The 72,089-nt window shown below is 42.8% G+C and overlaps 2 protein-coding genes across 2 annotated transcripts in view; both read left to right on the forward strand.

Moving 5' to 3' along the window:
• The first annotated feature begins 16,173 nt into the window (after positions 1-16,173).
• On the forward strand, positions 16,174-27,317 carry kcnk18 (potassium two pore domain channel subfamily K member 18). The gene is made up of 3 exons (XM_033033955.1): positions 16,174-16,473; positions 16,706-16,866; positions 26,127-27,317. The coding sequence occupies exons 1-3, from the start codon at positions 16,232-16,234 to the stop codon at positions 26,960-26,962; spliced, it is 1,239 nt and encodes a 412-aa protein (XP_032889846.1). The 5' UTR covers positions 16,174-16,231; the 3' UTR covers positions 26,963-27,317.
• A 28,182-nt stretch (positions 27,318-55,499) lies between these two features.
• Positions 55,500-72,089, forward strand: part of slc18a2 (solute carrier family 18 member A2) — a 63,936-nt gene continuing 47,346 nt past the window's right edge. The window contains exons 1-2 of the mRNA XM_033033956.1: positions 55,500-55,660; positions 55,833-55,991. Of these exons, the coding sequence (XP_032889847.1) occupies positions 55,859-55,991 (133 nt within the window). The 5' untranslated portion in view covers positions 55,500-55,660; positions 55,833-55,858. The remainder of the gene's footprint in view (positions 55,661-55,832; positions 55,992-72,089) is intronic.

Consider the following 72,089-nt stretch of genomic DNA (forward strand, 5'->3'; position numbering starts at 1 on the left):
TTTTCCTGGGTGACCAAAACTGAACACCATTCTCCAAAGGTGGCCTCACCAATGTGTTGTACAACTGTAACATAACATCCCGACTTCTATACTCAATAATCTAACTGATGTGCCAATATGCCATAAGCCTTCTTGACCAGCCTATCTACCTGTGACGCCATTTTCAAAGAACTATGTACCTGCACTCCTAGATCCCTCTGCTCTACAACACTCCTCCGAGCCCTGCCATTCACTGGGAATGTAATATCTGATCGGTTTGGATAGCATGCAAAACAAAGCTTTTCACTGTACCCCAGTACATGTGACAATAATAAACCTAAACTTAAACCTAAAACTCGACCAATTGTTTTGAGTGCTGAGATTGCCAGGATAGGTGATGGAAAACAAAGTTTATTCCCATTTATTTTACAACAATTTTATCTCACCGTGTTTCCGAGCGTGATTTAAATGTACTCTTTTGTGCCAAATCCATTGCATAGTGAAGCTTCAAAATACCCCAAGATGATACTTTGATCTGATGTGATGTGTAATGAACTGATAAATGACATGACCTTTTCAAGTTTCAATAAGTGGCCGGATGTGAAAGCGGTAATGAATAATAATTTTAAGACAATGTTATTATGTTGTTTTTTTAAGGTCCTTTGAAACATTTACAACACCACTGTAGTATTTAAATTACCACACAAGGCACTGATCATAAATAGGAATGCACTTTTACTAATGGAATATATTTTTCAGTCTGTGTTAAGCTTTCAAACTATTAATTTCCCATTTATCAGTGACCAGACTTCTATTGGTACTTACCATTAACTCTCTTTTAAGGAATAAACAGTTTCAGAATAACTATTATCATGATTTTCTGAGCTAGTCTGTTTGTGGATGATTGGCCCACCTAAATTGAGTCAGCTGTGGCAGATAATTCCAAACGGTTCCATTGACATTCAGTCCCTCCCTGGTAACAATACATGTTACCTACAAACTTATAATGGTCAGAATGTCACATAGCATATGCCCATTAGCACCAGAGGCCTGGGTTTGACACTGACCTGACGGTACATTCTTCCTGTGACCGTATAGGTTTCCTCCTCGTACTCCAGTTTCTTCCCACATCCCAAAGACATAACCATATAACCATATAACCATATGACAATTACAGCACGGAAACAGGCCATCTCGGCCCTACAAGTCCGTGCCGAACAACTTTTTTCCCTTAGTCCCACCTGCCTGCACTCATACCATAACCCTCCATTCCCTTCTCATCCATATGCCTATCCAATTTATTTTTAAATGATACCAACGAACCTGCCGCCACCACTTCCACTGGAAGCTCATTCCACACCGCTACCACTCTCTGAGTAAAGAAGTTCCCCCTCATGTTACCCCTAAACTTCTGTCCCTTAATTCTGAAGTCATGTCCTCTTGTTTGAATCTTCCCTATTCTCAAAGGGAAAAGCTTGATCACATCAACTCTGTCTATCCCTCTCATCATTTTAAAGACCTCTATCAAGTCCCCCCTTAACCTTCTGCGCTCCAGAGAATAAAGACCTAACTTATTCAACCTATCTCTGTAACTTAGTTGTTGAAACCCAGGCAACATTCTAGTAAATCTCCTCTGTACTCTCTCTATTTTGTTGACATCCTTCCTATAATTGGGCAACCAAAATTGTACACCATACTCCAGATTTGGTCTCACCAATGCCTTGTACAATTTTAACATTACATCCCAGCTTCTATACTCAAACATGTGGGTTTGTAGATTAATTGGCCTCCGTAAATTACCCGGAGTGTGTAGGGAGTGGCTGTGAGAGGGGATAAAATAGAATGTGTGTGAATGAATGATCAATGGTCAGCGTGGACTCGGTGAGCCAAAGACCCTGTTTCCATACTGTATCTTTCAATCAATCAATCAATCATCTGAAACCCTGCCATCTATTAGTAGATTGAGTGCTGGAGCAGACTGGAAGAAATTGTGCGTTACCAAAGCTCGGCATGCCAGTTGTTGTAAGGTCCAGCCCACCTTATAAAAACATTCTCCTTAACTATTCCATGGATCAATTATTAATTGCTGACCACTTCTTATCAATTCAACTGCAATACAACCAGCATCTCTTATTTACTTCATCAGAAGTCCTCCTATTTTTGGACAACTCTATAAAATTATTCCTTATCCTTCTCAGTTCTAACGTAAAGAATCTTACTTCTGCCTTTCCAATATTACTTAAGTCCCTCACCTCAGGTATTGTTCTAGTAAACCAGACTAGTGTCCAAAGCATTAACATCCTTCCTAATGTGCAATGTTTGGAATTGGATACAACATTCCAAATGTGGTTATATCAGGGATTTCTAAAATGGACACAAAGTGATGGAGTAACTCAGCTGGTCAGGCAGCATATCTGCAGAACATGAATAGGTGGAGTTTTGGGTCCTATAAAAGCACAATTTATCCATGTTTTCCAGAGATGATGTCTGGCCCGTTAAGTTACTCCAGCACTTTATGTCCTTTTGTGTAAACCAGCATCTGCAGTCCTTTTTTCTAGGAATTTGTAAAGGTTTAATATAGCACTTCTGATTTAGTAATTTATGTTTTTTGTTGAATAGGTTTGTCAACTTGCACTGCCATTTTAAAAGAACTGTGAAAAAGTAAACAAGATGAAACGAAGACTTTACAAATTTGGTTATCTGGCAATGATGCCAAAGATAAGGAGGTAAAAGTGTGTCAAATCAAAAGCCGTCTATGTAAAACACAATTCAAGCAAACAATAGGATAAGCTTGGACTTGATGCAAGAGGTCCTGTTAGAAGTAGCATTCATCAGAGAGGGCTTGGGGTTAATACCAAGGCAGACATCTTCACGAATAGCTCTGAGAGAGCAGAGTAGAAGTGAAATAAAGTCAGAGCAAGAAAAAAGATGTGAATGATAGGGATGATGATGTGTTGCTGCACAGAGAAACGCCTGCAGAATCCTAAGTAAAATGGAATGCTGAAAGCTACCAACAATTAGTTGATGTAAATGTTATCTGAAATATTAAAAATGGCAGTCACATTTTAATTGGGCATCGACTGAGATGGTTTTTGCACCGCGATGATTGCAAATGTTGATGACTCACTGGAGTTTCCATTAAAGCAACATGAGAACACTAATGCGGTTAAAATGAATGCATTAGCCACAATAATGTTTAATGGTCCAGATTTGATAAGGATATTGAAGCCTGTGTAATTGCTGCTAAAAGTATTTATCAGACAGAACTACAGGTGAGTTTCTTTAGAAATTGGATCAAATTAGAGTAGTTTTATTGAAATTAGCTAAATTTAAAATCAATCAAAAAATACTTAAATATTCAAAGGCATACACCACCCTTCATGAATATATTTTTTTTATAAAAACATTTTACCCAGTCTTTGAGCAGGATCCAAGTAATGTTGAGGCAACTGAACAAGACTGACCTCTTCCATTTGATTCCGTTTAGATTCTAGCAGTGGAGGCAACTGACAGATAGACATAAAGTGCTGGAAAAACTCAGTGGATCAGGCAGCGTCTCTGATGAACATGGATAGGTGATGATTCACGTCAGGACCCGTCTTCAGACAGGTCACGTGCCCAGGCAATGGACAGATCTGGCAGAATAATCACCTATAAGTCACATATAACCATCTGTCACAGTGTATGCATGAAAGCCAGAAAGGCTGAACAGTGGTTCCTATTAGAACTACCAGCAAAACTCAGCACCATTAAAAAAAATAACTGCTGGAGGAACTCAGCATTTCGAGCAGCATCTGGAGAGGCAAATTTAAGAGTGTGGAGGGATGATAGCCAGTATAAAGAAGTGAGGTAAAGGGATGAGACAGGGGCTGGTAGGCGATAGATAGAACCAGATGATGACATTTGGGGGGTAGTAAGATGGAGCCAGGTGGTGGGTAAGGGAGTGAGGAACGTTGGGACAGAGGCTGGAAGGTAATAAGTGGAATTAGATAACAGAGGGACAATGGGAGGATGGCATGGGGTGGGGGAGGGGATAAAAAGGTGAACCTAGGGAGAAAAAAACCCAAGTGAATAGGTATGTGGGTGATAAGCTAATGACATTAAGTGAGGGAGGGTAACGTCTTGCTAACGAGGGAGGGGAGGAATGGAAAGAGAAAAAATCCTGGGTGATTTGGTGGGAGTGGGAAAGGAACATAGTGGGTGAATTTGGAAAATTCAATGTTAATGCCATTGGATTGTAGACTGACCAATATGAGATGTTGTTCTTCTTGCTTGCCTCAGGCTGTACCATGGCAGTGGAAAAGTTCAAGGTCAGCTTGGGAATGGGAAGGAGATTTGAAATGACATGCAACTGGTAGCTCAAGGTGGTTGTTGCGGACACAGCACAGGTGCTCTGCAAAATGTCGCCTAATGTATGCTCGGTTTCAGCGATACTCCCAAGCTCATCTTGCCACTCACCCAAACATTTGACCCTAAGCTGTCCATTGCCTTACACCAGTAGTTGTAGTTGTGCACCACTTTTTAAGTACAAGGCTTCCTGTATCACATCGTGCCAGCTCGTTCACTGTGCTGCAGGCAACTCATGAAATTCAACCGTGCAATTATAAAATAACATTGCATCCCTTATCTATGCAAACGATGCATAGAGTTCGCATAGGAAAGTTTTTCCTCATTTTTACTGAAAACATGTGCAGTTCCTGTGTGAAGCACCACTTTGACATATTATCAAGTAAGAACATATTCCTAGAATTATAATCCTGATTCTTGTGAGACCAAAGATGGTGATGTTTTTGAAAGAGGGAGAAAGCATGAGGCTAATGATTACAGGCCAGTTGGTTTACCATCATTAATGGGCAGAGTTTTGGAACACATTGCCACAGGCAGCTGCGGAGGCCAAGTGAATGGATATTTTTAAGGTGGAGATTGACAGATTCTTGATTCTTTAGGGGGACAGGGGTTATGGGAAGAAGGCAGGAGAATGGGGTTACGAGAGAAATATATGATTGAATGGCAGTGTAGATTTGACAGACTGAATGGCTTCATTCTAGTCCTATAAATATGGACATGAATTTCTGAGGGAATCCATATATATTCATTTAAAAAGCAGAAATTAATCATGGGCAGTTAGCAAAATTTGTTTAGGCTAAGTTTTTACCTAACTTTAGGATCATTATTGCTTGTTCACTTAATGTCCTGTAGATAAATCTTTTAGACAATATAGACAATAGACAATAGGTGCAGGAATAGGCCATTCGGCCCTTCGAGCCAGCACCGCCATTCAATGTGATCATGGCTGATCATCCACAATCAGTACCACGTTCCTGCCTTCTCCCCAAATCCCCTGACTCTACAATCTTTAAGAGCCCTATCTAGCTCTCTATTGAAAGATGTGGCCAGTGGTGGGATCCCGTTGGAGATGACGAAAATGCCGGAGGATTATCTGTTGTATGTGACGGCTGGTGGGGTGGAATGTGAGGACAAGGGGGGGGGGACTGTCCTTGTTATGAGTGGGGAGATGGGCAGTGAGAGCGGAGCTACGGGATATAGAGGAGACCCTGGTGAGAGCCACATCTATAGTCGAAGAGGGGAACCCCTGTACCTTAAAAAATGAGGACATCTCCGATGCCCTGGTTTGGAACACCTCATCCTGGACGCAGATGTGGTGTAGACGGAGGAATTGGGAGTAGGGGATAGAGTCCTTTCAGGAAGCAGAGTGGTCGGGGAGGTCAGTACCGTGATGGATGGGGCAGTGTTCACCATCAGTGATGAACTCCATAATCAGGCCACCAAAGATTTGGCGCCGACATTAAAATGTGTAAAATGTGTCAAGTCAGCAATCCCAATGAGCATCTGTTATTTCCTGATGCCATATTATTCTTTGTTCAGTTCTGTCCACCACCCCAATTGCCTCCCTGCTCTCTCTCGCTCTCTCTCTCTCTCTCTCTCTCTCTCTCTCTCTCTCTCTCTCTCTCTCTCTCTCTTTTTTTTATTTTTTTTTATTTTTTTTATTTTTATAATTCCAAGACTTTATTCAACACATCAAAAAATACAACAGATCACGTCATCCACAAAACGAAATTACATTATTCCAAGTGTCATTATAGTACAACATTACAATCATTATTCACAATACTCTCAACCCCACGCGGTGACCAGCGCCCACGGATTACCTCCAAAGTCCCCGTGAACACCGCATGTTCCCTCTCCAGGGACACACGTGCACGGACGTAGGCCCGAAAGAGGGGCAAGCAGCCGACCCTTGCCTGACCATCCATCGCCTGCTGCCTGGACTCGCGTATGGCCATCTTGGCCAGGCCCAGGAGTAGACCGACAGGTAGGTCCCACCCTCCCACTTGGCTCTCCCCACACCCTGCCTTGTTTCCAAACACAAGAATCGTAGGACTAAAATGTAACTAGAACTTTAGGAACAACCCCTTCAGATATTGATACAGGGGCAGTAGCCTCTCACACTCCATATAAATGTGGAACACGGTCTCTTCCTCGCCACAGAAAATACAGGCAGCGGACGAGTTTGTGAACCGACTCAAAAGTTTGTTACATGCCACCGCTCCGTGCAGCACTCTCCACCTCAGGTCCCCAATGTAAAGGGGGACAACTCCCGTGTAGAGGGACCCCCACTGGGGACCTTCCCCGCCTTCAGGTGGTAACACCGTCCGCCATGGAGTGTCGGGACGGGAGACGAAGGCAAGGAGGTGCAGAATGTGCAGGAACATTCTATACAGTGAGCGTCTCTTAGCGTCACAAAACGGCACGCTAATCATCTCCGAAAGGCGGCTCAGGTTGTGTGGAGCCGGTGCTCGAGATATATCCCGGAACCGAGGCCCGATGAGCAGATCTGACGGAGCGGGTAAGAGCTCATTCAAAACCACTCTAGGCTCGCGCCTCTCCTCGACACCCGATTTGGTGAGGACCGGCCACTCCCACAGCCGCAACATCCCCCTCCCCTCGTGGAGCAACACGCTGGCTGAAAACAACCAGATTCCTCACTCTTAACACATCCCGGTAGAAAACAGGCAAGCCCCTTAGGGCGGGTCGACTGATGCCCGCCTCCGGGAGCCGCGAGACCCCCCTTAGACAACGACCCCGTCGGAAAAAATACGTGGCCAAAACGTGCCATCTGGGGGGGTTCTCTATATACATATACCTCCTCAGAGTCCTGAGGCGGAGAGCCGCCACCTGGGTACGCACGCATACCAAGGACTGGCCACCCTCCTCTAACGGGAGACTCAGGACCGCTGCGGAAACCCAGTGCTTCCTATTTCCCCAAAAGAAGTCCACCAGCTTCTTCTGTAAAGCATTTACAAAAATGGAAGGCGGGACAAGAGTAGCCAGCCGGTACCATAGCATGGTGGCCACCAGCTGGTTTATGACCAACACCCTCCCCTGAAAAGAAAGAACTCCAAGCAGGCCTGACCAGCGCCCCAGCCTGGCAACCACTTTCGTCTCCAACTCCTGCCAGTTTGCCGGCCAAGCATCCTCAGTGGGACTCAGGTACACCCCCAGATAGAGGAGGTGCGTGGTGCTCCACGCAAACATTACCATCTCCTCTGGCAGGGAGTCCACCTGCCACTGACCCACTAAAAGTCCAGAGCACTTGCTCCAATTAATCCTGGCAGAAGATGCAGCCGAGAATATCTTCTGGCAATCACGCATCCTCCGCAGGTCACCAGGATCGGTGAACATAAGGAGTACATCATCGGCATATGCCAAAAGAACCAACTCCACCCCCGGGCCCGGTAGGGCCAGGCCTGTCAACCTCCTCCGAAGAAGACACAGGAACGGCTCCACACAGACCGCGTACAACTGACCTGACATGGGGCACCCCTGACGGACTCCCCTCCCAAAATGAAAGGGAGCCAACAACGCACCATTAACCTTCACAAGGCACTCCACTGCAGCATACAAGAGGCGGACCCGGGCCACAAAATGCGGTCCAAATCCGAACGCTTGCAACGTCCCGAAAAGGTATTCATGCTCTACCCTATCAAAAGCCTTCTCCTGATCAAGAGACAGAAAAGCAGCTGACTGACCAGTTCCCTGTGCTAGATGAATCAGGTCCCTAACCAGGTGGATGTTATCCTGAATGGACCGACCAGGGACTGTGTAGGACTGGTCATAGTGAATCAACTGAGACAGCACGGAGCCCAGGCGATTTGCCATCGCCCGTGCAAAAACTTTATACTCTGTGCATAGGAGAGAGACCGGGCGCCAGTTTTTCAACAGGCGGAGTTCCCCCTTCTTGGGCAGCAGGACAACAACTACTCTACGCCACGAGAGGGGCATCTCCCCGGTCGCCAGGCTCTCCCCCAGAACCAACATGTAATCACCCCCCAGGATACCCCAGAAAGCTCTTACAAACTCTACCGTCAGCCCATCCAGCCCGGGGGACTTACCCCTCCTGAGCTGATGCAATGCACGAGTCAACTCCTCCAAAGATAAAGGGCCATCAAGAAGATCGGCCACCTCCCTATCTATAATCGGTAGACTCTCCCACAGGTCCTGCTGAGCTTCCCCGCTGACTCCACCTGCGGAGAACAGGGATCCATAAAAGGACCTGATCAAGGCACTAATCCTCTCTGGATCCATGACAGAGATGCCATCATCTGCTAGCAGCTCCACGAGCTGTTTGCGGGCTCCCCGCCCTTTCTCCAGAGAGAAAAAGAAAGGCGAAGCTCGATCCAGATCGTGCAGCATCTGGACCCGCGCCCTCACATACGCGCCTCGGGACCGCTCAAGTTGCAGGTTCCTCAAGGCTTCCTTCTTCTCATGAAACACCCCCCATTCGCAAGATTCACCTCCAACCTGACCCAGGCGAGACTCTGCGTCCATCAGCTCCCTCTCAAGCTTCTCAACCGCTGAGTCCCGCCGCCCGGTCGACCCCCACGTGTATTCCTTACAAAAAATACGGATGTGAGCTTTCCCCACATCCCACCACTGCCTAAGGGAAGAGAAGCACCTCTGCCTCTCTCTCCACCTCACCCAAAACCGACTGAATGACTCCCGGAAACACCGATCCTCCAGCAGCCAGTTATTAAAGTGCCAGTACGCAGACCCGGCCCGAGCGCACGCTGGATTAAAATCCGCACGCACCAGACAATGGTCCGAGCATGGCACCAGCTGCATTGAGGCCGCTGAGACACGGGAAACAAACGCTCGGGAGATATATATTCGATCAATGCGGGAACCACCGCCCTCAGACCTCCGCGAAAAAGCAGTGGAGTCTGGGTTGAGGTCCCACCACGCATCAACCAACTCAAAAGAATCAATCAACCCTCTCAGCTTCTTCGCTACAGCAGGGGCACACTGAGTACCAGAACGATCTCGCACCTCAAGTGTGCAGTTAAAGTCCCCCCCAAGGAAGACACACTCTCCCCGATCAATAGTGCTCAACAGAGCACTCACCTCCTGAAGTAGGCCGGCCTGCATCGTGCCGGAGCTGGGGGCATACACGTTAATGAAATGCAACGGCATGCCATCCAGGCTCACGGCCAGATGGAGCAAACGTCCTGGCACAACTTCTTGCACTTTTATAATATTGGGCAGGAAATTCTGAGCCAACAGAATGGCCACCCCACTTGAATTTGAGCTAAGATGACTCATATAGACCTCACCTTCCCACTCCAATCTCCACGTGGGTTCATCACTGACAACAGTATGCGTCTCCTGCAGAAAACACACTGCAAATTTCCCCTCCCTAAGGACGATTAAAAGCTGGATTCTGCGAAAACTCGCTCTACTCCCGTTTAAATTAAGGGTAACTAACGTGAATGCACTGGTACATTAGTTTGAAATCCTCCCACTTCTCCTCCTGGGCTCTGTCTCCCTCTCTCTTAGGAACTCCAAAAAGCCCCTAAGCTGGCACTGCTCAGAGCCAGGAAGATCACTATCCTCGGTGGCAAGGATAGCCTCGAGAGTTTCAACTAAGGCCGACAGATCAGCCCACCGTCTCTTAGCAGAATCAAACTTTGTCCTGCTGTGACGGCTTGTTTTTAAGAACTCCAGCACCTCACAGATAACACTTGCATGAGACTCGTCCTTGGTTCCTGGGCTATCGGCCAAGTTACTCGCACCTGACACAACACGCTCAGCATCACCAAGGTCATTTTCAGAAGTCGAAAGACCAGAGCTCTCTGGAATTTCGCCAACCCCTTCACACAAACTGGCCCCATCCCTCTCCCCCTCCTCCGACATGTCACCACCCCCAGGATCAATGCCGGGGAAGGGTCCCGAAGCCCCTATCCGCATCACGCAGCCCACTGACTGGCTGGGCTCCTGCGCTCTGTCCTCACCCTCCACATCTGGGCCTGGGGAAGAGAAAACAAGAGGCACCCCCAGGGTCTGTGGTAAACTGGCACCCCCAGAATCCGAAAGAAGGTCGCTGCCCGAAACAACTCCGACCTCCACAGCACCGAAAGCACCCCCTCCACTGGCAACACCCAGAGGCTCTCCACCAGTCTTTTTTCTCTCCACTGCCAACTCAGCCGGCAGTACAATACACACCTCGGTACCTCCACTGGCTCCAATATTGAGCACTGATTGGTACACCATTCCCCCCGGCCCCCCTCCCTCGGGCTGACTCTGCTCATCCCCCGTCTCAGGGTCCACACTACCAGGGGAGTTTGCCCCACCCTCCTGCGTGCTAACACCCTTAGTAGGCTTCTGAAACGAGGGGACCTCCTGCGACCCAGAGGACACACCCCCAGGGGAGCCAAGATCAACACACGATGAGATACCTCCCTAGGAGGGCCCCTGAGACGAAAGGACCTCCCCCCGCCCAGAGGACACAGCTCCAGAGGGGTCTACCCCGTCACCTGACCCTGTGGTACCCTCGAGAGATCCCTGAAGCGGAGGCTCAACCTCCAACCCAGAAGACGTCATTTCCTGACCTCCACCCACATCGGTGGTGGAAGGACTGGAAAAACTGCACCCCCCTTACTTTGGACTCACGTTCTTGCTCTTCCTCGCCAGGCCCAATCCTCCTTTTTGTCCCACTAGCATGCGGCGGTGTGGTGACCTCCATAAAGGAAGGGTCTTCCGCCTCCACACTACCCCCAGCCACTTTACCACCCGCACGTGTTACCTTCCCTACTCCCGTCAGAGCCACCTCAGCTCCTTACTGGGCCACGGCAGTTTCACTCTGGGCCTCCCTGGAGCTGACAGGCACCCCTTGGGTGATCTCCGCACTCGGCAGTTGCACACCCACCTGCTTTTGACTCGCTTGGGTAATCTTTTTCTTTTTTGTAATATATTTTTTTATTAAAGGTAATCAATTACAATGCTTCAAACAACTTTATATCAAATTAATTCAATTTGCATTAAGTAAAACACTAGTAATACTTATCTACTATTTTTTTTAGAAATAATGATAGAGAAAGAATAGAACAGTTATAAATCATTAAGAGAGTGATTAAATAATAATTTGATTATATATAAGAAAGAAAAGAGAAACGAAAAAAATAAATAAATTGAGAAACCACAATATGTATTATTAATAACACTACTACAAGTGATAGTATCAATAAAGACATATATGTTAATTCCAATATAAAAATGAATTATTCTCACCAAATCCCGCAGGGTGCACGCCGAGCTGTGTTGCCAAGAACAGCTACTTCTCTAAATACTGTATATATGGAGACCATATCTGTTCAAAAGAATTATACTTGTCCAATAGGACAAATCTAATTCTTTCCAGATGTAACGTCTCCATCATCTCTGTTGCCCACATTTTGGTTGTGGGGGATAATGTTCCCTTCCAAAATTTCAATATGATTTTTTTCCCAATTATCAAACAGTAATCAAAGAAATTTCTTTGATTTACTGTAAGTGATAGATGTAAATCCGGAATTCCAAATATTATTAGCTTTGGGTTAGGGTCCAATTTAACTTTGATGACTTCAGAAATAACTTTAAAAATTTCTGTCCAGTAATAATTCAATTTAGGACATGTAACGAAACTATGTATTAAATTTGCCTCTGCTTTCTTGCACTTATCACAAATAGCGGAGAGATTCGGAAAAATACTATTTAATTTAGTTTTCGAATAATGTAACCTATATAATACTTTAAATTGTATCAGTATATGTCTGGCGTTTAATGAACACCGGTGTATTCGTTGTAGACTTTCTTCCCAGTTTTCTTTTGTTATAGCCAATCCCATTTCATTTTCCCATGCTTGACGATATACTTCCGTTATTGGATTCTCCTTATCCAAAATGATGTTATATATATAGGCTATTAATTTTTCTGTATTTGGATATAAATTAAACAGTTCGTCTAACAATCCTGCTTCTTTATTTTTATAATCTTGTGTATTGGATTTAATATAATCTCTAATTTGTAAATACCTAAACAAATGTTGTGGAGACAATCCATAAATATCTTGTAACTCCTGGAATAAAAGAAATTTTCCTTTTCTATACAGGTGTTCTATCCTTGTAATTCCTAAATCATCCCATTGTTTAAACCCCCATCTAATATAGCAGGTTTAAACGATGGATTATTCATAATTGGTAATCTAAATGAGAGATTATCCAAGTGTAGAGTCTTAACTATTTGTTTCCAAATACGTCTATTATTATATATTATTAGGTTGTCTTTATAATATTTTTTTTGTACTTCCGTTGGTGCAAAAATTATCGAACCTACATTGAAAGGTAGACAGTCCTCCTTTTCTATATTTAACCATGTCGGTTCATGATCCATATTTACCCACCAGAAATTCATATTCTTAATCTGAACAGCCCAAAAATAATATAAAAAGTTTGGAAGTGCTAATCCTCCATTTATCTTAGCTTTGCATAGATGTTTTTTATTTATTCTGTGATTTTTATAATCCCAAATAAAACTATTGACAATATTATCAATTTTTTTTTAAAAAGTTTTCGGAAGAAAAAAAGGAATAGCCTGAAACAAATATAACAACTGCGGTAGAAATACCATCTTTATGGCACTTATTCTACCAATCATGGATATAGGAAGTGTTTTCCAATATAAAATATTTTTTCTAAGTTTATCTAATAGTTGAGGATAGTTGGATTTTATTAATGAGTTATGAGTTTTAGTTACGTTAATCCCTAAATATTTAAGTTTGTCTGTAACTACTTTTAATGGGTATTGTTGTAATGTATTTAGATTTATTCCTGTTATTGGCATAATCTCGCTTTTATCCCAATTAATCCTATACCCAGAAAATGCACCAAACTTAGTTATAATGTTTAGCAGGTTGGGAATACTAATTTCCGGTTTTGTAATATAAATCAAAACATCATCTGCATATAAAGAAATTTTATTAATTGTTGTATCAGTATTATAGCCATATATTTCAGGTTACTCCTCTTCTTCTTCTGCTGCTCCCATTTCTCTCCACCCTCCCTCAGTGCCTCACCTTCAGCCACCCCCACATGTTCAGAATGTAGGGGGTGGGGGCCCTCACTGCCCCGGGTCCCCAAGGCGGAAACTGCAGACCCAGAAGGGCTCTCCCCGCTGCCCCGGATCACCGAGGCAGAGCCAGCAGCCCCAGCCAGGTCAGCGATTCCACCCCGCCCCTCCGAGGCATGACGAGCCACCGCTGATGGGCCAGCAGTGCATTCCTGGGCCGCTGCGCTAGAGGTTCTGGCAGCGACCCCGTGATTAGGACATTCCCTACGGAGATGTCCATAACAACCGCACGCATGACACCGTGCCTTACCCCAACTCCAACGCACGGTTCTAGGGAGACCCCTACACTCCACCTCAAAACTCCCCTCATCGCCTTCCCCCTCCCCCACCTTCACGAACAACCTCCTTTTGAAACTGAGAATCCCTTTTTCCTCCGGGTCCCCCCCAGGGTGCATGAGCCTAAAGCACTTAGACCGCACCTCCCCAATCTGAGACAAGTGTGGAATGAGTGTCGCATCCGGAATACATGTAGGGCAACTCCGCAGGAGAACCGGTCTCACCCTGGACACCCATGGGTCCACCTGTATATGGACCCCCCCCACTGAAATCCCCCTCTCCACCACTGTGGCCACATCCTCCCGTTTCTTCAATATCATCTCAACCTTTCCCCTCTCGAGCTCGGAAGAGACAATAGCCCCCCTACCAAGAAGGGTATTCATAGCCTTCGTAATTGCTCCCCTGAACATCTGGGGCCCAGTTTGAACCGAGATACCAAAACTGCCCCAGTCCAAGTCAACATGAGGCTCATGCTCAGATGGCCTCGCTTCCGCTGCTGATGTCACTACTGCGTAGCTCCTCGCCTTCTGCCGCGCCCCCGCCATCGGCATCCAGGCAGAGGCACAAACCAGCTCCCGTCCCTCTAGCAGCTCAGCAAATTAATTCCCAGGGACAGTCACAGTCCAAAGCACTCCTCAAAAAGCAAAGTCCTCCAGCTGAAGAAGGAAAGTTCCAAACTCGTCCACGCCAGAAAGCCAGCTCGCCCTGTCTTGCCGAACGCAAAAGCACCGTCTTCACATTAAGCCAGGCAGCCGCACTGTGCAAAATGACTTTAGGGCAGAGAATCAGTGCCAAAACACAGTAAAGGCACCGAAAAACTTCAAACCCTCGATATCCAGGCACTCTTGGCAGTCGCCAATGACAGCCGCACCCTGCTCCCTCGACAATGCAGAAAATTATCAAGGGATTTTCACGCTAAATGGAGGAGTCTTTAAAGCATTGGAAAGTTTCAACAGTCCAACAATAAGTTAGACTATGAAGCCCCTCTGCCTCTGTTCCTTTCCCAGCGACAGGATCCTTCAAAGGCTGCTTAAAACTTCTCAGCCGCTGGAGCTGAGAAAAACTCTCTCTCTCTCTCTCTCTCTCTCTCTCTCTCTCTCTCTCTCTCCCCTTCCAATGTAAAAATGCAAGTGTGGATGCAGGGAAGTGCAGATGCTGATTTACAAAAAAACACACAAAGTGCTGGAGTAACAGCGGTTCAGGCAGCATCTCCAGAGATGGACCCGCTGTCCAGCACTTTATGTCTTTTTGTTTAATGCAAATTCAGTCTCATTAAACCACAAGCATGTTGAAGTTCGCAGCTCATGTTTAAGGAGACTCATGTGGCAGTGGAAGTACTCACTGGATTGGAGGCAACTTGTCTACAGTCGGAAATTTCTCAAGATTGAACGTTCCTCTCGTCTGCAGCCAAACCCAAGCGCTCATCGACAGATTACATCTCAAAACAATTAAGTTAATGTACATATAATGCTGGAGTAACTCAGCTGGTCAGGCCGCATCTCTGGAGAAAAGGAATAAGTGATGTTTTGGGTCAAGGCCTTTCTTCGGACTGAGAGTCGGGGAAGAGGCAATCTAGATGTATGAAAAGGTACAGATCAGAGCCAGTACCGATGACCAGAACCCACAATGGTCCATTGGTGGCTGCGGAGGAGGTAATAACAGGGATACGAACAATAAAACTAACAAGACGACTAAGAAGTTAGGCGAGAGAGAGGGAATGCCGGGGCTACTTGAAGTTAGAGAAATGAAAATTCATACCACTGGGTTGTAAGCAGCCCAAGCGAATATTAAGTACTGTTCCTCCAATTTGCGTTTGGCCTCATTCTGACAGTGGAGGAGGCACAGAACAGAAAGGTCAGTATGGGAATGGACTGCGATTTAAAGCGAGATCACGTAGGCCAAGGCGGATTGGTTGTAGGTTCTCAGCTAAACGATCGCCCAGTCTGCACTTGATCTCGCCAATATATAGGAGTCCACAACGAGAACACCGGATACAGTAGATGAGTTCCTTCCCACACAAGCAACTGCACTCTATCTGTTGTGCTGCCGGTGCAAGTAACAATTTCATTGTTCCATTTTCGTACATATGAGAATAAAACACCATTAACTCTTGACTCTTGCGCGAAGCCATCACATCAGCAGGTGCTGCAAAATGTTGATAACAGATTTATGTCAGTTAGGCAACGAATACGCCAACTTCATACAGTTACTTAAAATTGCATCTCATAAGCAAACAAGTGCGCGACCGTCACCTGACCGCACTTCCCTGAAAACAGCCGTCTCGCAAATGTATCTCCTCATTAAAGCTGGAAGAATCAATATTAATTTCCAAGTTAATGCTGCTCTTAAGGCTGTTTGCTTCTCGCATGGGAATTTAAAAGTCAGCTAATTCGCCAGCCGCACAGTCCATATTTTAAGTGGTTATTTTAAGTGGGGCACGCTATCCTGGGGCGATGAGTTTAAAAGACAGGGAAGCGTTGCTGGTGCTCGCATCGCCCGTCGTCACATCGGCCTCATGTGTGTGAGTGTGAGTGAGATGTCTGCTCTGGAGGAAACCCCTGCGAAGAAATGCAGCCTTCGGGGACTGAGAACGCTGCACATCGTTTCCCCACACTTGTTCCTGGTATTCCTCCTGGTAATGTACGCGGTTTTAGGAGCCATTCTGTTTGAGCAGTTGGAAAGCACCAACGAGTCGGCAGAGAACTACGAGACTTTTTTGAATGAGCTGTGGGAAATTGCGAACGAAACAAACAAGAATTCCAGCATCTGCAGTTCCCGTTTGAACAATACTGAAGGTATTATTTTTAGATTGCTTTGTTTTACTCATTCGCACTAAAGCGTTAATGAATTCATCAAACACGAGAAATATTAAAGTTGCAAGAATTCATTGTACGCAATGTCAATTCCTGTTTAAAAATCAATTTGGATAATTAATATAAAATGCTTAGTGTTTGCGAGTTATTTCGGGAGATTTATATGAACATTTATTTGTAGAGATTGAAATTGAAGACAAGAAACGGTGCTTTAAAGATGAAGTGAGGGAAAAATTGAAGGATTTTCAAAGTTATTGGTCCGATATTAAAGAAGATCACAACCAGTGGAACTTTCTTGGTTCTCTGTTTTTCTGCTGCACCGTTTTCACAACCGTGGGTGAGTAACTTACCTCAACAATAATGATGCAAGTTAAACTGTGATTTTTTGTAAATGGAATGTTTCATTTCATAATTGATTCAATTGTAATATTTGTAATAGTCGCGCCATTTTCTAGACGATTTCATATTGATTTCCAGTTTTGGTGTTGGTGTAGGGTCAGGACCCTTCGACCCAAAACGTCACCTATCCATGTTCTACACTACATTGCCGAGACCAAGCGCAGGCTCAGCGATCGTTTCGCTGAACACCTCCGCTCAGTCCGTCTTATCCAAGTTGATCTCCCGGTGGCTCAGCACTTTAACTCCCATTCCCAATCTGACCTTTCTGTCCTGGGCCTCCTCCATTGTCAGAGTGAGGACCAGCGCAAATTGGACGAACAGCACCTCATATTTCGCTTGGGTAGTTTACAGGTTTACACCCCAGCGGTATGAACGTTGACTTCTCTAACTTCAGGAAGCCCTTGCTCTCTCTCCCTTTCCTCGCCCCTTCCAAGTCCTTGCACTCGTCCCACTCTCTCCGCCCACTTTATTTCTTTGTCCTACCCCCCCCCCCCCCCACACCAGTCTGAAGATGGGTCTCCACCCTAAACGTCGCCAATTCCTTCTCTCCATAGATGCTGCCTCACCCGCTGAGTTTCTCCAGCATTTTGTGCCTACCTTCGATTTTACTAGCATCTGCAGTTCTTTCTTAAACCTATCCATGTTCTCCAGATATGCTACCATTTGTGATTCAGGCCAACACAATGCTGTCACCTGCAACCATGTAGATTGAATTAGAGCTGAATTTGGTCACACAGTCGTGAGAATAAAGTGAGTACAGAAAGGGACTGAGAACACAATCTTGCAGAGAGTTGAGAGTTATTGTGGAGGAAGTATTGCCACCTATCCTCACTGATTGAAATATGTGTGTCAAAAAGTAACTAAAAACATAGCCAAAAGGTGCAGGAGGCGGCCATTCGGCCCTTCGAGCCAGCACCGCCATTCATTGTGATCATGACTGATCGTCCCCAATCAATAACCCGTGCCTGCCTTCTCCCCATATCCCTTGATTCCACTAGCCCCTAGAGCTCTACCTAACTCTCTCTTAAATCCATCCAGTGATTTGGCCTCCACTGCCCTCTGTGATCCGTTGGCAGAGGGTGGAGCTGATTCCATGGAGTTTGGAGGTGAGTTTAGATGGGATTATGGATTTGAAGGCAAAGCTACAGTCTATGAATAGGAGTCTAACTTAAGAGTTCTTGGTGTTTAGATGTTTGGAGTCTTTTTACATTCTTGATCTAAATTCTCTCCATTCCCCTTCAAGTCGAGTATAATTGTGAGAAATTGCACATTGGGGGTGCCTATGAGTACACAAAGAATGAATAGTGCTGGCTTGAGAAATGTAAAATTCCAATATATCCTCAGTAAGCAATAGTATAAACAATCGCATTGATTTGGAAGACAATCATTAAATAAAATTGGACATCTAAGATAAAACATAACACATTTGCAGAAAATCATTGTAGGAGGGAAGTTGTAATTACATTCTACAACTTATATTTCCACGAGGCACAAGGAATGTGAGAAAATGGCAACTTCACATGAACTCACATTTGAAGCATGGAGTTAATATTATTTAGTGTATACAATGACTGTGCTATAATGGTGACGCTATCTGAGATTGATTTACTTTTGGACACATATTTGTGCTGCTGTGTTCTGTAATACCACATCCTGCATGGAATATCTTATTTTCACACATGTCTGTGCTGTCACACACATCAATGATTAATATGGTTAGCTGCCCAAACAGGAGACTCCTTCCATAATGAACCCTTGGACATACTGCAATGTTTTTTTTTTTCTAATCACCCTAAATCTACCTAAATAATATCTGTACAAAAAAATTATTACATTTTGTAGTTTTAAGGTTTGCACATGAGCATCATGAATTCCTTTATTAGGCGAACTAAGCTCAAACTCAGTTTGATGTTTGCCACATCTAACAGAGATAAACCTTTATCATAAATGACCACTCAGGGACAATTGTCTCCGATGGAGAAGGAAACAGATGTTGGAATTGTTTATAATGGGAAGCAGGAGGGAGATTTTGCAATTGTTGAGCTTTCTGATCATAGAAACATAGAAACATAGAAATTAGGTGCAGGAGTAGGCCATTCGGCCCTTCGAGCCTGCACCGCCATTCAATATGATCATGGCTGATCATCCAACTCAGTATCCCGTACCTGCCTTCTCTCCATACCCTCTGATCCCCTTAGCCACCCACATCTAACTCCCTCTTAAATATAGCCAATGAACTGGCCTCGACTACCCTCTGTGGCAGGGAGTTCCAGAGATTCATCACTCTCTGTGTGAAAAAAGTTCTTCTCATCTCGGTTTTAAAGGATTTCCCCCTTATCCTTAAGCTGTGACCCCTTGTCCTGGACTTCCCCAACATCGGGAGCATCGGATCTGCACTTTGTGATATATTAATTGACTAGAAAGACCCACATTATTCTTAGGAGCATTTGCTCTTCAACCAGTCAGCTCCTCTGGCTTGCAAATGAAACCCAGAGAGGATAAATTACAGGTAATCTTATTTTTGCTTTGCATCGTGCAATGATTCGTACAAGTAGGATGGTTCTGAACTGGAATGCTAAATTCTCCAACTAAAAATGTATCTGCAATGCTAAATAACTGTTAGATTGCTGAAAGGACAAGCAAATCAATGTCAGTGTTCAATCCCAGGCCAATATTCAAGGCACTGAGGCCCTAGTTATAATCAGTCAGGTATGTTGTTTAGGCCAAGCCATTCACAATAGTAGATTCTTATCTCAGACACACCAATAGACTATCTGGCACATAGTGGGAAAGAGCCAAGGATGAGCTCAAAGCTTGCTTGAAAAAACGCAACCCCACCACTAATTCCTCGCCATTAAAGAGGAAGATGACTGAACTTTATTGCCTTCCCTCATAGTGGGAACATTGATTCTGCTGTGTGGGGATGTTTATGTTAAACTCTATTGTGTATTGTCTTCTTTTTATTGTATGGCTGTATGGTAACTCAAATTTCACTATACCAATTGGTGCATGTGACAATAAATGTAACTTGAACTTAATTCCTGGGACTCCTGACCAATGACTGCTCAAAGTGGAAAGGAATATCCAGGATGCTATTGAGAATCAAGGCCATTCATCAGAACACAGAGGCCCAATGTTAGCGATGGAAACAATGGTCCATCTCATCCATCTGCTATGTCCAGTTCCATCTGAGAAAAAGTCTACAGTTCCTCATGGGTCACTTCAAACCCACAAAATCCGAATGAAAGTAGGTCATCCTCAATCCCAGGGTAAGGAGATGATTTGGATTACTAGTTGCCTCCTGCACTCGCAATCCAGCAGTCAATTCCATTGAAATAGAATTGAATGTAAAAGATTAAAACTGGTAGCTGATGTACCAGCAACCACTTTGCGCTAGGTATCATTAAATCATGTATTAAAATGATCCAAAACATTTTATTAAACAAGTTTAAATTAGGTTTAGGTTTAGATTTATTATTGTCACTGTTCCAAGGTATCGTGAAAAGTTTTGTTTTGCATGCTATCCAAACAGATGCAATACATTCAAATTCAAGTGCAATGGATAGAGTAAAGGGGAAGATGCAGAGTACAGATATCATTCTCAGCAGTGTAGCACATTGTAGTAGATCAGTTCCATGGACAAAGTCCAATGTCCAATGTCCACAACGGGATAGAGGTGAATTGGATAGCACCCTAGCTTATGTAAGGACCGTTCAGAAGCCTGATAACAGAGCAGAGGAAGCTGTTCCTGAGCCTGGTGGTGCGTACTTTCAAACATCTGTACCTTCTGTCAAACTGGAGAAGCAAGAAGAAGGAATGACTGGGGTGGGTCAAGTCTTTGATTATATTACCAGACAGGATGCTTCTATGGTTCATCTGTAGAAGTTGCAGTCACTGGAAACATGCTGAATTTCCTCAGTCACCACAGGAAGTCGAGGCGTTGGTGTGTCTTCTGGGTTGTCACATCAATGTGGTTGGTCCATGACAGACCACTGGTAATATTAAAGTTCTCGACCACTTCAACCTCCGCAACATTAACTATTAAGAAATTATATTGACATTCTGAGGGATTAAGCATATTTTAGTTAGTTGGAGACACAAGAAACTGCACTTGTTGGAATCTTGAGCAAAATACAAATTTGAGTAGTTTAAATGTTTGAGAATATTTGAAACGGTGACCATGAAAATGCATTTATAAATAACTGGCATGAAAATAATATTCTAAATTTCTTTCAACCATATTTTCAAAGAGGCTAATGCATTTAAGATTTAGCAAATGGATACATTGTCAGATGAATAACGTAAGTATTTGCATCTGAAAATATTTAAAATGTAGTTTGCCTATAACACAGATATATTTTTTTGAATGTATGTGGCTATATCCTCGATCAAGGAACTTAATACAAAAGCAAGTTTGTTCTCCTGCAATGAGCCTTTCCAAGCTCAAGCAATGGTTCTTTTTAACTGGACTAATAAATATTAAAGTAGCATTATGAACACTTACAGTAATTCACAGGCAATGTGTAATGGTATTGTGCAGATACTAATTCATCACTACTCCCATGACATTATAGGAAAGGCATAAAATAACATAGACTTCTTATACAGATCAATTGGCCTCAGTGCATCAAGACTGTAAGGAAAAAGCGCGGCACTTTGGTGCAGCAGCAGAGACCTAGATTCGATCCTGACTATGGGTGCTGTCTGTATGGAGTTTGCACGTTCTTGTGATGCTTGGGTTTTCTCCAGGTGCTCCAATTTCTTTCCACATTCCAAAGATGTGCAGGTTCGTAGGTTAATGGATGTCTGTAAATTGTCCCTCGTGTGTAGGTGAGAACTAATGTACGGGGGGAGTCATTGGCCGGTGCAGACTCGGTGGGCTGAAGGACCTGTTTCTGCGCTCTCTAAACTAAACTAAACTAAACTAAAAAGAGAAAGGCTTCAGATTTGTATTGCCAATCCCATCTGCTGTCCTCTTCAGACAGTTTAGTCTGAACCCTGTTGCCGTTTATTCCTCATTGCCTACTGTATGTTTTATAAATTAATTAAGGAGCAATCCGGAATTTGGAAGCCTTTTTGATTAGTTGGACACGGAATCTGTGAACCGCATAGCAATAAATTCCCCAAATCCCAGCATTTTATTGCAGCCACTGCTCAGACTTGTAACAGCAACATGGGAGTATTTAGCTGGCCATTCAGTTTGTTCCTCCTACTGAGAAAACTCAATAAAAATGATTAGTTTAGTTTAGTTCATGTTCACGAGTAACGAGGTACCTTTTTGTTGTGTGCTATCCAGTCAATGGAAAGACTAATGGAAGACTCACAATCGATTCATCCACAGTATACACTTACATGAAAAAGGGAATAACGTTTAGTGCAGAATAAAGTCTGATTAAAGATAGTCTGAAGGTCTCCAATGAGGTAGGTAGTAGCTCATGACTGCTCTCTCGTTGTTGATAGGATGGTTCAATGTGTTAGAGGAATTCAGTGGACAGGCAGCATCAGTGAAGCGAGAGTCTGAAGAAGGGTCCTGACCTGAAATATTGTCTATCCAGCTTGACCAGCCGAGTTCCTCCAGCACTTCGTGTTTTGCTCATTAAGAATGCCCCTTGCTTCCTATCTCTTTTTGTTTGATGGGATTTATAGTCACCCCTCAATCTGGAAACTGTAAATGTAGTTTCTTTAGTGAAGCACATTCAGACTTTTATGCAGAAACGAGTAATAGAAAAAAAATCACAGCACAGGAATGTTAACCACAAAAATGACTTTCCTTCAATCATCATTTTAGAATAGGGCTGAATATAATAGACTTTGTGCAGACCTCATTGTCCTTCTATTTTTGATCTATTTTTGAGATATCTTATGTCTTATATATTTCCTCTCTTAATCTATCATTCATCCGGTTGCAAGATTGAATATGGCAATTATAGTTTTCCATCGCAGCTGCATCTTTCATCCTGGTTGCATGGTATCTCTCTATTTCTCAATTATTTCTTATTTTTATGCCCTCTATCAATTCTGTGTTCCTGGATTTATTCTTATCTAATCATCTCATCATCCTGTATGCCCATCTTCAATGTTTCTGTTTCTCAGCTATTTTTAGAGTTTCACAACATGTCTCTGTTCTCTCATCCACAAATGAAAACTGATATTAAGTTTTAAATGTGGGACAGATAGATTTTTACTAACCAAAGATATAATGGGTTGGAAGATAACATACACATTGTATGGGATAGCTTTATAGTAAGAGAGATAGGTTTTTTACATAGAGTGGTGAGTGCCTGGAACATGCTTCCTGTGGTGGCGATGAAGGCTGATACATTTTTGTTGAGCATTTAAATAAAATGAGGGCTTATGTTATATTCAGTACTATTGAAGATAAAGGAGTTGATTGTCAGATGTGGAGAATAATGTACACTAGAGACACTGCTGCCTGTTTTGTACTGTCCTGCCCAAAATGCATACATTTCCTTGTATTCTATTGGAGACTATATTCTAACCACATTTGTAAAACATTGATGAAGGTCAGTAGTCAAATCTCTGCAGCCACCCAAAATTGACTTATTTGACTAATTTCAGAATAGAATTTAAAAAAAGGCATAGTTTAATAATAAATCATGTAGTTAAAATCCACATTTTCATTTCATAGCAGCATTAGCCGAGGGGAAGCAGCAGCAATCCCATACAATTTAAGAATAGTTTCTTCAAATATTACATGGAAATATCATGTGAAATTCCTTTGTCAACTGTTTCAATAGAAGAGCTAATGTTAACTTTGGTCAGCTTATTAGCTCTTTTAAAATAGTAGTCAGGGGAAAAGGATACTCACCTTTGCAACCATAATCAAAAAATCGAATTTCTTCAGATTTATAGGCATGGTGGCCATTATGATAACTGGTCCTAATGAACTAACAATTTGTGCTTCACACATAGTGCCTACATTTATTCATTATGAAAGAAATCAACAAAAATAAGTCAATTTTCTAATTAATATTTAATGATGATTGAAGATCAGTGACATGTTCCATTACTCAGTGAATTGATCAACTATTTATCAGGCTCTTTAGAAGTTTTTTAAGTTATCAAAAATGGAATGGCCTCTGCTATTGTGGCCAATAAAATCAAACCTTTCTCATTATCTATTCATCATTATCAATACAAGTACTCAAGAGCCATTTTGTTTTAAGCACGTATTTGGCTGCAGAAGGAATCATCCATTTGGTGTGCCAGCCAATTCTGTGGATACAACTGCCGTAAGTCAGTTCTTCTAAAGTAAATGTGCCATTACTGCTATTAGCAGTTTGCTAAAGTACTGAACTAGGGGTGCATTTTATTTTTTGTTTGTTAACCTCTCAGGATGTGCGTGGGATTGGTAAAAGCAGCTTAGATTGCCCATATGTAACAGCCTTTGAGAATGTCATAATGAGCTCCAACTTGAGTTATTAGAGTTGTTGAAGGGACAAGGACAGTTCTGTAAAGTAAAGAGTTGCAGGATTTAGGTCTTTAGGTCCAGTGAAGAGGAACGTAAGGGAATATATCTCACATTCAGGACAGAGGGGAACCTGTGGATTCTGCTATTTCCATGCAAATGCTGCTTAACATTTTTGGTGATGATGAAGTTCTGTTGTAAGCAAGTGCAGTGCATTTGTATATGTCTTTGGAGTGTGGGAGGAAACCAGAGCACCCGGAGCAAGCCCACGTGGTCACAGGGAGAATGTACAAATTTTGTACGGACAGCACCTTTAGTCAGGATCAAACTAGGGTCTCTGGCACTGTAAGGCAGCAACTCTACTGCTGAGCCACTCACTGTGCCGCCCCATTTTTATAAACGAACCACATGTTATTAATCACATTCCTATCAACTATTAGTCTCTAGACTAATTTCTTCTAGTTGTTTTGACTGTGACTATTTGGTTTAGGAATCAGAGACCACACACACAATGTATCAGCTTTATTTTGGACAAATCATCTGTACTTAACAAAGGCCGGCGGACCTTCAGTCAGTGACAGACATCTCTGTCCACTGCATGGCTCGCAGTTTTCCTCTGGCACCGATCACAACCCAGTGTGAAGATGAAGTTCCAACTACTGAGTGCCTACGAAGGCTGAGTTATACCCTTGCGTAGTGCAAAACCAGCACCTCAGATGTTACTCTTTAATTTATCAACTTCGCTCCTGGCTGAAACATTTATCAGCAATTAGTGATTTGGTGCAGGACACATCTGCACTATGTCCACACAAAGTCACTAAAGGTCACTACAGAATGTTTACATTTCTGTTCATTAGTCATTCTCTAGTCACTCCCTATTTCCTATACCATCCCTTTAACCCTTTCTTTCCAAGGAATCGTTACTCAATGTATTATAATCTAATCCTCTCCTTACACCGTCCTTGATGTCAAGGCAGCATTTGACTGACTGCGGCATTAAGGACCCAGATAAAACTGAAGTGAGTAGGAAGGAACTGCAGATGCTGGTTTACACTGAAGATAGACACAAAATGCTGGGGTAACTCTGTAGGACAGACAGAATCTCTGGAGAGAAAGAATGGGCTACAGTGCAATTTCTTCCCATGCGGGTTTGAAATACCAAAGGGAATTTTCATACTCTGGAATTGATGCTGGTCACAACAATTTATGTCCCTGAATATGTCTCAGTACCGTCTATGCCTGGAACAGCAGAGACCAGCAGATAGCAGAACTTAGAATTAAACCTGGCCTGGATAGAGTTGACGTGCAGAAGATGTTTTCCTTAGTGTGAGAGTCTAGGACCAGAAGCCATAGGCTCAGAATAAAAGGGCATACCTTTAGAAAGCAGATGAGGAGGAATTTCTCTAGTCAGAGGATGGTGAATCTGTGGAATTCATTGCAACCGAAGTTGTGGAGACCAAGTCAATGGATATTTTTAAGGTGGGGATTGATAGATTCTTGATTAGTACAACTGTCAGGGGTTATGGGGAGAATGCAAGAGAATGCGGTTGTAAGATAGATCAGCCATGATTGAATGCTGGAGTAGACTTGATGGGCCGAATGGCCTAATTCTGCACATAGATCATAAACTTATAAACAAAACCTCAGAGACATGGTGGTTTGAATAACTTTTCACAGGTCGGAAAAAAAAAAGAAAAAAAAACCTTTTCGCAGGTCATGCTAATTACTCTCTTGTTGGTCCTTAATAACATATTTCTTCTTAATTTTAGGTTATGGCCATCTCGCTCCTTTAACGATAGGAGGAAAAATTGCCTGCATGTTTTATGCAACATTTGGCATCCCCATTATGCTCTTGGTCATCACAGATGTTGGAGACATGTTGGCAGCTTTGCTCTCCAAAATTTACAACAAGATAAGAAAGCGGGCACCAAAGAACATTTCACCACTACCCTCAGCCACACCATCAAGGTGGTCTTCATTCAAACAAAGCTTCAGCAAATCAGAAGAAAGACCTGCAACAAGATTGATAATTTTTAAAAATGGCTCACATGCCACCATAACACCAATGAGCATAAATGTCTTATTGAAAACTCAGTCCTCTGTTAAAAAAAAATCTGAAATGCTGAGAAATGCTGAAATATTTGAAAAATTGATTGTTCAAGAACATTTTAATCATAAATCTTTCCTGCTGAAAGGAAGAGACAGAAGTAAATCATGCCCCCAACTAGATGTAAAGCCAGTTGAAGATGACGATTTCTTTCCATGCTTGGGTAAGGAACTTGAAAAATTTGATGTACCAATCATTATCATCATAGGCGTTGTTATAGCATACCTACTTTTTGGTGCAGGCATGCTTTCCATTTGGGAAAAATGGAAATATCTTGATTCTTTTTATTTCTACTTTATTACAATTACTACTATTGGCTTCGGAGACTTTGTCCCTGAGCACCCTAATTTTTTCATGGTAATGTCTATTTTAATTATTACTGGTATGGCGATCATGTCTATGGCTTTTAAATTAACTCAGAACAGGATAGCATTTTGTTACAGACAGGTCAGCACGTGGATCAGTGGTGACAAGCAGAAGAAATTTAGAGTGACCTGAAGCCAAGGCCAACTATTCGGTTTTTGTGGTTGGGGTAATAAACCGAGTTTATTCATAATTTTAAAATGCTTAAGCATTTAAATAATAATTATTTTAATTGGTGGACTTTAGCATTAAAATCATAATAATATATGAAAATATGATGTGTTGATATGTACATGATGTTAGCATAAGTATTTAAGATTGTAATAAAACAAAATATCTGAGCATTAATTTACAACTCTAAACAAAATGAAATCTTCCTTATGAATAAATGGATATTTCGGACAATTTTTAATTTTATTTTACTAATCTGGGCAAAGTATTTTCTTGCCCATAGACAATTAGTTACTGTTTGCAATATTATAATAAAGAATATGCACAGAGGTTCTCTGAAGGTCTGTTACAATAACAAAGACATACATTTCCAGTAAAAGGTTATATTGCTGAATCTATCCTGTGATTTCCCCAGAGATTTTCTCTCATAAAAACAGGAAACCATATTTTGGATTTTAAGTAAGTTTATAATTTAAAGACAAATGATTTACACGATTAAGCAATACATACATATTTCCAAGAAATAATATGTGAGTCACTTTCATACATACAAATTATGTATGAAGCCCTTTGACTTTTAGCATCTGTATTGGTTCAGCTGTGCTGACTGCTGGCCTCAAAGAAACATCTCCGCAACTATAAATTTGCCCCTCCTCATTAGATTCAGACGTTACTTAATGGGATTATCTGGGATCCAAAACATACAACATTGTCCAAGGAAGTCAAGTGGGTAAACTTTCCTTAGTTCACAGTCAGCAAATTGAAACGTAAAAGTCCTAATCTTTGATTAACTCTCCAGCATTTTGTTTAATTGCTGAAAAGTTCAATTCGGAAGTTGGGATAATTCCTCCAACAGTGAGTCCTGATTGCTTTACTTCTTTTTTTGTCCCTTGAGATTAACAATGACGTTTGCAGTTCAGTGGGATCTCAGATGGCCAAACAGTCCCATGTGTGATCAGCCATGTGTGGGCTAGGTGGTCCTTTATGGAGTTGGTGGGTGGGTTGTTGGGGTTGCTCATGAAGCCTCTGAAACTCTATTGTTGGGAGTGAAAGATGTCCTTGTCCCATCTCTGCTAATGTAGGTGGGCTGTCGCACATCATCAACTCTGCAGTCGTGACAAAATGAATTCTTGGTCCAATGGTAAGGAAGTTCAAGATGTTTGGAGATTAGGCTCTGGTGTATTTAGTGAGCATGCACACATGTTATTTGTGGATTCACTGCGTCTATCGCTGTGGATTCATACCAGCGTGCACATCTGCACGGGCTAAATGGACTGACTACATCAACGAAAAGCCATGGTTTGAACTGTTCAACTGTCCAAATATGATAGCACTTCATTAGATATAAACATTTATTTGGAAGCAAAGTCATTTTCCACTTCTCATTTGATTTCCCAATCTTTTCATGTAAGAAATCAACATTTACATTAGCTTTTTTTTAGTTTAGTTCAGCGATACAGCGTTGAAACAGGCCCTTCGGCCCACCAAGTCCATGCTGACCAGCGATCCCCGCACACTAACACTATCCTACGCACACGAGGGACAATTTACAATTTTACCGTTGATTAACCTACAAACCTTTACAACTTTGGAGTGTGGTTGGAAACCAGAGATCCCACGCAGGTCACGGAGAGAATGTACAAACTCTGAACAGACACGCATTTGTAGTCAGGATGGAACCCAGATCTCTGGCGCTGTAAGGCAGCAACTCTACCAATGCGCCACCGTGCCGCCCTTGTTCTTTTCTCCTGATGCAGGGTCTTGACCTGAAACATTGACCATTTCTTTGCCCTCACAGATGCTCCTTGACCTGTCGAGTGCCTTCAGCGATTTATTTTTTGCTAGTCTATAGGTTTGCTGGACTACTTTTTGAGCAGCCTCCCGAGATCCATCTGGTTTGCTCATTTTAAGCAGCATCTAGGCTGTTTCAAATGGGCAGGGTCAAGGGTTCGCCTGAACATTTCGAAGGGCTGACCTTGAGCGCCTGTGGCCAAGGCATCATGCAACTGTGAATGGTTGGTCACCCATGTCTAAGCCAGTATAGGGGATGCCAGAAGATAACCATGGGGTTCTTGCTAGGAGACGCTGGGATATTGAACAACCCAGATGCAGATGAAGGAAGAAACAATGGGCCTGGTCCTGTTTCACTGTGGGCAGCAGCTCCCTGTGAAGTCCCTACTGGGCCATCAACCCTCTGCTGTTTAACTCTTCTCTGACTTCCCAATAATAAAGAATGCACATGAGATCAGCTCCTGGACAGTGCTGAGCTGCGGGGTTGGATCACATGTGCCATGGTGCATGGTATTCTACCAAGTAGTGGTCACCAACCAGGATGGAATCGATAAGTGAAGGTAAGGTGGTCATGTTAACTTCATTTTAACTAATATTAATATTCTTAATTATTTTAAACCAGGTAAATGAGTTTGAAATACATTTATGTTCTTTGCTATCTTTAAATTTTTTAAGTTGGAGATATTTGGAAACATTTGAAAAAGGCCTTTGACAGCAGTGAAGACCAGCTAAGGACTCAGAAGCAATTCCTCATTACTGCTGCCTGACATCTTCCACTGCGAGTGGATCTCTCCATTTCATTAGATGGCCACAACAGCAAAGCCTCAATTTTATTTAGAACTTTTGCCTATTTCATATTTTCTCACAGAGTAAAAGGAAGCCACTTGTCTCGAATGAAAGAGAACATTCTGCTTAGCCCCATTTTTCCGCTTAACTGTCTATTCTCTTTCACATTTAGTTTTTTAGTTTAGTTTAGTTTAGAGATACAACGTAAAAACAGGCTCTTTGGCCCATCGAATCCGCTCTAACCAGCGATCCCCGCACACTAACATTGGGATCCCTGAACATTAACTCACACATTAGGGACAATTTACAATTTTACCAAACCAATTAACCTACAAACGTGTACGCCTTGGGAGTGTGGGAGGAAACTATAGCACCCGGAGAAAACCCACACAGGTCACGGGGAGAACATACAAACTCTGTACAGACAACGCACGTAGTCTGGATCGAACCTGGGTCTCTGGTGCTGTAAGGCAGCAACTCTACTGTTGCGCCATCGTGCCGCCCACATGCCCTGCAATGAAGGCAATGGATTAGTGTAAATATGGAGATCAAATTAAGGCCTGGTCCAAGAATGATCATCCAGCCCAATAGATTGGCAGTGGGATGGGGGATGGGGGTGCGGCGGTGAAAGGGTGAGATTTATCTTTGTTCGCCATTGCTGAATGTGCAATATAGGTGCAACTGAGTACTGTATTAAACCTCTGAAATTTAGTACCATTGACAAGTGTAGCAGCATGCAATGCACAGTGATTATGTTGTCAGGGCCTTACCGTGACCAAGCACAAATTGCTAGACAGTTATTTTTTGATTAATCAAAAGTTTCAGGAAAAACATCCATCTGAATGTTCCTACTTCCTGGCCATCAAGCGCATTGGGCTTTTTCTGAACTTCAATTAGCATCCACTAGATGTCAGCCGGAGATGTTTGCAAATAGGTTAAGTTTTACAGAGGAAAGGGAGAAATGCCTTCGAAGCAAGGTTGCAGTTATTCCTTGTGGCATTACCAGGTGCCTTCTGCAATAGCACCTTGCTGCCTCACAGCATGGCATTTGGAAGTGATATCGGGGAAATCAGTCTGCTGAGTGAATTCTGTTCTCTGTGGACGGTTGTGGAGGCCAAGTCATTGGGTATTTTTAGAACGGAGGTTGACAGGTTCTTCATTAGTAAGGGTGTCAAAGGTTATTGTGAGAAGGAAGGAGAATGGAGCTGAGAGGGAAAGGTAGATCAGCTTTAATTGAAGGGCAGAGTCGATTCGATGGGTCAAATGGTCCATTTCTGCTCTTTATACCATTAAATTTACCTTCAAGTAAAGTTGAGCATCAGATGTACTTTCACAATTTGGTATATTAAATACACTTGGAGTTTAGCTGCATTGAGCCCCAGTCACCCCAGTGATCTCGCAACAGGGCAAAGGACGAACCAAGTACTTCCCTGAGGAAATGCCTCTTGAATCCAAAGGAGGTGACAAAAAATGCAGTGGAAAAAATAGTGACACCATTTATATTATATCTCACTTTCTTTGAACCATGTTAACCTGTGTTAAGTCTGTTAAGTCTAAAAATCGTAACATTTCAAGTCTTAAAGTCTTGAAACATGTTATGTCTGAAAGGTCCTGACCCGAAACGTCACCTATTCATTTTCTCCACAGATGCTACCTGACCCACGGGTAACTCCAGCATTTTGTGTCTTTCTTTGTTAACTTGTGGATTTCTTTGAAAATAAATCAAAACAGAGTTGTTCTTTGGATTCTGTAATTATTTGATGCAGTGATTTTAATATTACTCCTAGCAGGAAGGGCAGGAGATGTGTGTGTGTTGAGATGCAGTGATTTAAAGAAGTAAATATGAGAACACTTTCCAGAGAACTGGAGCAGTTAATGTATTTAACTTGGACTCGCGCCATACAATTGAGAGCCATTCGTTAAATTAATTTTTTATGTTAGACTTTGCAGTGAGGACAGGATGTTTGTATGTTGTAAAAGGGCAGAGATGGCTGATAAGTAAGTGCCTTTTTACAGTAGTCCACGTCAGCAATGAAAAAACAAAAGTTTCCCCCTAGCTCCTCAGGTATACCTTAGGTTTCCAACCACCACAGTTCCATCCTCTCCTTTCCACAACTCCACACCCTGCCCCACAACTCCATCCATCAACCTTCTATTGTTCAAGTGAGGGGGGAAGGGGATATATATTCCCAGCGTCTAGTATTTACCAGCACAGACCACGCTCACATATAAGTCAGACCGACCTTCTAAGTCCACACCATCTGATTTCCTGAAGCTTTTGGGCCCAATGAAGTGCCAACAGCCTGAGATATCAGATCCACGGATCTCCCAAAGCTTCTCAGCATTTCTCTGACCACTTCCCCCACCCACTATGTCTTTGTACGGATGGGAGCTAGTAAGTACATGCTTTGCTTACCATGCGAAAGTATTTGAAACACCAACAATGAACTAGCAATGTTGCAAAATTTTGAGATTTTAAAAATCAAGTCTGCAATTTATCCCATCAGATAAAGCATAAAAGGAAGTGTAATTTGACACCTAATTCACTTTCATATCTTCAGTATTAAAACAGTTATGGCCATTTTCATACTCGGGAATTAGCATTAACCCCCCGCCACCCCCTATCAGTCTGAAGAAGGGTTTCGGCCCGAAGCGTTGCCTATTTCCTTCGCTCCATAGATGCTGCTGCACCAGCTGAGTCTCTCCAGCATTTTTGTGTACCTTCGATTTTCCAGCATCTGCAGTTCCTTCTTGAGCATCTTGTTCCCTACTGCTTTTCCATTGATTTAACTCAAAAGCTGTGATCAAGGACAGTCAAAAGCCCATAACTTTCTTAAAAATTAAGAGAACTGAATGACATTTTCAGTTATTATAGATTGAAGCATTCTGAAACAAATATGAAACAATCTTACTTGGATGACCTGAAATTAAAGCATATAATTAGTTAGTTACCTAATTGTAGCTAATTACAAAATTCAATTACTAGATCTAAACATCTATCCATTTCTTAAGAAAAGGTTAACATTTTTAAATAGCCTAAGTGTCCAAATAACATTTACACAAGAATTCACAATATAACATGATATTTAAATCTCATTGTCATGAATTTATAGGCCGAATAGAAGGAATTTAGTGTTTAATTCCCGTAAATTAATGGCCATTTAAATTATCTTGTGAGTGGGATTTTGTGGAACGCGATTGATTGGAACGTTGCGGTTTGCGGTGAATTTAAACCCCATATCGGTAGGAAAAAAACTGCCGGTTCGTATGGGGCCTAAATCACCTTTTCGCAACGTAAATCTTGGATTAAAGTAATCCTAAGAAGCACGTTTATATGTAAAATAAACGGCTTACCTTTATTTGTCTCGTACGGGAGATCTGTCCCATTGTCGGCGTTGACGGCGTTAGAAATCGATTTTTATTTTACTCCAGCCATTAAATTGTCCAGCGATGTTTTAAAAAAACTTCAGAGAACGGATGTCGGATCGATTTTTCTTCAGCAGCTAAACAGGCTGAGAAAGATCGACTCCAACAGGCAGGAGAAAACGGCATTTTAATCCCGCCCCCCTCTCAAAGGCGCCAAAGTCACGCACACGGCCAGTGGCAGAACTGCAGCGCCGCTGAAGGTAAGTTTTGTAACATATCTAAATAAACTAAATGGTAATGGTAACTAAAAGATTAAGTTATCTGACAAGTAATCTGGAAACAAGGACCAACGGTCTTCAGGCATGAGCTTAATCTCACTTCTTAATTGGGAATTTAAATTCAGTTCAGTAAATAAGTCCAAAATTAAAACAAAATGCTAGAATCAATAATGATGATCACAATGCTCCTTGAGTATAATAAAATCTCACTTGCTTCATCAATACTCTGTCGGGAAGAAAACCTGCTGTGGTTATATGGTCTGACCAATACGTGATTATGGATCAAGAGAGATGTGCTTGATTCACAACTGCCCTCTCAAATGATCCAGTTCATTGAATGATGAAACTCAAAGGCACAGAAATAAACTTTGGATAGAACATGATGACCAATTCGACCTTATTTCTGACATGAGTCTCAGAATGTCTGGTGCAATTTCTTCATCTGATTTCAATCACATGACATGATTTACTGTGCAATACTTCCTTGAGAATATTTCCTGGGAAATCTCCCCAAACACCAGCTCATTCTACACGCTGGCATCGTTAATCTCAGATGACCTTAATCCTCCAGCTCAAAATTGCTAGACATCAAATACCTCGAGGCCCCCAAATACCCCAAGGCCCCCTATGGCTTTTAAAACACTAATCTCCTAGGACAGCACTCTTCTAAATCCTCCGCCATCTGGTCTCCTGAAGCTTCTGGGACAACAACTTCTTGAGATGCTGATAGCCTGAGATACCAGACCCACCAATCTTCCAGACTTTCCATGAAAGCCTAAAGTGGCACCTCCAATCCTTGGTCCCATTCACTCTTATAGCCATAATTCTACCTATAACCCTCCCCCTCCCCAGTCTGAATGCAGCCGACACCTCCACAACTACAAACCTAATCACTGAACCCAACCACTAGCTGTGCTCATGGTCACCAGCCCAGAGCTTGATCAAGCCTCTGGAAATTAACCCTCTCTTTTATAGACTACACTAAACTCCTTCCAACCATCTCTCCCCCAAACTGACCGCAGCATCAAGCACCAAGCTTTCCCTTCAAGAACACATACATAGCATAATGACACAAAAGGCTGTCTGCTTCATCTCTCCGTCAACCCATTTTCAATCCTGACCTTTATCTGTGTGGAGTCTGCAAATTCTCCCTCTGACACAGAAGCTTTCCCCCCAGGTGCTTCCGTTCCTCGTACATCTCAAAGATGTGCCTGTTGCTTGGGTTAATTAGCCACTATAAATTACCCCGAGCACATGTAGCAGGCAGCAGAATAAGAGGGGAAGTAATGAGTATATGAGAGGGTGTAGGTTACAGGGAAATATGAAGGGGGATGGAACAAACAGGGTTGCTTTGTGAGCTGCAAGAGCCTTCTTGTATGTCATAAGGAAATATGAGCACATGTGTTTAGTGACCCTCCGGTAAGAGGGTAATGCCTCCAGCGACTTCAAGGTGGACTGCAGGAGGCACCCTGGGACACAAAGATGTCCGGATGAGGAGAGGAGAGGGACGTCGGTTCACGGGAACTGCTCCAGTACATCGAGGGCACGGGCTGACCAGACTTTGAATAATGGCGCCAAAAATGGCGGCGTCTGCATGTGTAATATATGCAAAAAGAATTTCACTGTGTAGTTGCATATGTGATAAATAAAGCACTATTGAATCATTGAACTCTGATGCTGATCGAATTGGCAATAACAAGACCAAACCTGTCATTGCACGATATATGAATAAAACAAATCCAAACAAAATTGAAGGAATCATTTTGGACCCCCTAGCATCAGCCATGCAACTAACAATAATATGAGAATACCCTCAGGATAAGAAGTACAGAAGTTTGAGTTTGATGGAATTTGCACGTTCCCCCAATGACAGCGTGGGTTTACTCCGGGTGCTCCAGTCTCATCACATATCCCAAGGACATGCAGGTTGATTGGTTGCTGTAAATTACCCCAAGTGCGTAAGGAGTGGATGCAAAAGTGGGATAAGATAGAATTAGTATGATGGCCAGTGTGGATTCAGCCCGTTTCCATACTATATTTCTAAACTAAACTAAAGATGGCACAATATTCACTTTTCAAATATAATTAGAGATGTCCATTAAATGATAACCTTGCCACCGGTACTCTCATCCGTCAAAGGAGAAAAAACTATAATTGGAACAAGACTTTCTCAAAAGGAGTGGGGTGTCTGACTTCTGGACATGGTTAATGAGGTACAGCTACATGCTACGATCTTTGAAAGTAACAACTAGTCTATTAGCAATTTCCATAATAACCAGATGTTTAGCTAAAATGTTAACTGCTGCCAGGTGAACTGCATCAGCTGTGATACATGCTCCACTGTTCTTATTGTGGAAGAGTGAGTATATGTAATAGACCAAACACAATTCTAAAGATGCATTAAACCAATCACTCATTGTCACCACAACCAAAAACAGTTTGTCTTTAATGTTGAACAGCAACAGGTGGATGGCACATGTATTTAAAGCCACAGAAATGAAATCTGTTAACCCTGAACACAAACCAACCATATTTTTAGGTAACTACAAAACTGTATCTCCCCCCCCCCCCCCCACCCACACCTGGACTCGCATCTATTTCTCCCCTCCCCCTCTCCTTCCCCATACATTCCTTCCTCTCACTTCAGAAGTCACAACTCTTCAGCCCATTTGTCTCAAAACCTGTCTTCATCTCCAACCGTCTGCCATCAACCCCCCCCCCCCCCCCCCACACACACACACACCTCCCCTCATCTGTATCAAACTGACAGGCTTTGTCCTGCCCATCTTCTCTTCCAGCCATCTTTATGCCTCCTCCCCCCCCCCCCCCCCCCCCACGAAGCCTGACGAAGGATCCTGACCAGAAACATCACTTATTCGTGTTCTCCAGAGATGCTGCCTGACCCGCAGAGTTACTCAAGCACTTTATGCTGGGGGTTTTTAAGTAGCATCTGCAGTTCCTTGTTTTTAGATATATTTTCAAGATCATTTTCAATTTACTAAAATTTAAAACTACAGACCATCAGCAATAAATTGGAAACAAGGAACTGCAGCTGCTGGTTTATAAAAATAAAAGTGCTGGAGTAACTCAGCAGGTCTGGCAGCATCTCTGGAGAACATGGATGGATGACATTTCAGACTTCTTCTGAAGCCTGAAGAGTCCGGACCTGAAACGTCATCCATCCATGTTCTCCAGAGATCCTGGCCTGACTTGCTGAATTACTCCAGCATTTTGTATCTTTTAACAATAAATTCAACTAGGATTCTACATAAACAACTTTCCCTAAAGAATGGGGATGAGGTGAAACTCACTTCCACACATAGAAGTTGAGGCAAATAAAATAGATGTATCATGAAAGACTACTCAGTGTTCAGGACTGGAGTTGATAAACAGCACTGAGTCATGGAGTGGTAGAATCGCACTTGTATATAAATGTGTCCATTGGTGATCATGTCCACGCCTCCGCATTGTGCCTATTTTCACTCATTCCATTTACCTGCACAAAGTCTGTAGCCAAGAAAACCACTTCCCCTTCAAGAAGTCAAGACCTGTCTTTGATAATGGATGGCTATTTCCAGTCAGGATGGAACACTCCCAACATTGGGGAACACATATTAGCATTAAACACAGCACCAACCATATAACCATATAATAATAACCATATAACAATTACAGCACGGAAACAGGCCATCTCGACCCCTCTAGTCCGTGCCGAACACATAATCTCCCCTAGTCCCATATACCTGCGCTCAGACCATAACCCTCCATTCCTTTCCCATCCATATAACTATCCAATTTATTTTTAAATGATAAAAACGAACCTGCCTCCACCACCTTCACTGGAAGCTCATTCCACACAGCTACCACTCTCTGAGTAAAGAAGTTCCCCCTCATGTTACCCCTAAACTTCAGTCCCTTAATTCTCAAGTCATGTCCCCTTGTTTGAATCTTCCCTACTCTCAGTGGGAAAAGCTTTTCCACGTCAACTCTGTCTATCCCTCTCATCATTTTAAAAACCTCTATCAAGTCCCCCCTTAACCTTCTGCGCTCCAAAGAATAAAGCCCTAACTTGTTCAACCTTTCTCTGTAACTTAGTTGCTGAAACCCAGGCAACATTCTAGTAAATCTCCTCTGTACTCTCTCTATTTTGTTGACATCCTTCCTATAATTAGGCGACCAAAATTGTACACCATACTCCAGAATTGGCCTCACCAATGCCTTGTACAATTTTAACATTACATCCCAACTTCTATACTCAATGCTCTGATTTATAAAGGCCAGCACACCAAAAGCTTTCTTTACCACCCTATCTACATGAGATTCCACTTTCATGGAACTGTGCACAGTTATTCCCAGATCCCTCTGTTCACCTACATTCTTCAATTCCCTACCATTTACCATGTACGTCCTATTTTGATTTGTCCTGCCAAGATGTAGCACCTCACACTTATCAGCATTAAACTCCATCTGCCATCTTTCAGCCCACTCTTCCAACTGGCATAAATCTCTCTGTAGACTTTGAAACTCTTCTTCATTACCCGCAACCCCACCTATCTTAGTATCATCTGCATACTTACTAATCCAATTTACCACACCATCGTCCAGATCATTGATGTACATGACAAACAACAGTGGACCCAACACAGATCCCTGTGGCACCCCACTCGTCACTGGCCTCCAACCTGACAAACAACCATCCACCATTACTCTCTGGCATCTCCCATTCAGCCACTGTTGAATCCATCTTGCTATTCCACCATTAATACCCAACCATTGAACCTTCTTAACCAACCTTCCATGAGGAACCTTGTCAAAGGCCTTACTGAAGTCCATATACACAACATCCACTGCTTTACCCTCATCAATTTCCCGAGTAACATCTTCAAAAAATTCAAGAAGATTAGTTAAACATGACCTTCCAGGCACAAATCCATGTTGACTGTTCCTAATCAGACCCTGTTTATCCAGATGCTTATATATATTATCTCTAAGTATTCTTTCCATTAATTTGCCCACCACTGACGTCAAACTAATAGGTCTATAATTGCTAGGTTTACTCTTAGACCCCTTTTTAAACAATGGAACAACATGCGCAGTACGCCAATCCTCCGGCACTATTCCCGTTTCTAATGACATTTGAAATATTTCTGCCATAGCCCCTGCTATTTCTACACTAACTTCCCTCAATGTCCTAGGGAATATCCTGTCCGGACCTGGAGACTTATCCACTTTTATATTTCTCAAAAGTGTCAGTACTTCCTCTTCTTTGATCCTCATAGTTTCCATAGCTACTCTACTTGTTTCCCTTACCTCACATAATTCAATATCCTTCTCCTTGGTGAATACCGAAGAAAAGAAACTGTTCAATATCTCCCCCATCTCTTTTGGCTCTGCAGATAGTTGGCCACTCTGACTCTCTAATGGACCAATTTTATCCCTCGTTATCCTTTTGCTATTAATATAGCGGTAGAAACCCTTCGGATTTACTTTTACCTTGTGGGTCATGACAATAAAATCTGACCATAATTTCCAATGCAACCTCAATGGGCATGAAGCAGTTTGAAGATGGATCTCAACCCAAAACATCAACTATCCATGTTTGTTAGAGATGCTGCCTGGTGCGTTGAGTTACTTCAGCATTTTGTATGCTTTTGGCCATAAACCACCTCAGGCTATTTGCTCATCACGTCTTGATACTGATTTCCACTGCTATTCAACTTCTTTCCCTGTCGTCTCTTGGAACTTCTGCTTCAAATGGCCTCACCAGAATAGACAACTATTTTTAAACCAACCTGCTAATGATAATAAAATATTTAAAAATAAACATAATGGTGCTTAAAAACAAAATATAGCAAAGAATAATTTATTAAAAAATAATATAATAGATCCTGTAAATTAATTTTGATTATTCATAGAGCAATACTTGAATGAGAAAGCATTATATAAATAACTTATTCATATTCAAGTGTAGGAAATATGTTTCTCTGATCAAAGCTTTTGAACAAAGATACTTGCGGCAGGTATCGCCTTAGAGAAATTTATCGGGCTCCACTATGTATATCAACACAATCTGCATTAAGTTTCAAAATAGGATGATGTGAATGGTCCTGAGTAAGAGTGTGGTTTGCTTACCTTTCAATAATTTGCTATATATTTTAATCCATTTATAGTACTTTCAGGTATTTTAAACATATATATATTTCATGGCTGAGGAAGTTCAGCATATTCCCAATAACTTTCACCAACATTTACAGATGTGCCAAGGAAAGCATTTTTATCGGGATGCATTATAGCATGGTTTGGAAACAGCACCATCCAAAGACCGTAAGAAATTGCAGAGAATTGCAGACACAGCCCAGACCATCATGCAAACCAACCTCGCTTCCATTTACTCCATCTACACTTAACGCTGTCTCAGCAATTCCAGCAGCATAATCAAGGATGAGTCTCACCCTTGATTATACAAGGACAAAGGACAAAGGTCATTTTTTGTCACATACACCAATTGGTGCAGTGAAATTTGAGTTATCATGCAGCACACAAATAACATAAACACAACACTATAGAATTTAACATAAAACATAAAAACATCCCCCCACAGCGGAATCACGTTTCACACTGTGAGGGAAGGCAACAAAGTTCAGTCATTTTCCTCTTGTTCACCCGTGGTCGGGGCCTATTGAGGCTTCCGCAGTCGCAGCAACGGCGGCCCAATGTTTCAGGCCCTCTCGCCGGGATGATGGAGCTCCGGCGTCGGAACGGAGAACATTCTCAGTATCCTGGAGTTCCGTATCGGCCGCTTCCTACCGGAATCACCCGCTCCGCAATGCTCATTCAGTGTTGCGGTGCAGCTGAAGGTCTGACCGGTTACCGGCAGGAAAGATTGCGCCAATCCAGATCGTAGGCCGCTAGGGGAGGGGCAAAGATGCGACTTGGAGAATAGACGCATCCTCAATCAGGTAGTGACTGAGAAGACTGTTTCCCCCTCCCCCCCCCCACATAAAAAAGACTAAAAACCTCGAAAACAAACTTTTAGACAGACTAAAAATAACAAAAAGAATGAAAGGACAGATAGCTGCTGGCGAAGCTGCCACACTCGATGGCACCACCACTCGAACCGCTTCACACTTGAGTGTACCTGAACACAATGACTATTCAATACATGCTACGTTCATTTGGGGAGCAACACATGTTAGCAGAGAAGCAAAAAGTAGAAGCACATAATTTATCTGCCCTGCTGCCCACTTCTTAGTGCTAATGCAAAATGCTCAGACCAAATGTTATATTGCAAGCAAAATGAGCATTTCATTCATAAAGCCTTTGAATAACATGCTGGTCCTTGTTATTCAAATTGAGCGCATAGAACAGTACAGCACAGGAACTCATGGCCGTCCGAATGGGGGGTGCGTTGGGTGCGGCCGCACCCCCCTTTTTTCCCCCAGAGTAAGAAAAAATAAAAAAAACAAAAAAAAATTCGGGGAAAAAAAATCAACAAATAAAATCAACGTTTCCACTTTGGAAACGGCCAGTTCTCCGTTCTCCCATCGCCAGACGGGAGTGGCTGAATCTGAACCCAGCGGCTGTAACCACAATGCCAGACACCACTGCGGCGGGGCCCGCTGACCTCGACTCCCCCCACCACCGGGGCCCGCTCCCCTCGCCTCCCCCCGCCACCGGGGCCTAAGCCATCGACCGCCCACACCACCCCCGCTGACCCCCGCTGGGCCCACGCCACCCCCGCTGGGCCCACGCCACCCCCGCTGGGCCCATGCCACCCCCGTTGACCGCCGCTGGGCCCACGCCACCCCCGCTGGGCCCATGCCACCCCCGCTGGGTCCACGCCAATCCCACTGACCCCCCGCTGGGCCCACACCACCCCTGCTGACCCCCGCTGGGCCCACACCACCCCCACTGACCCACACTGAGCCCAAGCCACCCCCGCTGGACCCACACCACCCCTGCTGTACCCCGCTGGCCCACGCCAACCCCGCTGGGCCCATGCCACCCCCGCTGACCCCCACTGGGCCCACACCACCCCCGCTGACCCCTGCTGGGCCCACGCCACCCCCGCTGGGTCCATGCCACCCCCGTTAGGCCCACGCCACCCCCGCTGGGCCCAAGCCACCCCCGCTGGACCCATGCCACCTCTGTTGACCCCCGCTGGGCCCACGCCACCCCCGCTGGGCCCACGCCACCCCCGCTGGGCCCATGTCACCCCCGCTGGGCCCACGCCACCCCTGCTGACCCCCGCTGGGCCCACGCCACCCCCACTGACCCACACTGGGCCCACACCACCCCCGCTGACCCCTGCTGGGCCCACGCCACCCCCGCTGGGTCCATGCCACCCCCGTTAGGCCCACGCCACCCCCGCTGGGCCCAAGCCACCCCCGCTGGACCCATGCCACCTCTGTTGACCCCCGCTGGGCCCACGCCACCCCCGCTGGTCCCACGCCAACCACGCTGGGACCATGCCACCCCCGCTGACCCCCACTGGGCCCACACCACCCCCGCTGACCCCCGCTGGGCCCACGCCACCCCCACTGACCCCCGCTGGGCCCACGCCACCCCCACTGAGAGGAGATTGATAGATTCTTGATTGATACGGGTGTCGGAGGTAATGGGGAGAAGGCAGGAGAATGGGTTTGAGAGTGAAAGATCTCCCAACTTCTATACTCAATACTCTGACTGATGAAGGCCAAAGTGCCAAAATACTTTTTGATCACCTGATATACCTGCGACATGACCTTCAAGGAACCATGCAACCATCAACCATTCCTCTGCCCACCTGGCTAATTGATCCAGATCCTGCTGCAATCTTTCACAACCATCTTCACTATCTGCAAAACCACTCACTTCTGTATCATCAGCAAACTTGCTAATCTTGCCCTGTTCTATGACGTTTCACAGAGTGCTGGAGCAACACAGCGGGTCAGGCTGAGTATAGAAGTTGGGAGGTCATGTTGCAGTTGCATAAGAAGTTGGTGAGGCCGCATTCAGAGTATTGTATTCAGTTCTGGGCACCATGTTATAGGAAAGATGTCATCAAGCTAGAAAGGGTACAGTGAAGATTTACGAGGATGTTGCCAGGACTAGAGGGCCAGAGCTATAGGGAGAGGTTGAGTAGGCTAGGACTCTATTTCATGGAGCACAGGAGGATGAGGGATGATCTAATAGAGGTGTATAAAATCATGATTTGGATATATATGGTTGAGTCTTTTGCCCAGAGTAAGTGAATCGAGGAGCAGAGGACATAAGTTTAGGGTGAAGGGCAAAAGATTTAATAGGAATCTGAGGGGTATGTTTTTCACACAAAGGGTGGTAGGTATATGGAACAAGCTGCCAGAGGAGGTAGTTGAGGCAGGGACTATTACAACATTTAAGAAACAGTTAGACAGGTACATGGATAGGACAGGTTCGGAGGGATATGGATCAAACGTAGGCAGGTGGGACTAGTGCAGATGGGATATGCTGGGCCAAAGGGCCTGTTTCCACACTGTATCACTCTATGACTCTATCTTTCCCTCTCAAACCCATTCTCCTGCCTTCTCCCCATTACGTCCGACACCCGTATAAATCAAGAATCTATCAATCTCCTCCTGAAAAATGTCCATTGACTTGACCTCCACAGCTGTCTGTGGCAATGAATTCCACAGTTCACCACCCTCTGACTTAAGAAATTCCTGCTCATCTTCCTAAACGAATGTCTTTTAATTCTGAGGCTGTGGCCACTGGTCCTAGGCTCTCCCAGTAGTGGAAACATCCTATCCAAATCCACTCCATCCAGGTTTTTACCAGGCTGGGACAGACGGCAACAGCTTCACACTGTGCCCCAAAGCTTGTGTCCTGTCCTGCATCACCCAAGGCAGCAGAGACGTTATAGGAGAGGGCAAGCACCGTAACAAAGTAGCTCACGATGGTTTGGGTAACATTCATGAATGTCTATGCATGTCACATCATGAATATTACTGAAGAACAGTCTTGACCCGAAATATAATCTATACCTTTTCTCCAGAGATGCTGCCTGACTCACTGAGTTACTCCAGCACTCTGTGAAACGTCGCCTATTCATATTCACCACAGATGCTGCCTGACCCACTGAGTTACTCCAGCACTTTGTGACTATTTTCCCTTCACCCATCTGCCCAAGCCCACTCTCCCCCCTCCTTTCTTATGTTCCTTTCAACCCATAAACCTCTCTCTGACTTCACTCCTCTTTCAAATCTGCTCTACCTATCTACATGCATTTTTCTTCTTCACTTTTTAGTCATAGAATGATGCAGTGTGGAAACAGGCCCTTCAGCCCAACTTGCCCACACCGACCGACATGTCCCATCTAAACTAGTCCCACTCACACTCGTTTGGCCCATATCCATCTAAATCTGTACAATCCATGTACGTGTGCAAATGTCTCTTAAACATTAGGATAGTCCCAGCCTTAACTACCTCTTCTGGCAGCTCGTTACATACACCCAGCACCCTTTGTGTGAAAAAGCTACCTCCCAGATTCCTGTTAATTTCTGAACTATTGATCACAAATTTGGTGCAAAAATCCTCCAGAATAAGGCTCAGAATGCATCAGAAAGCATCTAAAACCCCTGAGCTTCCAGGGCCCTGGACCCTGGCATTGAGAGACTTCAAGCTTCACGCTCGTGATGTGCGCAGCGCGTACATTACTTCACATTAAGTTTTTTGTAATCCTGTCATGCCACCCCCCTTTTTGAAAAGCTTCGTACGGGCCTGGGAACTGGCCCCTCAGGCCACAGTCAGCACCGAATCTGATGCCAAATTAACTAATCTCCTCTGCCCGCATGTGATCTATATCCCTGATACGATTATTATGATTATTATTATTTCCATGAGCCTATCCAAAAAGCTCTTAAATGCCACTTTCTCCACCCCACCAGTGCATTCTAGACACCAATTACACTCAATCTAAAAAAAATTGCCCCCACAAATCTCTTTTGAACTTTGCCCATCTCATTTTAAAACAATGCCCTGTATAGTCTTTGATATTTCTTCCATGGGGAAAATATTCTGACAATCGATCTGATCTATGCCTCTAATATTTTTATAAGCTCCTAACAAGTCCCCCCTCCACCTTCGACGTTCCAAAGAAAACAATCCAAATTCATTCATTCTCTCATAGCGAATACCTTCTAATTCAGGCAGTGAATAAAGGTTATTATTTCAATGCAAATCCTCCTTTCAATTGCTTGTTCCATAATAATGTAAAATTACATGTTACAATACTGTATTAAACAGTGATCTTTCTGTATGGGCCTAATGTTTTCAAAGCTGGCCAGCAATGAGATCTTGTTTAAGAGCACCCTCTCACCACCAAATCTAAATTATGACAATTTACCATTAAAACTATCAATCTTCCTAGATCTCATGGCTTTAACAATTTTCATTATAAACAACTTGTAGGAAGATAATAACATGGGAATTGAGGGAATGTTGGATTTCTGTTGAACTTACGATTAAAACACAAAAAAAAGTGGGTTTCTTAGTAGGGGGTCAATGAAGATTTATTATTATCATTTGAGACACAAAGGGATTATGATCAGTGTGAAGTAAGAGATCCAATTATGCCTAACAATTAATGCTAAATTTATGTGCAAATCTGCAGTTGAAATTAAGGTCAGAGCCTCATCAGCTATTACTACAGTATACAAATAATACCTTTATAAAAGGGTCACTTGAAGTTAATCTTTAACAAAGACATTTACTAATTGGAAAGACTGAATCAACTTTACTTAGTTTTTTCTACTTGTATTTCACATTTGGATATTTTTAATCTTAGCAATTCAGTGAACTTATTTTTCACTGGACATATTTGCACATATACAGATTCTATTTAATTTACTGTTCCAAACATCTTGTAGTTACTTGTATCTAATCTATTAAATTCAGGAATTTTAGAAAACTATAAGGGAGTTTGTATGTTCTCCCCGTTACCTGTGTGGGTTTTCTCCACAAAGCTCCAGTTTCCTCGAACACTCCAAGGACGTTCGGGTTTGTAGGCTAATTGGCTTGCTATAGATGTAAACTGTCCCTAGTGTGTGTAGGATAGTATTAGTATGCAGGGATCGCTGGTCGGTGCGGATTCTGTGGACCGAAGTATCTGTACTGTATCTCTAAACTAAACTAAACTAAAAAAAAAATCCTTTCGTTTCCAGCTGATTCATTTTTGAGGAGTTAGCGTATACTGGATGGGCCAATGGCTTCTGTCTGTGGTGTAATGTCTATCTTCGATTTAAACCAGCATCTGCAGTTCTTTCCTACATATTAAAGTGATTTATGTTTGTTTAATCAACTGGTGCGTTGGTAATGACCTGACCCATGGAGTGCCCATTATCACATCCTATTCCTATCCCTGGATTGCATTGCTGGCAGACCAGCCAATCACTGCTCACCTTTTGAGCAAAAGATTGTAATTTAGGATGCCACCAACTAGCTAATAGTGTTCCCCACTGCACTTGCACCACAATGGGTTGCATTGTGCATACACTTGATAACCGATACAGCCAATGAGTCTGTCATGCAAGTTTGCCCTGCTGGAGAGGTCCATAGCCCAGTCATACAATCCAGTACACATCCCAGTTGTCTCCATCTCTCCTCATCTCCCTCAGTCGCCTCTTCTTGTAATTGAACGATTTATTGGATGGTCGGCATTAGTTTCTCCAAGGGGGACTTGTTAATTACACTTTTAGCCTGCCTCATCATTCTGGGTACCACCACCTTACCTTCCCATGATATTCTTTTAGCTACTAAATCGGCATTACGATTTCCAATATCTACTGGGGTCTGTCCTTTAGTATGGGCACTCCTTTTTTTTTTACAGAGATTTGTCTGGGTAGCATTAGTGCCTTCAATAAATTTGTCACCATTGTTTGTGTGATAATTGAGTTCCTGCAGAAGTTAGAAATCCCCTATTTTTCCATAATTGACCAAAATCATGCACCACCCCAAATGCATATCGAGAATCAGTGTAAATGTTTACTTTTAGATCTTCCCCAATAATACAAGCCCTAAATAAAGCAAATAATTCCGCTTGTTGTGCTGAATAAGGTGATTCAAAAGCAGCTGCTTCTACAATCTCCATCTTTTGATTAATAATTGCATACCTCTCTCCCCGCGGTCCAATGGATGCACTACCGTCCACATATAATGTGATGTCAGGGTCTTCCATGAGTACATCCCTCAAGTCCTCTCTCACTGATGTTTCCTCCTCTACAACAAATAGACAATCATGTCCTGCTTCTGCTCGCTCTTCAGGGGTGAAATAAGAAAAGAGGCTGGGTTATTTAATGTACAGTGTTTAAACTGCAATTTCGGATTGTTCAACAGGTAGATCTCATACTTATTTTGGCAGGCCATTGTCAAATGCTGGGTTTGGAGCTGCCCCAACAATGCCGATACCGAATGTGAATTGTACACTAAAATTTCTTGCTGAAGTGTCAAATTAGCAGCTGATTGTAAACTATTGCAGATTGCAGTTAAGATTTGAATGCAAAGAGGATGTCCCCGAGCTACTGGATCTAATTTGGAGGAGTAATATGCAACTGGTCTATGTCTATCCCCATGCTTTTGCGTTAATACCGAAGTGGCACAATCGGACAGAATTGTACAATACAGCTGGAAAGGACGATTGTATAATGGCCTTCCCAATGCCGGGGCTCGCAGCAATAATCTTTTCAAGTTCTCAAATGCTTCCTGTGCCTCGTTTGTTAGTTTAAATTCACCCCTTACCATCCTGCATATCAGTCTGAGCCTAGACTGGCTGGCATCAATCAAATCCTGTAAAGTTCAGCTGACAAGGGTTAAGCAATTCTGACAAGTGCACACACACACACACACACACACACACACACACACACACACACACACACACACACACACACACACACACACACACACAAAACACAAAACACACACACACACAATGCAAACTGGTCCAATCATCAAGTCAATGGGATCTAAACCACAGCCAACAATTAATAACCTGTGGAGGAAGGAACTGCAGATGCTACTTTTTATGGATGGAGGGAGGGAGGTAGTGACTGAGGGTAGGGAAAAGGAGAGGTGAGGAAAGGATTGGGGGAGGGAAGGAGGAGAGGGGAAATAACCTGGGGAGGTGAAGAGGGAGAGTGGGGGGATTGAGGGAAAGGAAGGGCTGGGAAGGGGGGAAAGTGGGGGAGGTGAGGAGAATGGGGGAGGAGGGGAAATAGAAGGAGAGGAGGGGGGAGTGGGGAATAGAGGGAGAGGAGGGGGGAGTGGGGAATAGAGGGAGAGGAGGGCAGTGGGGGAGGTCAGGTGAGATAGTGGGGGGGATATGGGGAAGTGAGGAGTGGGAAATAGAGATATAGGAGGGGGGTAGGGAGGGGAGAGGAGTTATGGAGGGAGGAAGGGAGTGACTGAGGGTAGGGGAAAGGAGAGGGAGGGAGAGGTGAGGGAGGAATTGGGGAGGGGGAGGAGAGGGGAAAGAAGAGGGAGGGTGAAGAGGAGCAAAGGGAGTGCTGGGGATGAGGGGTAATGATCCGTGCCTGCGCAGTTGGGGGTTATGCGTGAGTGGTGCAATATTGCGTTGGGGGGACGGGTTGCATTGGGGGACCAGGACTTCCGTGTGACAGGGACCCAACAGGTCCCACTTAGTCTAGTGAGCTATAATATGCTCCCTAACTGCACATCCACTTTTCAAATCCTTCTAATCTGATACCTAACAAATTGTAACAGAACTGAGGAACAACCCAATCAAAGTCAAGAAGGATCTCATGCATGAGCTGACCCAGATACCATTGTTCTTCTCAATATACCTGTTACTTTCATTATAATTGACCACTCTAACCTGTCCTCGATACTTTCTCCATGTTTCACTTCTGCCATGCTTCTCACTGGCCTTTGCACTCTTACCTGTTCCAAAGTGTCATAGTTTCGCTTCAAGGACCCACGTCTCCATGGAAAGGTTGGACAGGAATAGTAGCTTTGAATTCCTTTTCTACACACTCCACTCCATCCAATGCAGCAGTGGAATTCCAACATGAAATTGATCAATTATTTATTATTGATTATATATTGGTGATAATATTTGATCATCATTGATTATTTATTTGCTGAGTTTGGAACATACACTTCACAGATAACAGAGATTAATGTTGAAAGAAGATGTTGGGGGAAAAAGTATCCAGAATTTATATTTATTCAAATGGAACCAATTGCCCCCCCCCCCCTCCAAAAGCTATCAAACATCATTAGGTCACACTGAAAACAACTATTTATTTCTAGTGTAAATCAAAAAATAAATGTGTTATTCCTTGGTATTAACATGCTTCCTGATGCTAATCATTTATCTCCTTTGCTTATTTGAGGTCAGTTCTGGTTGTGGATGTGTAGGATATGGGACGACAGGGCACTAAAATAATCCTGACCAACAGTAATCCATCTGACATGTTTGGTCAGGAGATGGCAGTATGCACTCAAGCAAACTTGCCAAATACAAAGATCAGTTAAAAGTGCACGTGAACAGGAACAATCTGGTTAGCAGTTAGTTACTGTGGAGCAAATAACATAGTCTTCAATCTATCATAATTCTACCTCTGACTCTGTGGGGTCTTCCCTGCATTAATTTTGTGGCCATCACCCCTATCAAAGGAAAGGGCTATGAAATTATCCTAGGGAAGGTAAGAAACAAATTCCTGCTCTCAGTAAAGCAATCGGCCTCATAGAAGATGATCATTTTAAACAGCATGACATTTCAACAAAAAAAGCTGGGGGAAAAATTTCAGACGACAGTGATCAGCAATCGAGAATTATGTCATTTAAGAGACAGTGCTATTTGGTGGTGGATATTTGCTATGTAATGCAGCAACCTCAGTTTAAACACCTAATTTCAGCATTACTGACCAACTAGTGAGGCTATTACATTCCTACTTCAGACTGAATTAATAAATGCAATAGGAAACGCAGTCCAAATGATGGTGGTATCTGGCAACAGGATGAAAGGCTCACATGTAGCAGCATTTCAAACATACCGATTTATATATATCTGTGATTTGACGCAAGTAACCAGACAGGAAGAAAAGAAGAGAATGAATAAAATCAACTAATATTTGAAATTCAAGCAAACCCGACTGTGAATGAGAAAAATCAAATTTACATGAAATATAACAGGGACAGCGCTGTCCAAGCAACAAGCCAATCACGTACTTGACAGTCAATGACGACAATTCAATCCCTGACTAAATTGGTATTTATAGATAGCTGATGAGTATCATTGAAAGCAACAGAGATAATAATGGTCATGAAACCAAAATAAAATCGCTTCTTTGCCAGAGAATCCAATAAATGAAGATTATTTGTTTCCGCAACCATGACAATTGATGATTTTGTACTTTATTGTACAGGATGCAAGAGTCATTATTGGTCTGAATGAAAAGAAAGACTGAGAACAATACCAGTTTGATCTTGTGAATGTTGTAACAGCTATGACGTGAAAGTAGGAAAAGTGTACATTGCCAAAGAAGGCTGCTTCCCCCTGCTATGTTCGTAGGCTTTATTTTTTTACTCATTCTTGTTCATTTTTGCCATTCTTCTTCTTACATGCCACTTCTTGACAACATTCTCCATAGGTAAGAGCTCAGGCTCAACATGAATGTGGTTAACACTTTCCCAGTCATCCACCATTGTCTTCACCTTACTGATCTTAAACTCACAAGATACCACAAAACATAAACTTTTCATAGCTTTTCACAATATACCACTAGAAACTTCTCCAACCAGGAACTTTGACCATTTGAACATTAATCTTTTTGTGTAATCTTTTTTACCTTAATCTGGCGTTTGAATCCTAAATGGAGGGGTAAATTATAATTTTTTGCAGAATCAGATGACCATTGCGTTTTGTTCATCTTTTCTTTCCATTCAATTCACGTAAAAGGACAATTCATTGGGTGGAGAGATGTTACATAGTCATGAAGTTACTAGACTTTACTCTGGAGTTATGGGTTTAAATCCATTTAAGCAACTGTGGAATTTCAATTCAGGTAATTAAATAAATCTAATACCTGTATATAAAAAATAGTATCAGTGAAAGTGATCTTGAAAGGGATAGAATGTGCAAAAATTTCACCAGGTTCCGTTTTGTCCTTTAGAGAAGGAACTTTGTCATGCATACCAGTTCTTGACAACATGAGACATTAATTGTTGTCATTTAACTAACCTCTGAAGTGATCCAGTGAGACAACTCGTTTTAGGGGAAGTTAGGAACAAACACTAAATGCTAGTCTTGTTGACAGCATCTACACTTCTTGAATGAATAAACAAAATTACAGTTCATTGCCCATAAGTCAAAGTTACATTTTATCCCCCTTTCTGTTACCACAAAGGTAATCTTTTATTCTGGGGGCATTGACTGCCAATTGTTCCATCTCAGTGCACACTACTCACTCTGCAGTGCTCACTACCACTTTTAGACAATAGACAATAGACAATTTTATTTTGTCTGGTTCCATCTATCATCCATCTACCTCCATCTACCTATCAGCTCCACGCCTTCCCTATCTGGCTCCATCTGCCCTTCACCCCTCACCCCTGCTCGGTCCACCAATCTCTCACTGGCCCCTGTCTCATCATTTCCCCTCTCTTCTTAATACTGCCTATCCTCCCTCTCCCCTCTTGCTTCTGATGCAGGGTTCTGACCCGAAACATTGACACTGCCTTTTCCTCCACAGATGCTGCTCGACCCACTGAGTTCCTTCAGCTGATTGTTTGTCACTCCAGATTTCAGCACCTGCAATCAATTGGAGGTACACAAAAATGCTGGAGAAACTCAGCGGGTGGAGTGAAGGAGATAGGCAACGTTTCGGGCCGAAACCCTTCTTCAATCAATTAGCAGAAACACGGAACTGCAGATGTTAGAATGGCCCCGACCCAAAACATCACCTATGCACATTCTCCAGAGATACTGCCTGACCAGCTGAATTACTCCTGCATTTTGTCTTTCTTGCAGTCTATTATGTCTTCATTACATTAACCACTGGTTTCACATGTTCAGGAATCTATTAAGGTTTACTGATCACGCTAATATTACATATGGTTGTAGACGGTGATACGGTAAAGTAATATTTTAATGCTTGTTCCTCATTAACATTTTAGACTTTACTTTAGAAATAAAGTATACTAATACTATCCAGCATACTAGGGACAATTTTACAACTTACGAAAGCCAATCAACCTACAAACCTGTACAGCTTTCGAGTGGCAGTAAGCCAGAGCACTCGGAGAAAACCCATGCGACCTCACAGGAAGAACTTACAAACTCCGTACATATAGCATCTGTAGTCAGGATCAAACGTGGTTCTCTGTCGCTCTAAGGTAGCAACTCTACCGCTGCGCCACTGTGCCGCCTTTGCGCAACTTTCTTCTGCATGGATAGTTGATCATGAAGTCACATGACTCCCTGACACTGTACACAACATATATATGTAACATCAGATCCTAGTTACAAAAGTGCAAGATACAAATGAAAGGTTTATAACAAAAATAGTAGTTTTGAAAGCAAACTCTGAAAATACTATTGGTGATATTAGTGGGGGTGGAAGATTGTAACCTTCACGTGGTCTGCCCTGTTTCGACTAATGCAATCAACTCGATGTGCACAAACAGAAGATCAAAGAGAACAAGTTGTCCTACAACTTTAGGCTGTGCACGCCACATGAAAGAAGAGGTGATATTAGTGCACAACAGTTTAATGTAATTCAACACTATTAGCCTCATTAGTTTAACGGCAGTGTAATGTGTACAAACAACTGGGTTAAAAATCGTGGCACAGTTTATACCCTTGGTAAGAAATAAGAGTGTTGAATGGCCAAAATCTGGGTCCAGACAAAAGGACACAAGGTAATACTGCGGGTCAGGAAGCATCTCTGGAAAACATGGACAGGTGATGTTTCAGGTCAAGAACCTTTTACAGACACTTTCCCAACTAAAACATTGCTTATCCATGTTCTCCAGAGATGCTGCCTGACCCGCTGAGTCACTCCAGCATTTTGTGTTCTTTTGTGTAAACCAGCATTTGCAGTTCCTTGTTTCTGCATTCTACCTCTTAGGGTTCTGGACATCTCACCCAGCAGAAGCATCAATCCTGCATCTACGATTTCAACCCCTGTGAATACATTAGATGTTTCAATGAGATTAACTCTTATCCTTCCTAACTCCTGATAGGACCTCATCCCAGGAGACTTTAGACCTTAGACTTAAGAGATACATTGCAGAAACAGGCCCTTCTGCCCACCACGTCTGCACCGACCAGCGATCCCCGTACACAAGCACTATCCTAAACACTAGGGACAATTTACAATTTTACCAAAGCCAATAAAACTACAAACCTATACATCTTTGGCTCACCAGCACTAAGTAATTAGAGCTATCAAATCCTGTACCCTTCCTAATTGCTGCTGAAGCTACATGTTCATTTTCAGTGATTCGTCTCTAAGGAATCCTAGGTTTTCCTGAGCAACAACATTTTTCTACCCAAGTTTATGACCTCACATTGCTTTGCGTTATATCCTAGATGCAGTAATGCTCTTTGTTAATATGTCTATTGTTCTCCAATGTTCATTGAAATCAATGGTTTTGTAGATTCTGCTCAAGGTCTAACCTGCACAGGATCCGAGGGATGGTTCCCATTTTAATCAGTAAATCTCAGTAAGAAGGAGTTCAACTTTATATCACCTACAGTCCAGGCCAATATTTTTATTTAATGATGCAATTTTTTAAAATGTGTTTTCCATTATTCATTTTGGTCTACATTATCTCAGTTCAATTTTTCTTTCCCTTTTAAAAAATATCCTTGTCCATTCGCTACTGAGTTCATAACCGATTTTTAAGAGTTAAGGCAATTTACAGTTGCTTTTCCTGCCTTTGATTCCAGCTTCTCTTTAAAGAGTACTGCTCTCTTTGCATATGCAGGTAAAATATTACATGGACTGGAGATTGATGATTGATTGATAGATGCATCATGGAAACAGGCCCTTCACTCTGACCATCGATCACCATTCACACCACAGATGCTGCCTTACCTGCTGAGTTTCTCCAGCAATTTTGTCTACCTTCGATTTTCCAGCATCTGCAGTTCCTTCTTAACCATTCACACAAGTTCTGTTATCCCATTTTTCATATTCACTCCTTTTACACATTGGGGCAATTTACAGTAGCCAATTAACCTACAAACTTGCATGTCTTTCGGGTTGGATATGGGACGAAACCCACTTGGTCTCAGGGAGAATGTAGAAATTCCACACAAACAGCACCCGAGTTCAGGATTGAACCGGGTCTCTGGCGTTATAAGCTAACAGCTCGACTAGCTTTGCCACTGTGCTGCCAATATGGAAGACAATCAGAAATATTGGGAATGCTTAGTTGATCAGACAGCATTCGTGAAGAGACAAACAGTGATCCCAAGACTGATTATTAGCCTGTCTGTACAGATGATTTCTGAACTATTTCTTCATTCTCTTGTTGGTTGACAGGAAGTTACTGTGCAAATGTTTATCATAAGTCACAAAGATGCATCAACAAGAAATTAATGCAATTGAAGATTAGATAAGATTATGTTCATCCCATGGTCAGAAAAACTAGACACAGCAAGTTACCCACCCAAATAAAAATTACATGTGGCCTTTTGCCAACATCGTTGGTGACTGGAATTGTTCTTTAGTCTTCATTATTTATTTTAACAGAACAGTGAGGGACATACAAGAAATTAAGCAAAGCTGCACTTAGCTGGTTTGTGTTCAATATTGGTCACCCAACTATAGAAAATATGGCATTAAGCTACAAAGAGTGCAGAAAATATTTACAAGGAAATTGCCAGAATTTAAGAGATTGTGTTACAGGAAGATATTTTAGTCCTTTTTCCAGGGGTTGGGGAATCAAGAGCGAGAGGGCATATGTTTAGGGTGACAGGGAAAGATTTAACATGCACCTGAGGGACAACTTTTCCACGGAGGGTGGTGGTATACGAAACAAGCTGAAAAGGAAGTGTTTGAGGCAGGTACAATTAACTGCCATCATATCATTTTAAAAGGCATTTGGACAGATATATGGATAGGAAAGGTTTAATGGGATTAAGACTAATGGCATTGGGCAAATGCAGGCAAACTGATGATATAGGCAACTTGGTTGGCATGTAAGAGTTGGACCAAAGAGCCCGTATCCATACCGTATGATTGAGCCAAGCTTGGTCCAATTAAGGTATATCGATATACATATGGAATATAAAATAAAAATAGAATCAAACGTAGACTAGATAATTTTGGATCTCAAGTCAATTTAATCTCCCATGATGAGCGTCATGTGGACAGTTGTTAAATGAGAAGTTTTGCTCCACATGTTATATTTGAAGTCAGCGGGGAAAACTATAACAAAACGATAATTTAACATAAATCAAGTTTATGTGTCGCCAAAAATTATTTCTAGAGGTCACATTGCAAAAAATATTGGATTCCTTAATTTAACATACTCGTTCTATGTGATGCACATAAGTTGTTTCAAAGCCATTTATAGTCATAGAGACATACAGCTCAGAAACAGGCCCCTCAGCCCAACTTGTCCATGCTTACCAACATGCTCCATCCAAACCCATCCCATTTGCCTGTGCCTAGTCCATGTCCCTCAAAACATTAGGTAGAGAAAAGTGTTGGAGAAACTCAGTGGGTCCAGCAGCATCTATGGAGCGAAGGAAATAGACAACGTTTCAGGCAGAAACCCTTCTTCAAACAGGATTCAGACAATCCCTCAAAACATTTATTGTTCCTTTACCTATCTAATGGTATTTTAAATGTACCTACCCCAACTAATTTAGGATACTGATCTTAGATGATCAGCCATGATCATATTGAATGACGGTGCTGGCTCGAAGGGCCGAATGGCCTACTCCTGTACCTATTTTTTCATGTTTCTATGTTTCCTCTGATTGCCCTTACCGTATCGCCCCCACCTTTTCCTAGGTGGGAAAAGTTGCCCCTCAGTTTAGTTTCTTATTAAATCATTCCCCTCTCGCCTTAAACTTCAAGTTATCCTTTGGCTTCTGGTCAGGGTTTGTTCGAGATGCTGGTGCACGAAAATAAAACCGAACGTGTGAACTTTAATTTCCTACATGGGGTAGAGGGGGCGAAAGTCAGAAAGGCAGCGGATTGGCCGGTGGGCTGGGGATAATCACACCCTTGCGCGCTTTATCAAGCCTCTGACTCGCATGCCGACAAGACACAGGCGGCGAGAGTCACCGCAGCGCCGAGGAGAAGCTCTCGACCGACCTAGCTCCTGGTCGCAAGACGCCCCTTCCAAGCCGGAGCCAGCGAGACTGAAGTCACTTTCACACAGTGCACTGCAGAGGGGAGTGGGCAACGCTGGACTGGCCACTCGGCATACACTGTCAAATAAGGTATTCGATTTTTCTTTGAAAGCAGCAATTTTGTAATCAAAGGGGGGTTTTTTTAAGTTGCTTTAACGTATATGAATGTTATATAAAAGTGCAGCTTGACATGTTAGCATTATTCGCAGGCATGGGTGAGTGATGTTAATCAATGGTTGTTTATGCTTTTTTTTGCATCCAGAAGTTACTGTGTGAGCGCCGGGAACAATGGGTGCATTGGAGAGCCTGAGAGAGTTTAGTTTCTTGCGCTGGTTAAGGGAGGGCCGGCAGTCTCGGAAACTGATCCTTCTCATCGTCTTCATCGCGCTGATGTTGGACAACATGCTGTTGACCGTGGTGGGTAAGTCGAGGGCACCGGTGGCCAAACGGCAGGGCGCGGAGTGTCCCTGGGATACAGGAGAGCCCGGAGCTTATCAGGACCATATCGGCCCCTACCCTCATCCCCACTCTGACAGAGGCTGCGGAAGACACGTTCTCCCTCGAATTTTTGGAAGCTGATGTTGAAATTACTCTCTTCTATTTTGTTTGTCACCAACAAAACTGCTCTGTAGAGTAACACACGATATGATTTCGTCTAATCTAGTGATGGATAACTTTTAAACCATGTTTAATGCAAAACAATAATTAAGATGAACGATTACGAACACGGTTGTGTTAGACGGGAAAATAACAAGGACCGCAATTTCCGACCATTTGTCCCCTTTGCGTCTATGTAGCTTCGTAACTGTAGCTGGGGTCGTTGGAAAGTTTTTGCACCGGACTCTGTAATATCACACTCACTGCTAAAAAATAAAGCCAGAGGTTCATTCACTGACTGTTTACCTTCTTCAGGCAGAAATAGGTCTGGGTTTCATTTATCAGATGAATGGCACTTTGGGTTTCTGAATTGAAACGACCTTGCCATCACTGGGTGCGCCCTACATTATTAGCGAATGCCAGTGTTAATGGGAGCCACAATGAAGGACTTCAATGGTACCCGGCAATGAGGCAGCGTAGATCTCGACACTATCACTGAACCTCGAACATTTCTACTGCAAACAAGTTTATAGATTTATTCTATTGTGTTTCGTTTGGGAAAGACTGTGCGGATTTGTGTTTGATTCAGATCCAAACATTGTAATTGGTCTGTGATATGAATCGGACTAAATCAAGTGTAATTTCACTGGGATTGTATACACCAAGGGATTGTAATTATGGACTGTGGGCACTGCAAAGACTAATTATTACCGGATAAAGACTGTATAAACTCATATGTTCCGATTGGCTGTAGTGTGTGGACCGGAATTCGTTTTCGGATGACAGAAAATATGGGAGTTATAATGAATGTAGTCGGAATATTACAATTCCGAATGAAGTTATTCGGTCTTTGAAACTGTTCTGTTTGCCTCTTTGAAATATGTCCAAGTAGTTCTGAAGCCTTTACCCTCCTCCCCCACTCTATTTCTCTGGAAGTCACATTTGTCAGCTATTTCATTACTTTGAATATTGTTGAAGTTCGCATGGAATCGATTTTTTCCCAGCACTCCATCAGAAAATGCGTTCCGGATCACAGTGGGAAACAATCACGTTTTAGTTTGCAGTTTCGCCGATGACTTTTAAACCAAGAGAATGTTGTGATAATCTTCGAGAGAGGAAACGGAAAATTGAATGGGATTGCATCAGAGTGGAGGAGGGATTTAATGTAATTGTAATTGTTCCCCTTGGATCAGAGTAGAACAGAGATAAACGTAGCAGGTGTGTTCAAAATTATATGGGATGTTAAATCAAGCAAGTCAGCATTGATATCTCTTTACCCAACACCATATGTGTTGTTGAAAACTGCTATTGGGTTCTTTCTGATCTACTCAGTTCTAAAGGGGGCAATTCCAATCTCTTCAAGTTCCCTTCTCATTCCTGGAGTAATTTATCTTTCTCTTCAGAGGGTATCAACCTTCTGAATGACTATTTTCACAATGTCAACACTGCAATGGCCATCACCTGTTCTAAATTGTCACCAACCTATGAAGTGCAATTTGTTGCTGTCAACAGACACAGTAGTCAATGATTATAAACCACATTGCTGTGTAAAGTAGACACTGTAAGAAGAGTAAGTTGTTGCGCATATTGCGACTGCAACTCAGTAATTGATACAGCATGAAAAGTGTCTTTCATTACAAAACATTGTAAGAAATAACCTATTTCTGAATGTTGACATGGTACGGAGTATAATATATTGCTGGTCATAGACTCCGCGACATGTCCATTTTAGATGCTGAATGGTAGCACGGACTGAGAAACATAACCAGATACAGATTACGTGTAGGAAGGAACTGCAGATGCTGGTTTACTCTGAGATAGATATAAATTGCTGAAGTAAACTAGCGGGTCAGGCAGCATCTCTGGAGAAAAGGAATCGGTGACATTTCAGGTCGAGGCCCTTCTTCAGACCGTCTCATCCTGAAACGTCACCTATTCCTTTTCTCCAGAGATGCTGCCTGACCTGCTGAGTTACTCCAGCATTTTGTGTCTATCTTCAGATACAGATTATATGCATCAAAAGAGACCTAATATTGCTGTCAGTAACAATAACATCAAATACAAGGACTCGACCTGTTTCTGATTCTAGTAACTGATGGTGCTGGAAATAGTAGATGACTATGGATATTGTTGGGATGGTAGCTCAGTTTAGGCATGTAGAAACTGTAGCTGAAAATCCATGCAATTCTATAATCTGAGTATAGACATTTTAATAATTGTAGCAATGCTAATTATAGAAACTGAACAATTATGTTGATTAATATTTCTTGGGATTGTAACATGGTGCTAATTATTGTCACTTCAATCATTGTAATGCAAAACGTAAGCAATAAATGATTGATTATAGATGCTGCAGCAATTCTAACGTGACATTCTAACTTTTGCCACAGAAGGTGGTGGAGGCCAAGTCAGTGGGTATATTTAAGGCAGAGATAGATAGATTTTTGATTATAACCATATAACAATTACAGCACGGAAACAGGCCATCTCGACCCTTCTAGTCCGTGCCGAACACGTATTCTCCCCTAGTCCCATATACCTGCGCTCAGACCATAACCCTCCATTCCTTTCCCGTCCATATAACTATCCAATTTATTTTTAAATGATAAAAACGAACCTGCCTCCACCACCTTCACTGGAAGCTCATTCCACACAGCCACCACTCTCTGAGTAAAGAAGTTTCCCCACAAGTTACCCCTAAACTTCTGTCCCTTAATTCTCAAGTCATGTCCCCTTGTTTGAATCTTCCCTACTCTCAGTGGGAAAAGCTTATCCACGTCAACTCTGTCTATCCCTCTCATCAATTTAAAGACCTCTATCAAGTCCCCCCTTAACCTTCTGCGCTCCAAAGAATAAAGCCCTAACTTATTCAACCTTTCTCTGTAACTTAGTTGCTGAAACCCAGGCAACATTCTAGTAAATCTCCTCTGTACTCTCTCTATTTTGTTGACATCCTTCCTATAATTAGGCGACATTAGTATGGGTGTCAGAGGTTATAGGGAGAAAGCAGGAGAATAGGGTTAGGAGGGAGAGATAGATCAGCCATGACTGAATGGCGGGGTAGACTTGATGGGCCGAATGGCCTAATTCTACTCCTATCACATGGTCTTATGAATAATTTTAGTTAATACAGGGATTGATATCAAAACAAACTGCAGAATCTTTGCATTGATGATTATTTCAACTATTGCTACTCACTGAAGTTGATCGTAGAGATCTGTTGCCGTGTAGCATGGGGAAACTCACTTGTTGCTGATTTTAGACACTGCAGGAATGACGGTGTGGATTACAAAACTCTTGCAGGAAACAAGTTAATCTAAGACCTGTAACTTGTCAAATAAACTGTCGGAACCATAAATTATTTTTCCACACAGACATTCTCAGAATTGCAACTTATGATTGTAGAAACTGCAGGAAAATTAATAAATTATAACATTTGTAAGAGCGAACTTTAATTGTAGACAATGTAAGGACCATTATTCATTTCTGATTATAGATACCCAAGAAACTGATTGTTATTTATATGCACAGTGCCTTGTCGACATTATAGATACTATAAGTATGTGGCATTGCTGATTATAGATCCTATAGCAACTGTCATTTATACAGGAGTCCATTAGAAACATAGAAACATAGAAAATAGGTGCAGGAGTAGGCCATTCGACCCTTCGAGCCTGCACCGCCATTCAATATGATCATGGCTGATCATACAACTCAGTATCCTGTACCTGCCTTCTCTCCATACCCCCTGATCCCTTTAGCCACAAGGGCCACATCTAACTCCCTCTTAAATATAGCCAATGAACTGGCCTCAACTACCTTCTGTGGCAGAGAATTCCAGAGATTCACCACTCTCTGTGTGAAAAATGTTTTTTTCATCTCGGTCCTAAAATATTTCCCCCTTATCCTTAAACTGTGACCCCTTGTTCTGGACTTCCCCAACATCGGGAACAATCTTCCTGCATCTAGCCTGTCCAACCCCTTAAGAATTTTGTAAGTTTCTATAAGATCCCCCCCTCAATCTTCTAAATTCTAGTGAGTACAAGCCGAGTCTATCCAGTCTTTCTTCATATGAAAGTCCTGACATCCCAGGAATCAGTCTGGTGAAACTTCTCTGTACTCCCTCTATGGCAAGAATGTCTTTCCTCAGATTAGGAGACCAAAACTGTACGCAATACTCCAGGTGTGGTCATACCAAGACCCTGTACAACTGCAGTAGAACCTCCCTGCTCCTATACTCAAATCCTTTTGCTATGAATGCTAACATACCATTCGCTTTCTTCACTGCCTGCAGCACCTGCATGCCTACTTTCAATGACTGGTGTACCATGACACCCAGGTCTCGTTGTATCTCCCCTTTTCCTAATCGGCCACCATTCAGATAATAGTCTACTTTCCTGTTTTTGCCACCAAAGTGGATAGCCTCACATTTATCCACATTATACTGCATCTGCCATGCATTTGCCCACTCACCCAGCCTATCCAAGTCACCTTGCAGCCTCCTAGCATCCTCCTCACAGCTAACACTGCCCCCCAGCTTTGTGTCATCCGCAAACTTGGAGATGTTGCATTCAATTCCCTCGTCCAAATCATTAATATATATTGTAAATAGCTGGGGTCCCAGCACTGAGCCTTGCAGTACCCCACTAGTCACTGCCTGCTATTGTGAAAAGGACCCGTTTACTCCTACACTTGGTTCCTGTCTGCCAGCCAGTTCTCTATCCACATCAATACTGAACCCCCAAATACTGTGTGCTTTAAGTTTGTATACTAATCTCTTATGTGGGACCTTGTTGAAAGCCTTCTGAAAGTCCAGCTATAACACATCCACTGGTTCTCCCTTATCCACTCGAGTATCCCTAGTTACATCCTCAAAAAATTCTATAAGATTCGTCTGACATGATTTACCTTTCATAATTCCATGCTGACTTTGCCCAATGATTTCACCACTTTCCAATGTGCTGCTATCCCATCTTTAATAACTTACTCTAGCAGTTTCCCCACTACCGATGTTATACTAACTGGTCTGTAATTCCCCGTTTTCTCTCTCCCTCCCTTTTTTAAAAAGTGGAGTTACATTAGCTACCCTCCAATCCTCAAGAACTACTCCAGAATCTAAAGAGTTTTGAAAATGATCACTAATGCATCCACTATTTCTGCGGCTACTTCCTTAAGTACTCTGGAATGCAGCCTATCTGGCCCTGGGGATTTATTGGCCTTTAATCCATTCAATTTACCTAACATCACTTCCCAACTAACCTGGATTTCACTCAGTTCCTCCATCTCATTTGACCCCCGGTCCCCTGCTATTTCCGGCAGATTATTTATGTCTTCCTTAGTGAAGACAGAACCAAAGTAGTTATTCAATTGGTCTGCCATGTCTTTGTTCCCCATGATCAATTCACCTGTTTCTGACTGCAAGGGACCTACATTTGTTTTAACTAATCTTTTTCTCTTCACATATCTATAAAAAACTTTTGCAGTCAGTTTTTATGTTCCCTGCCAGTTTTCTTTCATAATCTATTTTCCCTTTCCTAATTAAGCCTTTGTCCTCCTCTGCTGGTCTGAATTTCTCCCAGTCCTCTGGTAGGCTGCTTTTCTGGCTAATTTGTATGCTTCATCTTTTGTTTTGATACTATCCCTGATTTCCCTTGTTATCCCCAGATGCCCTACCTTCCCTGATTTATTCATTTGCCTAACTGGGATGAACAATTGTTGTAGTTCATCCATGCAGTCTTTAAGTGCCTTCCATTGCATATCCACCGTCAACCCTTTAAGAATCAATTGCCAGTCTATCTTGGCCAATTCACGTCTCATACCCTCAAAGTTACCTTTCTTTAAGTTCAGGACCCTTGTTTCTGAATTAACAATGTCACTCTCCATCCTAATGAAGAACGGGGGGCAGTGTTAGCTGTGAGGAGGATGCTAGGAGACTGCAAGGTGACTTGGATAGGCTGGGTGAGTGGGCAAATGTTTGGCAGATGCAGTATAATGTGGATAAATGTGAGGTTATCCATTTTGGTGGAAAAAACAGGAAAGCAGACTATTATCTAAATGGTGGCCGACTAGGAAAAGGGGAGATGCAGCGAGACCTGGGTGTCATGGTACACCAGTCATTGAAAGTGGGCATGCAGGTGCAGCAGGCAGTGATGAAAGCGAATGGTATGTTAGCTTTCATAGCAAAAGGATTTGAGTATAGGAGCAGGGAGGTTCTACTGCAGTTGTACAGGGTCTTGGTGAGACCACACCTGGAGTATTGCGTACAGTTTTGGTCTCCAAATCTGAGGAAGGACATTATTGCCATAGAGGGAGTGCAGAGAAGGTTCACCAGACTGATTCCTGGGATGTCAGGACTGTCTTATGAAGAAAGACTGGATAGACTTGGTTTATACTCTCTAGAATTTAGGAGATTGAGAGGGGATCTTATAGAAACTTACAAAATTCTTAAGGGGTTGGACAGGCTAGATGCAGGAAGATTGCTCCCGATGTTGGGGAAGTCCAGGACAAGGGGTCACAGCTTAAGGATAAGGGGGAAATCCTTTAAAACCGAGATGAGAAGAACTTTTTTCACACAGAGAGTGGTGAATCTCTGGAACTCTCTGCCACAGAGGGTAGTCGAGGCCAGTTCATTGGCTATATTTAAGAGGGAGTTAGATGTGGCCCTTGTGGCTAAGGGGATCAGAGGGTATGGAGAGAAGGCAGGTACGGGATACTGAGTTGGATGATCAGCCATGATCATATTGAATGGCGGTGCAGGCTCGAAGGGCCGAATGGCCTACTCCTGCACCTAATTTCTATGTTTCTATGTTTCAACCATATTATGGCCAATCTTGCCCAAGGGGCCACGCACAACAAGACTGCTAACTAACCCTTCCTCATTACTCAATACCCAGTCTAGAATAGCCTGCTCTCTCGTTGGTTCCTCTACATGTTGGTTTAGAAAACTATCCCGTATACATCCCAAGAAATCCTCTTCCTCAGCACCCTTGCCAATTTGATTCACCCAATCTATATGTAGATTGAAATCACCCATTATAACTGTTTTACCTTTGTTGCACGCATTTCTAATTTCCTGTTTGATGCCATCCCCAACTCCACTACTACTGTTAGGTGGCCTGTACACAACTCCCACTAGCGTTTTCTGCCTACACAGTAAGATCTTCCGATGCATTGTAGCTTAACAGATTCTGTAGAAACTGTAAACTGCAACAGATTAAAGGCACCATAGGAATATTTACTAATCATTGATTTATAGGAATAGTAATTTTTTTTGGCAACTATACACTATAAATTGTGGAATTCTTTGTCACAGAAGCATGTGGAGGCCAAGTCAGTGGATATATTTAAGGCAGAGATGATTAGTACAGGTGTCAGAGGTTATGGGGATAGTCTGTATGGAGTTTGTACATTCTCCCTGTGACCATGTGGGTTTTCTTTGAGATCTTTGGTTTCCTCCCACACTCAAAAATCTTTTGTAGATTAATTGGCTTGGTAACTGTAAATTAAAAAATCCTTCCTAATGTGTGTAGGATAGTGTTAATATGCAGGGATTGCTCGTCGGTACGGACCCGGTGAGCCGAAGGGCCTGTTTCCACACTGTATTTCTAAAGTAAACTAAAAGGCAGGAGAATGAGGTTAGCAGGGAGAGATAGATCAGCCATGATTGAATGGCAGAGTAGACTTGATAGGCTGAATGGCCTAATATCGCTCCTATCATTTATGATCTTATGTTAAGATTTGTACATTGTTGCCAATTTAAGTCATTGATGAGAACATGCTTGGGGTATTGTGTGTTGTTCTAGTTGCCCAGTTACTGGAAGGATGTCATTAAGCTGGAAAGGATGCAGAAGAGATTCACCAGTACATTATCTGGGCTTGCGGTCTTGACTTCTAGGGAAAGGTTGGAGACACTGGGACTTCTCTCTTCGGAGCATAGGAGGTTAAAGTTTTAGATTTTTTAATTTTAGAGATACAACGTGGAAACAGGTCCTTTGATCCACTGAGGCCACAACAACCAGTGATTTCCCCGTACACTAGCACTATCCTGCACACTAGGGACAATTTACAGAAGCCAATAACCTGCAAATTTGCACGTCTTTGGAATGTGGGAGGAAACCAGAGCACCCAGAGAAAACTTACGCACTCACGGGGAGAAGGTACAAACTCTGTACAGACAGCACCCATTGTCAGGATTGAACCTAGGTCTCTGGTGCTGTAAGGAAGTAAATCTACCTCTGCACCACTGTGCTGCCCGGAGCTGCAGCGTGACTTCATTGATCATGAGGGGAATGGATAAAGTGAATGCTTGGAGTCTTTTTCCCTGGGTAAAGGATTCTAAAACTAGGGGGTATGGGTTTAAGGTGAGAGGAGAGTTTAAGAAGGAGCAGAGGGGTAATGTTTTCACTCTGAGGATGGTCCATATCTGGAATGAGCTGCTAGAGGAGGCCATGGAAGCAGCTACTATTATGACTTTTAAAAGACATATGGACAGATATATGGATCGGAAGAGTTTGGAAGATTATGGCCAAATGCAGGCAAATGGAATGGGCCCAAAATGCCAGTATGTTCAGTATGAACAAGATGGGCCGAAGGGGCAGTTTCCATGTTGTACAGCTCTATAACTCTAAGTAAGAAGCATGGCTTGCTGGTATCAATGGTGCTTTTATAGTCACATGTGCAAAGTGCAAAGGTACAGTGAAAGTCATTCCTCACAAACAATCCAGTATTGCCATACACATCCCGATTAGCAAATTGTACAGAAGTAGTCTACTGATTCCACCATGCAAGAGGCGCCATGTTTTGGTGTTATTGTCAAAGTCCAGCTCACGCACTATTCCCCGTCCAATAAGAACTGTAGAATGCTGCTGCGTCAAATAGACAGTAACATCTTGTAGTTTATTCATGCAACAGGAGCAGCAATTTGTTGCTAATTATTGACACCATAGCAACTCTAATTTGAGTCCAATTATGGAAATTATAGCAACTGTAGCATTTTGCCAGGCATAAGCACTACTGGAAATGTAACATTACAGATTATTGACATTTTATGAGCTGGAAATTGTTGCCAATTCTACAAGGCATAGCAACTGCACATCTTTGCTAATAATAGGTATTGTATGAAGTAAAACATTAGCTGATTCAAGACTGTAGAACCTGTGGGTGTTTGCCAGTTAATGACACCATGGGAACTGAACGTATTGCTGCTTGATTGTATAAACCATGCAGAATATAAATTATAAATCTGAAGAAGGGCTTCGGCCCGAAACGTTGCCTTTTTCCTTCGCTCCATAGATGCTGCTGCACCCGCTGAGTTTCTCCAGCTTTTTTGTGTACCTTCGATTTTCCAGCATCTGTAGTTCCTTCTTAAACAGATTATAAACCCTATAGTTTGCTGCTGATCTTTGACACAGCAGCCACTATAGTTTTGACAATAGGTTGTTGATTATATACTTTTCATAAACTGTTATCTGTTACTGATTAACTGTAATATTGTCCATAATAGAAACTGCGTTATTGTGTTATTATAGACAATGTATGATTTGTAATGTTGCAATAATAGACACATTAACTTGATGCTGATTTTAGCATTTTAACAACTGTAAACCATTGGGAATTATAGACATTATAGAGATAACAAATATTTAACAATTTTAGAGACTATAGGAGATTACAACTGCTGATTATAAAATATGAATTTTAATCTGTTGCCAATTTTGGACACATTTGCAAAAGGAAATTACTGGAAATTATAGGCACAGTAGGAACGATTCTGGGTCCCATATGAGCTGTAACTCGTTGCTGATTATCAACCTTTAGAAACTGTATCTTGTTATTGATTACAGATACATTATGAACTGCGGTGTGGTGCCGATTAACAACACTGTAGGAAATGTTACTTTGTACAGAGTACTGTATCAACATTGTTTGAACTTGTTCCCAATTGCAGAAAATGTAGCAATGTAACTTGTTAGTAATTATAGACATTGTAAGAACAATACTGTCGCCAATAATTAGCAGATGTGAATTTGCTACCAATAATACAATATTTAGCAAAACAAACTTTTTAGAATTAGTCTCTGTGATTTATTGTCGAGTATAGACATTGTAAATTGCTGCAGATTAAACACATTGTAGAAAGAATTACTTGTCATTGATTTATAGGAATAGTCATTTGTTGTCACATATACATATGCAAGGATTTGTACATCATTGCAAATTCAAGCCATTGGGGAGTGTATTTAGAGTACAGTACATAGTCCAGGTCGCCAAGCTATAGAAATAATGTCACTGTTGGAAAGTGTGAAGAAGGTATTTACAAGGGTACTTGAGCTTACAAGCTTGAGTTATAGGGAGTTGTTAGATAGGCTGAGACTATATTACCTTGGAGGATAGGAGACTGAGGGATGGCCTTCTAGGAAGTGGCTTTTTGAAAATGATATGGATTGTGAAACCTTTTGCTGATTTTATACATTGTGTGGCTTTAACATGGTACAAATAGACTGCGCTCTTTGTCTCTTGGCTAATTACTGACGCTGTACAAACTGTATATTGTTCTTCTTCTTGAAGAAGAAGAAGATTCAATACAGAGGCAACTTCCTGCTGATGATATGAAGCATAGACTTGCTTGTTTAAGCACCATATGAACTGTTGCCACCAAAGGATACTATAGGGACATCTCTACTGCAGATTAGGGATAAAACAGTAGCTGCAACTTTGATCATTAACACAGTTTCCTATTAGATGAACTATGAAGTTTAACATGCTACTGAATTCTACATAATTAGCAACAGTTTAGAGGGCTATGGGCCAAATGCAGGCCCTTAGCCCATATAACAAGTATAACTAGCCCAGAATGCTAACATGGCTGGCATGGACAAGGTGGGCCAACGGGCCTGTTTCTGGGCTGTATAGCTCAATTACTCCATAACATCTGTAACAAGTGTAAATGATTGGCAATCAAAGACACTGGAGGAGCCATAATACATTACTGAATATATCATTATAGTAGAAACTAATAGTAAGATTAAACGAGAACTTACCAGTTTGAAGTTTGATCTGTATTTTATGAGGAGTTACGATGAGGGATTACGTGAAGAAGCCCGCCAGGACGCATGCGTGTCATTCTTCAAAGCAGCGGTGTGAAATCACAGATAACTGTAATGACTAAACATAGTAAGATTAGAGAAGAGATACCAGTTAAGTATATGATCAAGGGTGGGAGCGGAGGGCACATAATCCCTCATCGTAACTCCTCATAAAATACAGATCAAACTTCAAACTGGTAAGTTCTCGTTTAATCTTACTATTTTACTTCGGAGTCACGTGAGTGACTACGTGAAGATTTTAAAGCTCTGTGATTTCATGCCGTGGAAACAAGTCCATGCATCACGTCTGCCTTGATGACTAGGAGGAATTGTGTTAACATAATTTGGACACGAATTCGACATTGAAATCATAAAATTTGTTAACATAAAATTATAACCCCTTTTTATGGGTTTAAATTAAATTACAGAACTTAAAATTGTTTCTGCAAACGTTCCAGGTTTCATTACTAGTTTGTTGTAAAATAATTGGAATGTTTTTTCCCCAGACCATCCTGCTGCCTTGAGGATTTGGTCCATTGGTACATCCAACTGTATCGCTGCCGATGTAGCTGCAGCCCTGGTGGAATGAGATTTAAAAATATTAGTATCCACCCCAGCCTGTGTTAGCACCTGTTTCAGCCATCTTGAGATGGTCTGGACCGTCACGCTTTTGTGTGGTTGCTTGTGGCTGACCAAAAGTGCCTTCTCATTGCCTCTTAGGATTTTCGTTGTCTCCATGTATAACGACAGATGTCTTACTATACAGAGACGGTCATCTGTTGGGTATGACCTAAATTGTATATTGAGGCCTGCTGATCCCTGTCTGTTCTGCTTTACTAACTCATAGATATGAAACGTAATATTTTCTGTTGAGGAAGTCATGTTGTCCAGTCTTAGTTTATGCAGTGACTGTACCCTCTGTGCCATGACCAATGCCATTAGCATGACTGTTTTTAATGTCAGTCTGTGTAGGGACAGAGCTGTTGCTGGAGACCAATTCATGAGCATCTTCAGGACAATACTTGCATCCCATATTTGGGAGTACCTGGTTCTTGGGGGATTAGTATTAAAAATTCCCCTCATAAGTTTTGTTACCAGTGGGTGAGTCCTAACAGAGTAACGCTCTGTCCCCTACCATAGGTAAATCGATAGGGCACTTCTGACGCAGTTGATGGCACTGTAACTGAGCCCCTCATTATAGTGGAGGCCTGCCAGATATTCCAGAACAGACGGGATGTTCATGTCTCTGTAGGTGATGTTGTTTTTATGGCAGTACATCTCCCACTTCCTGATATAGACCAGATACTGTTTTTTGGTTGACTGTCTTTGGGCCGCCGAGATCATGTTCATTGTTCGGTCCGTCAGTCCCAGTTGTAGTAGAGGTGTTTTTAAACTCTACAAATTAATAAGTTCAAATGTTTATGGCATGGGTGGCTATCCCTTGTTACGGGATGTAGCAATAAATCTGGTCTATGTGGGATGGTGATACATGGTTCTAATACCATGGTTGAGTAGGCCAATCGGGTACTACCAAAATACCAGATGCAGAGTCTTGTTGTATTTTCCTTAATACCCGACTGATGAGGCAGAAAGGAGGGAATGCGTAACATAGAAACATAGAAATTAGGTGCAGGAGTAGGCCATTCGGCCCTTCGAGCCTGCACCGCCATTCAATATGATCATGGCTGATCATCCAACTCAGTATCCCATACCTGCCTTCTCTCCATACCCTCTGATCCCCTTAGCCACAAGGGCCACATCTAACTCCCTCTTAAATATAGCCAATGAACTGGCCTCGACTACCCTCTGTGGCAGGGAGTTCCAGAGATTCACCACTCTCTGTGTGAAAAAAGTTCTTCTCATCTCGGTTTTAAAGGATTTCCCCCTTATCCTTAAGCTGTGACCCCTTGTCCTGGACTTCCCCAACATCGGGAGAAATCTTCCTGCATCTAGCCTGTCCAACCCCTTAAGAATTTTGTAAGTTTCTATAAGATCCCCTCTCAATCTCCTAAATTCTAGAGAGTATAAACCAAGTCTATCCAGTCTTTCTTCATAAGACAGTCCTGACATCCCAGGAATCAGTCTGGTGAACCTTCTCTGCACTCCCTCTATGGCAATAATGTCCTTCCTCAGATTTGGTGACTAGGAGGAATTGTGTTAACATAATTTGGACACGAATAAACAATTTCCCCCCAATGCAGCTGTCGCCGCTGCCCCAGGGTCTGGTTCCCATGAAAAATAATTTGATAACTGGTGGTTAAGTCTGGATGCGAATAGATCGATATCTGGTGTTCCATACTTTGCTGTAATATCAGCAAATACTTTTTTATTCAACATCCATTCGGTGTTTTCATTAAATTTGCGTGACCTGGTGTCTGCCACTAAATTTAGTCTTCCTGGTAGGTAAGTGGCTGATATCCAAATATCTCTCTGGATACACCATTGCCAAATTGTATTAGCCAGATTGTCACATGATGTCGATTTGTTTCCACCCATGTGGTTAATGTATGCTACCACAGTGGTATTGTCTATCTGTAGTCTAACATGATGGTGGTATGACCCAGTACAATATGACTTTAGGCCATGGAATGCACCCAACATTTCCAGGTAGTTTATGCCCAGTGTGAGTAATAATGATGCCTCCTGAGCAGTCCATCTACCTCCACAGCTGGTGATGGTATTGGTGGCTCCCCACCCAAGTGCACTGGCATCAGTTTGTAGTACCATGGAAGGGTTACTGACAATGATTGGATTGGAACAAAGCCAGATCTATCCACCATTTTAGTTCCATTTTAGCTTTGATTGGTAGTTTCATAGGTCTGTCAAAGTGACCTGCATTAATTTTGAGTGCTTGTATTTTTGCTCTCTGTAAGTTTTGGTAATGTAGAGGTCCAAATTGTGTGGCTGGAAAGGCAGCCACCATTTTGCCAATTACTTTTGCTACCAATCTGATGGATGGTTTGCTGATGTCAATGAGGTTATTGCAAGCCTCTATTAAATCTCTAGCCTTTCCCTTAGGCAGAGTCACCGACATGTGAACTGAGTCAATGGTGAACCCCATATAGTCCATAGTAGTGGAAGGCGTTAGTTTAGATTTAACTGGATGGATAATAAATCCCAGTTTTTCAAATAACTGTTTTGTGGCTGTTACAGTTTGTTTGGCCAATTCCAAAGTTTTGCCCACAATGAGTATGTCATCTAAATATGCCATGACCATGTGTTTACGTTTCCGTAGAAACGCTAGGGCTGGTTTCAAAATTTTGTGAACAGCCTGGGGGCTGATGATTATCCATTTGGCAGTGCTTTATACTGCCAGAGTTGTCCCATCCAGTTGAATTTTAAGTAACATCTGTGGTCACCTCGTATAGACACTGAATAGTAAGCATCTTTTAAATCGATGCTGGCCATGAAGTAACCTTTGGAAATTAATTGTTTAGCAGTAACAAAGATTTCCATTTTGAAGTGAATATATTGTACAAATGTATTCAATTTTGTCAGTTTTATGATGATGCGACAACCACCATCTTTTTTGTTTTTGGTAAATATATTGGACACGAATTCTAATGGTTCGTGTTGAGTTTTCTCAATTACACCTTTTACGTAAAGCCGCTCCAGTTCAGCTTGCGCTTTTGATTTTTCTTTATCAGAAAGCACGAACATTCGGTTCGGTATATGTTGAACTGGAGGCTGTACTTAAAACTCTATTGTATATCCCTGGATACTGCTTAAGATGTAAGTATAGGTTGTTAACATGCTCCATGCATTCAGAAAAGAGTGTAATCTCCCCCCAACCTCCATGCTCCCTGTATTTTGTAGGGAACCAGACCCACCTACCTCCATAGTTACCAGTGGCAGGTTTACTTCTTTTTTGTAGGTTCTTCGCTGCTGTTGTTGCGCTGGTGTCTGGATTTTCGGTTTGGTTGGCGTTGGAGGTCCCCGCATCTTCCAAGAAGGCCAGCCTGGGCCATGGCCTAAAAAGACTCATATTTTGAGTACCGGGCCTTCGAGCTTTCACCAGTTCTGCTGGTGGGTGCGTAGGGGTACTGTCTTTGGCTGTAGTGGGTTTTTGTTGGAGTCCCTTTTATTAGTCCCAGGGTTTTTGCTTCCTCATCGAGCTCCTTGACTTTTCGATAGGTTGCCTCCAAACAATAGTATTGGTGGTTTTGTGGTCCCAGGTTTGCACAGTCCCTGCACCCCTTGCACACTTGTCTTTCCTTCTGCGGACCCCTCTTCCAGGTCAGCCCAGAACTGACCCGCAGTGCTCCCCTCTGATGAGGTAGAAGCACTGTGCAGCCCTTCAAGAGGTACTGCTGTGGGTTTATCATAGGGCCCACAGTGACCCGACTCCATCTCCTGGAGTCTGTCACGTTGGAGCAAATGCTCCACACACCGCTCCATCCGGCTCCAGCGCTCTCGGTCACTGGCCGCCCGCGGTTGTTGAAAGTCGGACTCCTCTGAGTCCACGACCTTGTTTGTTTTGTGTCTAGCCTTACTGCCCGGCCGCGTGGATCTGGCCGGTGCGGAGGCGACATCGGGCACAGCTGATCCCACTATCGGTGATCCGAGTGCCGCTGGCTGCTGCTGACTGCCCGCTGCTCCGCGGTCCTCCCTCACCAGCTTTGTCGCAGCCCGTTGGTTTCTCCACCTGTAGTCAGCATGGGAAAACACAAAAAGACCACAGCTCTTACCTGCAGGTCCTGGTTTAAATTGTTGCTACGGGGGAACGTTGTTCCACCCCGCCTCCTCCGTTTTCGACTTGTCAAAAGTCGACGGCCCCATTCTGAATAGTCTCCCGCCCGGCCGTGGTGTTCTGGCTGGCGCGGGACAAAAAGTCGGCA

The sequence above is a fragment of the Amblyraja radiata genome, chromosome 15 (assembly GCF_010909765.2).
Source record: "Amblyraja radiata isolate CabotCenter1 chromosome 15, sAmbRad1.1.pri, whole genome shotgun sequence".
In the NCBI taxonomy this organism is placed as follows: domain Eukaryota; kingdom Metazoa; phylum Chordata; class Chondrichthyes; order Rajiformes; family Rajidae; genus Amblyraja; species Amblyraja radiata.

Excerpts from the sequence above, each read along its gene's own strand:
- kcnk18 (XM_033033955.1), top strand. The coding sequence starts at position 16,232 with ATGTGTGTGAGTGTGAGTGAGATGTCTGCTCTGGAGGAAACCCCTGCG. Across the intron at positions 16,474-16,705 it reads GCGAACGAAACAAACAAGAA|TGTAGAGATTGAAATTGAAG; the intron begins TTCCAGCATCTG and ends TGAACATTTATT. Across the intron at positions 16,867-26,126 it reads CACCGTTTTCACAACCGTGG|GTTATGGCCATCTCGCTCCT; the intron begins GTGAGTAACTTA and ends TCTTAATTTTAG.